The 72,089-nt window shown below is 38.1% G+C and overlaps 4 protein-coding genes across 5 annotated transcripts; all 4 read left to right on the top strand.

The window, feature by feature from the left end:
* Positions 1-304: 304 nt before the first annotated feature.
* Positions 305-2,994, top strand: LOC107776048 (plasma membrane-associated cation-binding protein 1). Of its 2 annotated transcripts, none has more exons than XM_016595856.2 (5): positions 305-443; positions 634-755; positions 1,416-1,505; positions 1,632-1,716; positions 2,392-2,994. In XM_016595856.2, exons 2-5 carry the CDS (start codon positions 645-647, stop codon positions 2,721-2,723), a joined length of 618 nt encoding a protein of 205 aa, XP_016451342.1. In that variant the 5' UTR covers positions 305-443; positions 634-644; the 3' UTR covers positions 2,724-2,994. The 2 variants fall into 2 exon arrangements, with proteins under 2 accessions (XP_016451342.1, XP_016451343.1); XM_016595857.2 differs by having other exon boundaries at positions 307-443; positions 637-755.
* A 23,674-nt stretch (positions 2,995-26,668) lies between these two features.
* On the top strand, positions 26,669-27,812 carry LOC142176238 (uncharacterized). Its single transcript, XM_075243362.1, has 2 exons — positions 26,669-26,802; positions 27,260-27,812. The coding sequence occupies exons 1-2, from the start codon at positions 26,669-26,671 to the stop codon at positions 27,810-27,812; spliced, it is 687 nt and encodes a 228-aa protein (XP_075099463.1).
* A 20,211-nt stretch (positions 27,813-48,023) lies between these two features.
* Positions 48,024-48,380, top strand: LOC142176237 (putative mitochondrial protein AtMg00820). Its single transcript, XM_075243361.1, has one exon. It carries the CDS (start codon positions 48,024-48,026, stop codon positions 48,378-48,380), a length of 357 nt encoding a protein of 118 aa, XP_075099462.1.
* Positions 48,381-62,062: 13,682 nt separating this feature from the next.
* Positions 62,063-66,716, top strand: LOC107776049 (uncharacterized). The gene is made up of 2 exons (XM_016595858.2): positions 62,063-64,764; positions 66,174-66,716. Exons 1-2 carry the CDS (start codon positions 62,226-62,228, stop codon positions 66,509-66,511), a joined length of 2,877 nt encoding a protein of 958 aa, XP_016451344.1. The 5' UTR covers positions 62,063-62,225; the 3' UTR covers positions 66,512-66,716.
* Positions 66,717-72,089: the final 5,373 nt, after the last annotated feature.

Genomic DNA, 72,089 nt, shown 5'->3' with positions numbered 1-72,089 from the left:
TTACAGCAAAGTAATGGCTATTTTTTAATGACTTTACAAATGCTGGCTATTATTTTCAATTACCAGTCTGAAAACTGGCTAGCTCGTGCTATTTAGCTCAACTTGACCCAACATATCCCAGCCGAAATTACTTTTGGGCTGATCACATTTATTGATTCAACCTATTTTAACCCGCCTAAAATTAGCTCAACCTGCCTATTTGACACCCCATCGACAAGTGAGGGAGGGGTAGGTGTACGTTGTTTGGACGCAAGCGTATTTATGTTAATAAGGGCAAAGACAGGGGGTGATCTGGGGAATTCAACTTGGAAGCACAGTTGGCTACATAATGAAAACAATTTTCCAGATTGGTCACATTAAAACTAAGCGAATATAGTGTGCATTTAGAAAACCAGAGGCCAAAGACACAAACAAAGAAGAGAGTATTCCCTTTCTTCATTCAAGTAAGTAACACTGACAATTTTTTCTCCAGTTCTTCTTTATCCTACTGGTTTGCTCAATCATAAACTTTCTACTCGTTAATCTTTTCCTTATGATTTTTTCCCTTTTCCTTCTTGCAGTATTTGGATTGAAAGAATTGTTTTAGAAATGATTTTGAACAATAATTATCTCGTTTGTGCTTTGTGTTATTAGAAGACATAAAGATGAGCTACTGGAAAGACAAGGTTCTTCCAAAGATCAAGAAGGTTTTTGAGAAAAATGGACCCAAAAAGGCTGCTGCTGCTGAGGCCTGCGAGGCCTTTGATGTGGCCAAGGTAAAAAAAATTTTCTTTTTGTCCGTTTTGGATATTTCAAAGTAATTACGGAAAAGGGCTACCTTTGTACTATTATAAAAGATTTAAATGTACTAAGTTATACTTTTGAATCCAAATATGGCGTTGTTGTTATACTATTGGTTCAAATATACCCATTTGAACGTTAAGTTTGTCCAAAATCGACATTCAATGGATGCCACATGATTTGTCATTTCAGCGCCCCTAGCCCATTTTACCATCCCTTATATTTTTTCTCCACCATTAAATTTTCCTTTCTCTCAACCACTATTGCCACCATTAATGCTACCGTGAAAAATATTGCATTTTAAATTTTAGTCTTTTATATATGGATTAGGGACGCTAAGGTGGCATGCCATGTGGTTCCACCTCATCAAATATCAGTGTCACGTAGGATTGGATGTCTACCTTGGACAAACTTAACAGAATATGGTTATATTTGAACCAATAGTATTACAATAGAGATTTATTTGGATCCAAAATATAACGAAGGGTATATAGTACAGGGGTATATTTGGCCATTTGCCGAAATAATTATTACAAAGGACTACGACCTCATTTCAATAAAATGAAAGACCATTTTTCACTTAATTACCTAGTTCTTATTTAACAACTTCCAGTAACCGTAATAATAAATCTCAGGAGCAGTACAGCAAAGAATTCGATGAAAAGAAGACTGAGCTCCAACCTAAAGTCGTTGAAATCTATGAAGCTGCTGCAGCAGAGATTAAGGTATTTATAAAATCAGTTAGTATGTTTTATGAAGGAATTAATTAGACTAAAGAATTGTTACATACATAGCACACAAATATAGGACGTATGATAATCTTTTCTTTATGATTGAAAACAAAAACACAGACTTTGGTGAAGGAACCAAAGGTTGCAGGGCTGAAGAAACACTCAGCTGGAGTTCAGAAATTCCTTGATGAGCTTGTCAAGATTGGTAAGTCCTTATCTCTTCCACTGTTGTTCTCAGGGGTGAATGTATTATTGAGCCAACAGGTTCAACTGAACTCATAACTTTTGACGCGGCGCAACAATTTATATATAAAAATTCATTAAAATTGCAAAAATAGTATACTATATGAATTCAAGATTGGTAAGTCTTTATTTGTTCCACCGTTTGTTCTTTCGTCACACTTTGTACATGTTCACTGTGTGGCGGCGTGGGTAGTTTGATTACTCTGATTAGACAAATAAACTCAGTTAAATTCAGCAATGTTATTTTGTGTTGCGTTTGGTTGGCATTTAATTTTTGTTTTGTTATATAGATAATACCGGTATAGTATACTACAATTTTGATATTATTTTATAACAGATCTAATTAACATGAGATAACTTTTTATACATGAATTAGTTTACAAGAGAAATCGCCCAAGATGAAAATAACCTTGAATTCATCCTTTTTATTTTTTATTTATTTCAAAAACAAGGATAAAATTGTGAACTTTTATATCATGCGCTATATATTCCATTTTTATTAAATGGAACCAAAAATCCTAAAAACGAAATATATGTACGCCAAATTGTCGATGATTATTAATCTCTTTTAACTCCTGTATAACTTTGTTCGCCAACCAATCGAACTAACAATTTGTGCTTGAAATAATGAATGAAGAATTTCCGGGATCCAAAGCAGTCAGTGAAGCAAGTTCGAAGTTCGGGCCTTCCTATGTATCAGGTCCCATAATCTTCGTGTTAGAGAAAGTGTCCACGTTTGTTGTCACCGAAGATAAGAAAGAAGAGGAAGCAGCCACAGCCGCAGCAGCGCCAGCAGCAGTAGAAACAACTGACACAGTAGCTGAAGAGGTGAAAGAGAAGGACATGGTGGTTGAAGCTGGAGATGAGAAGAAAGAGGAAGCAGCGCCAGAAGCTGCTGCTGCCCCTGCTCCTGAGACTAAAACTGAAGCAGAGCCAGCAACAGAGACAGCCAAAGTTGAAGAAAGTTGAAGAAGTACCTGCTGCAGTAGCAACTGAACCACCAAAGGCAGCTTGATGAATGACCAGTAAATGATAAGCAAACCCTGTGTGTAAAAGTATTTTTCTTTTAAATATTATCTATGTGTGTAAAAGTATCCTCTTTTCTCTTTTTGGCCATTGTATTTTTACTGTAAGAAAGAAGACATAAAACATGATTTGTTATTCTTTATAATTGCCCTCTTCATCTTTCTTGCAAAAACATTTGTAAGCTTGTATAATATCGGAATACGTTACCCGCTGATTCCTCAAGGCTTTCTAAGCTTTCATTTATTTTAGGTTAAAACAATTGTTAGAAAACAATCTAAAACAAGGAAGGCAAATATAGTATCATAAATTATAGAAAAATTAATGTGATAAAACGAAGCTTGAAGGAAAGTTAATGAAATTATCCCTTTATTTTTTATTTATATTATACTAGTATTACCTACTTTTTTCCCGAACCTTTCACTAATTATTTCTTTGATTCCTTTGCTGTTCAATATTATAAAGGATGTATATTAATAGTGTCTCGCCACGTCTTTTAATTTATATTTGTCTTCCTCTCTGTAATTACAAATTCGGAATAAGTTGAATAGTAGAGTAAATCTCCATTATGATGTGTATTATCAAAATCTGTAGCTCCAAGTAAACTGAACAAGAGGCCGAAGATTTTTTTTTTATGTCCCCTAACTAACTTAATGGATTTGTTTTGACTCAGTACAAATGTTTACCTCGGAAAATGGGGTAACAATTAAACGTATGGTTTTAAAGATATGTGTTTTATTCTAATACTAGTGAATATACAAGTAATATTGAATTTAAGTAAAAAGAATTGATGAACCAAAGCAGTGTTGTTATAACAATGATGACCTCGAACTTGACTTTCTTGGGGACCTCAAGGTCAGCTAAGAACAATGAAGTATGAATAATAAAGTAAAAGCAATAAAGCTGAAGAACACTTGTTGAGCACGTTAAACAAGAAAAGCAGAATAGAATATTCTATTGCAGCGAATAATGTGTTATGATACAAATGATTGGGATCCCTTTTATATAGGAGGAGAAAACCCCAATATAGTACATTCCTAATTGAAGCAAAGAGTTCTATTGGTACAGGTGTATAACAACCTAGTACGGACCTGTACCATTTCGTACAAATCTTATCCTTTAATTAATGCCCTAATCCACGTGTCCTTGAGAAATTCACGCTCTTTCTTGAGTGCCCTCTGTATTGGTCAAAATCTGACCACCTCGACCAGGTTGACCACGACCCCATTTTTGCAACCGGGTAGCGGAAGTCAATAGGGTCAACTTCATTTCTCCTCTAAGACATCCGACACATTGAAGAGAGCAATGCCTGGCCACGACCGGAAAGCTCCACTGACCCAGACACACCAAGTCACCGCAGGGGTATGAGGGTTTCGACTATATATATATAAGCCCAGGGAAGCTTACGAAAGGAGGGGGGGGGCAAAAAGTACTTTCTCAAAAAAGAACAATTTAAGGAAAAAGCTCCATTCTTGTATCCGAAAAAAGGGAAAAATAATTGTCATCCTTCTTCCTCATCTACAGATGAAATAGGCAGTGCATAATCTTAATAAGATCATCGACATTTCATTCGTCTCATGCGCAATCACTATTACTTAATCTTTCGATCTGGTATCATTTAAGTTTTACTACGATTTACCCCTTCATCTTAGATTGATTTGTCCAAAAATGTTTTAATATCTTTTGAGTCAAACAATTTGGCGCCGTCTGTGGGGATTTCCTAGTGAATACTCCTAGTTTTTCCCAGATTGAAGCAAAGAAATACGATCATTCGCCGAAAAAAGCACGAAAGGAGAACCTGGCTCACGCGAGGCATGGAAACAACGCGATGAAGGAAGAGGAACCAAACGGATTCACGAAGCCTGGAATTCCTCGCCTCATCGGCTGCGAACATCCCGAACAAGGCAAACGGTATTGCAACCCGGCTTCCCCCCCCCAAATCTCCGGATGAAAGCAAGGAACATCTCACCCTTATCTCCCGTACTTCGCCAAAATAGGTACAAAAGATCCACGCGAGCGAACGTACGCAAGGATATCTAGATTGAGAACCAAAAACGATTACGAAACTGCCGAAACCCGCCGGCCGGTGGTATCTCCAAGCCAAATGGCCGAAGTCAGATGGGAAACTATAACACACGTACAACGAGAGCATGTTCAAAATATCGACACCTCATGTCCACAACATTGAACCATCTGATGCGAGCAATACTAACCGAATTGGGACTTCCGTGAAAAGTATCCGATTCAAGGATAAAGAAGAGTTCGACCTCGCTCGAACCACGACGGGCTGTTATTTCGACAAGTTCGAAATAACACCCTTTAAGGCTAAGGGCCTTCGCCATCAAGGATAAAGAAGGGTTCGACCTCGCTCGAACCACGACGGGCTGTTATTTTGATAAGTTCGAAATAACACCTTTATGGCTAAGGGCCTTTGCCATCAAGGATAAAGAAGAGTTCGACCTTGCTCGAATCACGACAGGCTGTTATTTCGACAAGTTCGAAATAATACCCTTTAAGGCTAAGGGCCTTCGCCAACAAGGATAAAGAAGAGTTCGACCTTGCTCAAACCACGACGGGTTGTTATTTCGACAAGTTCGAAATAACACCCTTTAAGGCTAAGGGCCTTCGCCATCAAGGATGAAGAAGAGTTCGACCTCGCTTGAACCACGACAAGCTATTATTTCGACAAGTTCGAAATAACACCCTTTAAGGCTAAGGGCCTTCGTCATCAAGGATAAAGAAGGGTTCGACCTCGCTCGAACTACGATGAGCTATTATTTCGACAAGTTCGAAATAACACCCTTTAAGGCTAAGGGCCTTCGCCATCAAGGATAAAGAAGAGTTCGACCTCGCTCGAACCACGACGGGCTGTATTTTGACAAGTTCAAAATAAACACCCTTTAAGGCTAAGGGCCTTTGCCATTAAGGATAAAGAAGAGTTCAACCTTGCTCGAACCACGACGGGCTATTATTTCGATAAGTTCGAAATAACACCCTTTAAGGCTAAGGGCCTTCTCCATCAAAGATAAAGAAGGGCTCGACCTCGCTCGAACCACGACGGGTTGTTGTTTCGACAAGTTCGAAATAACACCCTTTAAGGCTAAGGGCCTTCGCCATCAAGGATAAAGAAGAGTTCGACCTCGCTCGAACCATGACGGGCTGTTATTTCGATAAGTTCGAAATAATAACCTTTAAGGCTAAGGGCCTTCGCCATCAAAGATAAATAAGAGTTCAACCTCGCTCGAACCACGACGGGCTGTTATTTCGAATCTGTTATTTTGACAAGTTCAGAATAACACCCTTTAAGGCTAAGGGCCTTCGCCATCAAGGATAAAGAAGATTTCGACCTCGCTCGAACCACGTCGGGCTGTTATTTCGACAAGTTCAAAATAACACCCTTTAAGGCTAAGGGCCTTCGCCATCAAGGATAAAGAAGAGTTCGACCTCGCTCGAACCACGACGGGCTGTTATTTCGACAAGTTTGAAATAACAACCTTTAAGGCTAAGGGCCTTTGCCATCAAGGATAAAGAAGAGTTCGACCTCGCTCGAACATCGACGGGCTGTTATTTTAATAAGTTCGAAGTAACACTTAGGCCAAGGGCCCTTACCGAGAAGGAAAAGATCCGGCAACCACCAGAGGAAAAGAAAAAAACCGGGACTCGTCGGGCGAGCCCCCGTCTCGCGCCAATGTCACATAGTTAAAACAAAAAGTGAAGTACAAGGCAAATAGCGAAGAAGAAAGCTCTTTATTTATGCAAAGTCATAACTGCAGGCTATCGCTGCTTACATATGGCCCAGACCAACAAATAAAAAAAGAAGAAAGAAAAAACGAAATGAACAAACGCCAACCAACAAGTGAAATGAAAATAAAAATGAAGTACAAATATTCTTCATTCGGCGTCACTACCGCTGTCATCATCACCATCTCCATAAGGTTCACCATCATCACCATCCCCGTCCCCATTAGCTTCGGGTGTCGCACATCGTATCCACAGTTGATGCGATCCTCACGAGCTTTCGCTCGCGCTTCCTCATACGGAGCCTCAATCACGGTGCCGACTTCCAACAAACTCTTATATACGCCCCAATGGGCTTCAACATAAACCCAGAGCTCATGCGCCTAACGGGGAATGGCAGTAGAAGACGATTCAGTTTGAGTCTTTAGTCGCTCATTCTCCGCCTCCAGTACCGCGACTCGATCTCCCAGAACTGAAGCCTCCTGATCAATCGTGCTGATCCGTTCCTCGAGCCTCGCCTTCATAACAGTAGCTGTCGCCCTCTCCGATTCTTGCTCAGACTGGAGCACGCGGATGGTATCCTCTAGGACCGCCTCCCTTTCCAAAGCCTCAAACCAGGCCCTCTCAATATGTTCCAGACCGGCAACCTTACTCTCCATCACAGTCAGCTTCCCTCTCCACTCTGCACTCATCACTTCGACCCATACCAAGTTCTGGTCCATCTCCGACTGCATAGAACTCAACTGAAAATACTCACACTCTGCAGCGACCCCCTTACCCAATTCGAGCTCCTCATCCTTGATGCATATTTGCTCCTCAAGCACGCTCTTGCTGCGGATCGTCTGCAGCAATTCCTGGTCCCTTTTCTCCAATTCCTCGCCCAGGGCCCGATTACGGGGAGCCATCCTTAGCCGCTCGTGCAACTCGCGACATCTTTTGCAATAGCAACAGTATTTCTCCAGCATCTGCAAGAAAATCCTCGATCGGGTATTGGCCCTACGAATGCTTTCCACCTCCACCATATATGTCTGAAAAACAAAAAGGTAGTTAAACTAATGCTTTCAAACATAGGGAAAGTTTAAAACAAGAGCCAAATGTATCGTACCCTCAAGCCCATGACAGCCACCTTGTCCCTTAACTCGACATCAGGGATATCCTGCAGGGACCCATTATCGGCTTCCGAACATAGCAGGCTAAATTGCGGCACCAAGTTATCCCCCTGGCCCAAGAGGTTAATGTCGGAAGGAATCTGGAGAACACGAGCCGATCCCCCCGCGCGAACCACCGAATGGGTAAGGTCCTCCTCGAACATCCTGACGTCATCAGGATCAAGGTATGACTCGGATTCATACTCGTCAATCACCACGCCTTTTCCCATTTCTGCTACCGAAGGAGGAACGTGACCCGCTGCAGAAAAAGAGGGTACGTCCAAGGTCACAATAGCGGCACCAAAGGTCTGATTCTCTGCTCCGATAGGGCATTGATCTTCAGTAACAATGGGGACTTCTGGCTGAGACGCGGCGGCAACCGGAGTTTCCGAGCGCTGACTGCCGGCATCAACTTCAACAATTCGCTCCGCCTTTATGGGGGATGCCGTAGCAATGCCTTCCCCTTGGCCCGTCGGGGGAGAATCATCCATGTTAATCACTGTCGGAGGCGCCATCTCAAACTCTACCCTTCGTCTCTTCGACGACCCTTCCTCTTCCCTAGTCTATGGTGACTCGTTCATAGGGCGGACAACATTGGACGGGACCTCGTCCTAAGAGGCGGCCCTTTCTAGAGTAACCAAGGCCGCAAACTCAACCGAAGTAGCCCTCGACGAAGGGCGTGCAACGGGTACCGCGATGAGATGAGCGGATGTGGCTGACTGGTGAAAGGCTAGTTGAGGGGCCTTGGCTCTCCATACCCTCCCTGACAATGACAAACAATGTATAAGAGGCGAAACAAAAAACAAATGAAGAGATGAAATAGTAAATAAGGACGTCATCTCACCTGTAAGAGGCCTACGTCCAAATATCTCATGAAAAGTCGACCAGGTACGAACCCCCACTGTGTGGGGAAGAATGGCCTCCACCCATTCACGAATCCCTTCAACAGGCGGCGGGGGCAATTTCTTAGCTACAAAATAATAAAGCAGTTTAGTATCCGTAGAAAATAATCGAACATTCCATTATTTAAAGACGCAAACTTACGAGCAAAATTCCATCTCTCGGGGAATCCCGTCGAGTCCTCCACAATATGCTTGGTCCGCATGTAGAAGAAATTTTTATAGAAACGACGATTGGTTCTATCATCTATCTTCACCACCAGACCCTTTGATCCCTGAGGACACGCGTGAACCATCGTACCTTGAATTAATTGAGGAGCAAAAAGGCTAAGCATATGGCCCAGAGTGACCTCACGACCGGAAAGCTCCGCATATATGAGTAGCATGAGAAACAATTTTGTATAAATAAGGAGAAAGCTGAGCAGGGAACACCTCATAGTAGCGGCAGAAGTCCACCACCAGCATGGGAAGGGGGAGCGTGTACCCTACAATGAAGGGCTAGGCATAGAACACACAAAATCTGGGACGGTCGAATTGAACTCTGTCGTTCCTCTCCGCTGGCCGTATCTCAACGAAACTAGGGATTCCCCATCGTTCCCTCAATTCCACAATTCCCCTCTCCCATAAAACGGAAGAAATGTCTTCCGGCTCCGTTCCACTGCCAACACTGAAGTCAGTCGCGTCCTAGGCAAGGCAGAATTTTATCTACCAAGGAAATCTCCTCATCCTCTACCGCGTCCACTTCCCCGATGGCCTGAATGGAGCTCTCGGTTACCGGATCAGTGGTAGGAAGATTATTATGGGAAGAATCGCCGACCATTTTTAGCAAAAAAACTCTCCGAAAGAAGTGATACGAAGAAAAAATTAAGGGTTGCAGTGAGCAAGAAAGTAAGCAAGAGCTCGAGGTATCAGAAAAAGCGATATCTGGAGAACTCTCTCAAACAAACGATGAAGCGTATGAAGCAAATGACAAAGTTTCCCTATTTATAAGAGACACAAATTCCCCGAGCATGAAACCCAAGAGTCTCCATTTGAATCCAATGGTACACAAAGCATTTTAGTTCTTCAGAAACGTGTGTTATAATGATGGCACGCACGAAGTAACATTTCATTTGCCAACCGGCGTTTCGATTCCGAAACCATCGTAACGGTACACGAGTACCAAAAAAACACCCCCACGCCACCAAAAATGCGCAGAGCGCGACTAAGGAATAGAATGAGGAGTCAGATTCCTCTCGACTATGTTGCAAATGTGTTCCATCCTTCGAGCCCGATGAAGGACGACCCCGACGAACGGAGGGACTAACTGTATTGGTCAAAATCTGACCACCTCGACCAGGTTGACCACGACCCCATTTTTTCAATTGGGTAGCGGTAGTCAATAGGTCAACTTCATTTCTCCTCTAAGACATCCGACACATTGAAGAGGGCAATGCTTGGCCACGACCGGAAAGCTCCACTGACCCAGACACGCCAAGTCACGACAGGGGTATGTGGGTTTCGACTATATATATAAGCCCATGGAATCTTACGAAAGGAGGGGGGCAAAAAATACTTTCTCAAAGAAGAACAATTTAAGGAAAAAGCTCCATTCTTGTATCGAAAAAGGGGAAAAATAATTGTAATCCTTCTTCCTCATCTATGGATGAAATAGGCAGTGCATAATCTTAATAAGATCATGGACATTTCATTCGTCTCATGCGCAATCACTATTACTTAATCTTTCGATCTGGTATCAATTAAGTTTTACTATGATTTACCCCTTCATCTTAGATTGATTTGTCCATAAAGGTTTTAATATCTTTTGAGTCAAACACCCTCGAGAATGTACTGCCCTCAATGTAGGTCGTGTCAGGCCTTCGATCTGCTTCCTCGAGGTGTGTATCCTTCAGCCGGTCCGACCCCATTTCAAGTCTCCCGGACTCAGACTCATAGCCCAACTTAAAACTTCAAAATCGAACTCCTCGATTTTGAACATATGCAACAAACTTGATCCAACCCATTTATTTGACACTTTAGTGTTGACAATATTGTCCAAAGTTAAATTGAGTCGGCTGTTTTACCCGATGAAAATTCCGATTGGTTGAGTCATACGTCACTCAACTAACTTTAACCATTCCAAAGGCCCAACTCTCTCATTTAATAACACAATTCTTTCACTAAAATTGCTACCATCATAATTTCTTTCACTAAAATTGCTGAAAGCTTGACAATTGACTAGCTTCCTTCAAGCTGTGGTTATCGGATATTAAATCATGATATATTAAACACAAATAAGGAGTTGACTCATGATCGTCTGCCCAAGAACTAATCCAGATGTAAAATTATTATTTTAGCTTGCACCTAAACAGAAGAGGGTAAGGGTGAATTATGTTTTGCGCAATTTTCGCGTGTTAAAGAACTTGGTTCTTTAACCTAAGTATTTCAAACGCAAATAAAAAGTAAAATGCAAAAGTTAAATAACATAATATTTTTATGTGAAAAAACTCCTTACTCAATAAGATAAAAATCACGATCTACCCTCGTATGATTTACCTTAAACTTTACTAACTTCAAAGAGTAATTTTAGGTTATAACTCAATAACCAAATAGACTAACTCTAGTACTTTAACCTCCTACAATTAATCCAATTATAGCTAAACCTTCCAGACTATATACTATAACCTAGAAAATTAAACAAACTTTTCAGATTTGATAACCTACGATTACACTTCTCATTAAGCAATATAAGTTACAACCCACTCAGGGCCAGTTCCCCTCCCCCACGACACACTCCTAACATGTGCTCTAACCCCATTAATAACAAGATCCCTAGAAGCATAAAATCCCGATAACATAATACTGCATTAAAATGGGGGTTGCTTTAAGATACCCAATGATATACCAAAAATGGTACCTAGCTCTAATAAGAAAAGTCAAATAAGGGGGACCCATCAGAAATAAGCACACACCAAAATCCCCCCAACTCTATGAAGGAAGACAAGACACCCTGAACCCCCTCTCTGTGGGCAGTTGTGCAATCAAGATCCTACGCATATAATCCCCTCTTATCATTTCCTCACAGGTGACAAGACAGACGTCGTCGCCTCCCACAGATCTCAAACTATGGGAAATTTCTGGCACGGAAACCTAATGAGGAAGTGGATAGCTTCAGGAACCATTCTCGGGTGTTTGCTTACACAAAAACCCCTTCCAAAAACACTCCAAGTAACATCAATGACTAACAACCACCACCAACAACGTGCATTTGCAAAAGCACAAGAGAAGCAAGCACTGCAACTCTTTTTCACATTAGCACCACTGCCCCCAGACAATTTCCCAACTTCTTGGTTATATATGAAACTTCTGGGGACATCATTTCCCATCAGCTTCACGATCGTAACCCTACCCATCACTGTAATCATCCACAATCCCCACTATATGGCCAAGATAGTGACTGCATGTCTGAACCATGCAATGAAACTTTAACCACCAGCTCTGGCTGGCAATCCCGATGCAGGCTCACGTAGCCTTAAGCCAGCAAACAATGTCAATAAACCACCTCAACTTGCTGATGGACCAGATCTGCTTGACCACAGCACAAGTATGATCCTCGAGCGGGGTAACTCCTTCTACTACTCTCATGGAAGCGGGCTGACCGCCCTTCAGCCTGCTTTTCTTTTGCTCTTGTAAATTTCCCCATTCCCCTACACCCTTATGTATAATAATTTTAAGTTATTCCCCTTTCTCTTTCCCCTTTGAGAATGCTACTTTCGCACTTATACTCTTCCCTTTTGTATCACCGGGAGATTCGATCCCTAGTACACCATTTTCCCCATGGATACCATCATGGCTAGTGGGATGACACCATTGACAACTCCGGTGATAGGGTCGAAAAAGGTTCATGAACACCTAGAAGCATCCAACTCGGAACTAGAAACATTGATCGTAAAACTTGGAGTCCCCAAAACAAAGGCAATACTCCTTCAACAGGAGGAGTTGATCAAGTTCAAAGGTCCAGGGGAGAAACACTTAACACACTTCGTCCAAAGAACATGGTGATGTGCGGCGGTAAGCCTAAGGTTTCCCTTAGAACAAGACTCATGAGACTCAGCAGCAAAGCTAAGCCCGACCATGGACTTGAATCCCACCCCACAGATGAAGCATGACAACCATCCCTAGAAGGATAACTTGGAGAGCCCTTCCCAAAAAAGGGAAAGGCAAAGTGCATGAAAGGAAGTCACTACCACAATCCTAGATGTTAATGAATTTTCTAATCTAGAATGTTAGAGGGCCAACAGTGGGGAATTTAGGAGGCACTATGCTAAGATGGTTAAGCTGCATAAGCCAGCTATGCTTGTTTTTCTCGAGACTAGGATGACTGAGCACAAGTACTTGATTTAGGAGATGGGTTTCTCAAGCCAAATCTAGAAACCTACTTTGGGACTCTCAAGGGGTATTGTCATCATGTGGAGGGATGATATCCTAAAGATTAATGTGGTTTTCATGGTAAAGGTAACCCCTTCCTACAACCCTTGGATCTTTACCACTATCTATGATAATAACACATATGCCACTAGAAGAATCCTATGGGAAATGCTTAGGTTAATCCCAGAGAATTACAAGTGTAGTTGGTTAGTAGGAGGTGGTGTCAATGAAATCCTTAAGGCTAGAGATAAGCAAGGGGGTAACTGCATCTCTTCCCCCAGAACTAATTCTTCTAGCAGTGCATAAATCATTGTAAATTAATTGACATGGGGTTTAAAGGGAATAAATACATTTGGACTAAAATGGAATATAGGAATAGGAGCCAGCTTACACTTGAGAGATTAGATAGATGTTTTACTAATGAAGATTGTATTCAGGAATACCCTACTAGAACTATTTCTACCTAGCTAGAGAAATTAGACCATTGTTCCATGATGAATAGGCTGTGGCACAACTCCACACCTACTATAGCTGTACCCTTTAGGTTTGAAACTATATGGTGTAGCCACCTTTCTTTCTCTTTTATAGTGCAACAAGCTTATGAAGGGATTAGAAGCCTCGAAATTGCTACTATTCACTTGTAATCCCAGGTGTCCATCTGGAATAGGGAAGACTTTGGCAATACTTTTCATAAGAAGAATCACATAATTGCTAGGATATGAGACATTTAGAAATCTAGGGCCTAACCCTTTAGCTTATTCCTGCAACACCTGGAAAGCAAGCTGCTGGAATACTACTTCTCCATTCTAAGAAGTGAGGATAAATTCTGGAAAATCAAATCTAGGATCAACTGGTTTATGGAGGGGGGGGGGGATAATACTAGTTATTCCAAACTTCTATCCTTAATAGAATAAGGAGAAACAAGATCCTGGCACTTCAAGATAAGGTAGGCAACTGGATTCATGGCAAAAAAGGTATCCAAAATATCATCTATGCTTTCTACTCCAAGCTTTACTCTACAGAACACTCCTCATCTACTACAGGTTTGCACTACACCTCATACACAACCCACACACTATCGGCTGACCAAACTAGATTGAATGCTCCCTAAGACATAGTGAAGTTAAGAATGCTATGTTCTCCTTCAAACCCCTTAAGACTCCTATGCTTGATGGATTGCACCCTACATTCTGTCAAAAATACTAGAATGTCCTGGGGAAAAAGTCATCAATTGTTGCAAGGGATTTTCCAAAAGAATGAGATAAACCCTGCCCTAAACACCACCTACCTATGCCTGATCCATAAGTGTGTAAATGCCACCATCCTCGTGGATTTTAGGCCGATGGTAATATGAAACACAAAGTACAAATTTATCACTAAAATTATTGCCAATAGGATTAATCCCATCATGCCTTCCATTTTTGGCCCAAGTCAAGCTAGTTTCCTTTCCAATAGAAGGGCCAGTGAAAATGCCATTATAGTCGAGGAATACATTAGCCATTTTAAGAAAATGAAAGGTAAAAATGCAAACGTGATTCTAAAAATTGACTTAGATAAGGCCTTTGATAGACATTAAAGGTCCTTCATTGGGAAACACTAATAAGTTTAGGTTCCTTGACAACATATACAAGCTCATTCTTTCTTGTATATCCTCCGAGTCTATCACTTTCCTTGTGAATGGGGCCATACCGATTCTTTACCACTACTAGGGTCATTAGATAGGGTGACCCCATCTCACCCTACATCTTCATCACGTTCATGGAGAGGCTCTTTAGGAGCATTGAGGCCCAAGTCCACTCCAATAACTAGGTCCCTATCAAAATTAACAGCTTTGGCCCCAATTTCTCCCACTTTTTCTTTGCTGATAACCTAACCTTGTTTCCAAGAGCCAACACAAAGAACTCCACCACCATTATGGGCACTATGAATGAGTTGTAAGTCTGGGCAGAAAGTTAACTCTCTCAAGTCCAAAGTCATGTTCTCACAAAATTGCCATCAGGACAAAAAGGAAACTCTGGCCAACTGTTTAGAAATTAAGGCTAGAAAATCCTTAGGGAAGTACCAAGGCTTCCCTATTTTCCACAACAGACCAACCTATAGGGACTTCCAGTTCATCATAAACAATATGCGGACTAAACTAGATAGTTGGAAAACACAATTCCTTTACATAAGCAGGAGAACCACATTGGCCAAGGCCTCTTTGGGGAGCATCCCATCCATGCCATGCAATACATCAAGCTACCAGCTCAGGTGTGCAATCAAATTAATAGAATCTAGAGGAATTTCATTTGGGGTACCACAATCATTAAGAGGAAAATTCATCTTGTGGGATGGAAGATTGTCGCCAGGACTAAGGAGGAAGGAGGTCTAAATGTGTAAAGAACTGATTATAGGAACACAACTATTCACTCTAGGCTAGCCTAGAGGATGTATAATAATCCAAATGCCTTGCATGCTAGAGTTCTCTTCCATAAGCACTGCACATATAGGAATCCAAGTAGGCACACACCCTTTAGGACCTCAACATGTGATAAACATGATCATCGGAGTAGATGTTCCACAAGGGCCAATGATAAAATGCACCAAAGTTTCTATAATAATAGATAAACAAACATAAGACTATGTTCCGGAGGGATCCATCTCGTTCAGCGACGAGTACGCCGAGGGCGTCATTCAACCTCACAACGATGTACTGATAATATCCTCCACAACATCTCCCTCACTTTTCTTACAATGTTGTGAGCTCCATTAATAACATTGTCATCCATGCCAACTTTGGAAGGGTGGACAAACTAGTTTGGAATTTAACAAGCAATGGTATCTTCTCTACCAAGTGTGCCTAATCCTTTATTGAGGCCACCTGGACCATACTAACAACCATCATAGGAAGCAATTCATGTGAATTTGGAGCCTCAAGACTCCTAACAAAATTAACTTTCTTATGTGGCTTATGATATATGGTAGACTCCCTAATAGCCCATTTCTGCACTCAATGGGCATCACCACCAACCCTATTTGATTTTTCTATAATAAGAAGGAGGAAACTATACCTCACATCTTCGTCCAGTGTGATAATGTACCCCACCAGTGGGAGACCTCTTACCATAAGGTCAGTAACCAAAATTTCAATAACCCTCTAAACTGGGGACATCTACTCTCATTCTGCCATTGGCAGATCTGGCTAACAGGGAATAGCAACTCGTTTATCAAGAAAAAGGAGTCAATCTCCTCTAGTAACACAATAGCCAAGGCAGTTGACTTCCTATATGTAGTTGGTATATGTATATACAGGACACCTAAACAGATCATCAACATCAAATGATAACCTCCTTGCAGAGGAACATACAAGCTAAACAAAGATGGACCCAACCTCTTATAGAGCAACAGAGGGTGTATTGGAGGGGTAGTGAGGAAAAATAATGGGGACTAAGTAATGAGCTTTATGGGAGGGCCTACACACACAAATGACATCCATGAAGAACTAATATGTCACACTCGAACCTTGGGAGGTATGACTGGCAAAGGAGGGCCGGAGGCCCGCGGGAACCCACACATGCTGTTTATCTTTTTTATTTATTTTTTTGTTTCATAAAGTCACCAAAATTTAAAATGAGTAAAATTGATTAGCAAAGAAAACTTTGGCATTTTATACATATTTACAACTATTCTTAACAAATTCCTAACTTACCATTTTATACCATACAAAACCAAACTCTAGCATGCAAGCCTCTAAGAGTACAAAAAAATATATACGTACACAACTATGTACGGACATGGCCGCATCGTACCCAAAACATTTATAACATTTTCCCCCGTACCTATTGACCACTGAATAGCTACTCTGAAGGAGAGGAGAGCAACAACCAACAGCTGAATCACGTATCTAAGAGGGATAGGCATCATCAGGTCTATATGTACCTATTGGCATGAACCTAACACCCAAAAAGGAAGGGGTGTTAGTACGGATAATGTACTGAGTGTGTAAGATTAAGAAGCACAAGTAAATCAGAGTCATAGAATAAGAAGTGTGAGTACGTGATTCCCACCTAAATACAGAAGACAAATCACCGGGGGCGTAAACCAAACTATGGAAAACTATGGACCATGGATCATAAATGCATGCAAACTTTTGTAAAATTGTGCCCCCATTGGGACCATGCATTATTTGATTATATATATATATACACACATGCACACACACCCTTTAGCCACTCTTTGGGGAAAATTTTCATCACTCCATACCCCACCTAATAGAGGACTCGGTCATACCCGGTCTCAGGATGTCTCGGCTATAATCGGTCTCAATAAAACTCGGTGTAGCCAGCCTCAAGAGGATTCAGTAGCCTCACATCACAAATTATCATACCCGGCCACACAAGGGCTCGGTAATATCTCATATAATTCCTTAAAATACCCAACTGATCAGTGGTAGATTCCTACTACCCAAAACACCATGAGTCCATATATGTATTTTGCTTTCAAATCCGAGTCCAAATCGACTCTCAAAACTCAATTCTTCATTTTTCAAAACTTTGACAAAAATTAACAAATTTCGTCTTTGATTCACATAAATTTGATATTAAAACTAAGATGTAACCATGAAATATAGTTAGAAATTGATTAGAATCACTTACCCAATGTTTGTAGATAAATATTCCCTCTCCAAATCGCCTGCTACCGAGTCTAGGGTTCTAAGATATGAGATCTGAGACCCAAATCCCGACTTTTCTAACTTTTGTTCAGTTGCAGATATCGCAATTGTGGCACTGGGTTTGCAATTGCAAACCCTCGCAATTGTGAATAAATTCTCTCAAATGTGGCACTGACAAACTTAAGGGAAACTTCGCAAATGCGACTGTGCGTTCACAGATGGAACCCTATTCCCATCACAAATGCGACAAATGCATCGCAAATGTGAAATGTCTTACCCAGACCCATACTTCGCAATTGCAAACCATGCATCGCAGTTGCGACACCTTAGATCCCCTTGTTAAGTTTGCAACTGCGAGGTTGGTGCTTGCAATTGCAACATTAGAGCACCAACGCACCAGCAAGTTCAATTTCAGTCCAAATTATTCTGAATCACGTCCGAAACTCATTTGAGCCCTCAGGGCTTCAAACCAAAAATTCACATAAGTCTAAAAATAATATACGAACTTGTTCATGTGATCAAAATATAAAAATAACATATAAAACTACGAATCGGACACCAAAACGCATGAATTTTAAAGTAAAGTTCAAAAACTTCTAGAATTGCAACCAAGCGTCTGAATACTACCAAATCAACTCCAAATGACATCAAATTTTGCAGACAAGTTCTAAATAGTATAACGAACCTATTCAAAGTCCCAAAACCAAATTCTAAACCCTAGATCCAAAAGTCAACCTACGGTCAAACTTCTAAACCCCAAATTGCCAATTTTCAGCAAAACAACACAAATCAACCTACGGACCTCCGAATTTGGGTATACGCCCAAGTCCAAAATCATGATAGGAACCTATCAGAGCCATCAAAATCATTCCGGGGTCGTTTTCACAAAATTCAAACATTGGTCAACATAATCAACTTAAGCTTCTAAGACAAGACTCAAAGGGTCTAAATCAACCAGAAACCTTCCTGGAACAAAACCAATCTACCCCATAAGTCATAAAACCAAAATTACACATGTGTAAAGCATAAAAAGGGAAAACAGGGCACAAATACACAAAATGACAGGTCAGGTCATTTCATTTTCCCCTTCTTAAAGCAATTATTCATCCTCGAATGTGCACAGGGACATACAGTGACAAAAAGGTGAGGATAACGACTCTGCATGTTGTGCTCGGTTTCCTAAGTTGCCTCCTCGACTGTATGACCCCTCCATTGAACCTTCACTGAAGCAATGTTCTTTGATCTCAACTTTTGGACCTGTCTGTCCAAGATAGCCACTTGCTCCTCAATATATGTCAAAACCTTGTCCTATTGGACTGAGCTGAAGCCTAATACATGGGACAAATCACCATAATACTTCCGAAGCATGGAATCATGGAACACCGGGTGAATCGCTGATATGTTGGGTAGATATGCAAGCTTGTAGGCCACCTCCCCCACTCTCTTAAAGATCTCAAAACTATTGATATACCTAGGGCATAACTTGCCCTTCTTTCCGAACCTCATCACACCCTTCATAGGTGAAACCCGGAGCAAAACCCTCTTTCCAACCATAAATGCTACATCACAAGATCTCTAGTTGGTATTACTCTTTTTCCAAGACTGTGTTGTACGAAGCCGATCCTGGATCAACTTGACTTTCTCCCAAGGCAGCTCGAACCAATTAGTGCCCAACAACCTAGCCTCACCCGGCTCAAACCAACCAACTGGAGAATGACCTGTCTCTCATATAAGGCCTCATAAAGAGCTATCTAAATACTCGATTTGTAATTATTGGTGTAGGCAAACTCTGCAAACAACAAGAACTGATCCCCGGATCATCTGAAAGGAGCACCCTTCTAAATCAATCTGGCCATACGTGAGGCAACAGATGAGAAACCCTTTACGAAATAATAGTAATACCTGGCCAAACCTAGAGAACTCCAAATCTTAGTAGCTGAAGACGGTATGAGACAACTCTAAATTGCTTCAATCTTCTTCGGCTCTACCTTGATCCCTCACTCGAAACCACATGAACCAAAAACACCACCAAATCTAGAAAGATTCACACTTTGAGAATTTTTCATACAACTTCTTCTCCCTCAAGGTCTGAAGCACAATCCTCATATGCTGCTCATGATCCTCCCGACTGCGGGAATAAACCAAGATGTTGTCAATAAACACAATAACGAATGAATCAAGATATGGCTAGAATACATTGTTCATCAGGTGCATAAGTGTTGTTGGGGCATTGATCAGCCCAAATGACATTACTAGAAACTCACAGTGACCATACCAAGACCTAAAAGTAATTTTTGGAATATCCGGATCCCGAATTTTCAGCTGATGATATCCTGACCTCAAATCAATCATTAAGAACACTTTAAAACCATGTAGCTGGTCAAATAAGCCATCAATATGCGGCAATGGGTACCTGTTCTTCACTGTAACCTTGTTCAACTGCCTATAATCAATGCATATACGCATAGAACCATCCTTCTTCTTCACAAACAGAACTGAGGCACCCCAAGGCGACACACCAGGCCGAATAAAACCATTATCAAGCAACTCTTGCAGCTTCTCCTTTAACTCCTTCAACTTTGCTAGTGCCATACGATATGGTGGAATAAAGATGGGCTAAGTGCCGACAACAAGTTAATAAATCAATATCTCTATCGGGCGACATGCCCAGAAGATCTACTTGAAATTCATCTGGGAAGTCTCTCACTATCGGAATAAAGATCACATCAAAGTCTACTATATTGATAGCAATAGATCAACCCTGGTCTCAAAACCACCAATAACAACTAAACACGACCAATACACACAGTTCACAATAATAGAGTCTCCCACAAGCATGGACACATAGACAGGAGAACTCAAAGAATTACGAGATATATCCAAATACGGAGCAAAGTAAGATGACACATATGAATAAGTGGAGCCCAGATCAAATTATCCTAATCCATCCCTATGACAAACCGGAACCATACCTATGATGACTGTGCCTAATGCGACTGCCTCTGTCCTACCTGGAAAAGCATAGAATCTAGCATGGCCTCCCCTCTAGGGCAACCTTTACCCATCTAAATTCCACCCCGACTAGCTGTGTAGGTAGAGCGGCAACCGGAGCAGCAACCATGCCCTCTAAAGTTTATGGACAAGGTTGAATCCGAGGAGCCTAAGTTGACTATGGAGATTCACCCCTCCTAGGTTTAGGGCAGTCCCTCACCATATGTATGGTGTCGCCATACTCAAAACAAGCTCTCGGTGGGTAGGACCGCTGAAGCTAACTCGGGCCTAGTCGACTAGACTGACCATCGAAGGCACCCCGTATAGGAGATGCAGTGGATAGTGGCTGAGCAAAGTGGGAAACTTGAGACCTCGGAATAGCCAAAGCACTACTAGAAGCTAGAAATGCTGAATGAACTAGAAGGCTCACATAGTCCCTGCCTTGACGGGCTGTAGCTGGGGTGTGGGAACCAGTATATCCTCAAGAATCTCAACCTCTTGGCCTCCCTGTCCTCTCTCTCAAGGCCCCACATACCCTACAACCTCCACATAATCTCTACAATCTGTTGATATGGGGTATCCATTTGTGACTCTCGAGCCATGCTGAATCTAATACCATATTTGAGCCCTTCGATGAATCTGTGGACTCGCTCTCTGACTGTAGATACCAAGGAAGGTGCATGTCTGGACAACTCACTAAATCTGATGGCATACTTTGACACTATTATAGTTTTGGCGCAGCTGCTCAAACTCTACGTTCCATGCATCCCGAAGGATCTGGGGAACAAACTCTCTCAAGAACATTTATGAGTCTCTATAACACCCATGGTGCGATGAATATAGTGGCACTTCTCTAGAAAACCATGTGCATCCTCTGTAACTGTTATAGGTAGGAGGATGATACTTCTTGAACCTCTCAAGTGTAAGATGCTCCTCCTCAGATACCACTGCCTTAACCTCAGGCTAAACCGGAATAATAGGTCACCCTGGCATAACCTCCTAGACCTAATCGACATGGACTCGCTGCTCTAGAGTATGGGCCGCGGGAGTCTTAGCTCCTCTCCCAGACTGAAATTTAGCCGGTGCAAGTGGAATCAACCCTACCTGAGCTAGAGTACCGAACATGCACAAGAGTTGTGCCAGGGTCTCCTGAAGTGCAGGGGTGGTAGTAGGCGCCTTGGGTTCTTGTCCTCCAATTGGAGCTACTGGCGGCTCCTCCGTTGTTGCTCGAGCAGGTGCTCTAGCTGTACCTCGTGCTCCTCCTAGGCCTCTAGCTCGGCCCTAGCCTCTCGCAGCTCTAGCAGGGGGCACGGGTGCCTGATCGTCAAATCTAGCAACGCGTGTCCTCACTATCTATGAGAAAATAGAAAGTCAAAGATTCAGATTTTGAAGTCAACCAATTCACACAATAAGAAATCAAAGAAGTGAAATTTCCTAATAGTTTTATAGCCTCTCGAAGATAAGTACAGACGTCTCTGTATCGATCCGCAAGACTCTGTTAAACTTTCTTATAACTCATAACACCTAGGAACCTGGAGCTCTGATACCAACTTGTCACGACCCCAATTTCCCCCTTAGCATGTCGTGATGGCACCTAGTCTCTAAGACTAGGTAAGCCTAATATTTCATGATAGCTTAATAGAAATAACCAATCTAAGATACTAATAAAAAAATCGATAAGCTCATATAACTCCCAAAATAGAACATCAACAACATAATTACCAAAACAGGTAGAACTGAGTCATAAGCTCTACAGAATATTTTAAAACCTCTGCTACAACACTATCTGAGAAAGGAAATAATAGTAATGAGAAGATAATAGAAGGTGATTCTGAGTCCTGCGAACGTAGTGCAGGTATACCTTGAAGTCTCTAAAAAGCAGTTAATCATCAATCACTAGCATCCAGCATGGGTAGACGTACCTGAATCTACACAAAAATGTGTAGAAGCATAGTATGAGTACATCACAATGGTACTTAGTAAGTATCAAGCCTAACCTTGGTAGAGTAGTGACGAGGTCAGATCAAGATACCTACTTGGACAAGATAAATGGAATAAAAATATAATAATGGGAGGTAATTGGAAGTTGGGAAATGAATAATAACAAAGCAGCTTAGTAACGTAAGTTGACAACGACATTTTAAGCAAAAAGACAACAAGAAGGAAACACGTAATGAGAACCACAAGTAATCAAATACGGAAAAAACAGGTAAGACAAGGAAGAATAAAAGAAATAAGAATTGTTCCACCAATAAACCTTTTCAATATGAAATGTACAACAAGAATCACAACTGAGGTACTACCTCGCATTCCCATTTCACAATTTCAATCATAATCTTTCCTATATCACCGCGTGAGTCTTACATTTAGTTTAGAAGATAATTTTGCTCGAAATAGCTACACACGTTTTAGCCCACCTTATCTCATCGCGCAACTTCAAATAGTTTCCCTACTAGCAACATGCATATCAAGCCCACCTTATCTTACCTCATGGGTATCAACCCCTAGCCTTATACCACTGCATGTATATCAATATCACACCACAATCACAACTCGCACCACAAGTTCTCATATGCCATAACTTGTCCAAAAATCAACAATACTAATGTTTCCACAAAAATTAGCCCATAGCTTAACCACAATATGTACAAGAATCTCAACAGTAACAAAATAAATGAGAGTTGCTCAACAAGGAAAGATATCTCAATAATTAACAACTTCATCTCAATATGATAATGACTTTACAACTTCAATACCAATAACTCAGCAAGAAGATATTCCACGAAATAACAACTTCAAGTAAAAGTAATTCAACAATTAAAGAGGTAGCAAGACAATAAGGAAGGCAATGACTTTAACTAAAGTATATAAGATCAAAATAGCAAGTAAAAGTTAGAACAAGTGCTAACCACATCAAATAAGCATGTAAGAGTAGATTAACACATGTAAGAGTAGATAACAATGAGAGATATAACATGTTATGACAATTCAATTAAAGGCATGGAAAGAGTCTAAATAACCTAAACCGACCAATTATTACATATAGCCAGTGTACACACTCGTCACTTCGCGTACACATCTTCCACATAACACAAATAGTACAATCAACCAACCTAAGGGGTAGTTTTCCCCACACAAAGTTTGGGAAGATACTTGCCTCAACTAGGACAACTCAATCCTTGAAAATAGCTTTCCCCCTAAAATTTACCTCCACATGGCTCAAATCTAACCAAAATTGACTTAATAATATCAAACAATGCAAGAGAAATCAATTACAATAGATAAAGATATGATCTTTACGTAGTTTTCAAAAAGACAACAAAAGTCAACCCTGGACCCGCCTAGTCAAAACCTGGGTCCAAGGGTAGATTCCGACTACCCATAACCCACGAGTCCATATATGTATTTTGTTTTTAAATTCGAGTCCAAATCGACTCTCAGAACTCCATTCTTCATTTTTTAAAACTTTGATAAAAATCCCCAAATTTCCTCTTTCATTCACATAAATTTGATGTTAAATCTAAGATGTAATCGTGAAATATAGTTGGAAATTGATTAGAATCACTTACCTAATATTTTTAGATAAAAATTCCCTCTCTAAATCGTCTCCTACCGAGTCTAGGGTTCTAAGATATGAGAAATGAGACCTAAATCCCGACTTTTCTAAATTTTGTTTAATTGCAGATATCGTAATTGCGAACCCTCCCAATTATGAATAAATTCTCACAAATGCAGTACTGACAGACTTAATGGGAACTTCACAAATACGAACCTTGTTCCCATCGCAAATGTGAAATGTCCCACACAGACCCATACTTCGCAATTGAGAACCAAGCTTCGTAATTATGACATCTAAGACCCCCTGCTAAGATCGCAATTGCGAGTCTGGTGTTGCAATTGTGACATCTGAGCACCAACACACTAGGAAGTTCAATTTCAGTCCAAATCATTCCGAATCACGTATGAAACTCATGTGAACCCTCAGGGCTCCAAACCAAATATCCACACAAGTCTAAAAATATCATATGAATTCGCTCGCGCAATCAAAATTCAAAAATAACATCTTGACACCAAAATGCATGAATTTCAAAGTAAATTTCAAGAACTTATAAAATTGCAACTAAACGTCCAAATACTACCAAATCAACTCCAAATGACATCAAATTTTGTAACAAGTTCTAAATAGCATAACTGACCTATTCCAATTTCCAAAATAAAATTCCAAACCCGATAGCCAAAAGTCAACCTACGGTCAAACTTCTAAACCTCAAATTTTCAATTTTCGGCAAAACAACACAAATCAACCTACGGACCTCCGAATTCGATTCTGGTTATACGCCCAAGTCTAAAATCATGATACAAACTTATTGAAGTCATAAAAACACCATTCCAGAATGAAACCAATCGACTCTGTAAGTCATTAAACAAAAATTACATATATGTGAAGTATCAAAAGGGGAAACGGGGTACAAATACACAAAATGATCGGTCGGGTCGTTACATTATGGTACGATTACCTTATTTGCAGAAAAATACATATCTATCTAACCTTGTTTATCAACTAACGCTATATATTTTTATTGCAAAAAGGTGCACATTAAGCCCTACCGAGGATCATGTTATTAAAATCAATTTTGTAAAGAGGATTAGTCATCAATTATCAGACATATTCTCTAATGCTCGGACCCAATATATAATACCTAGGTGGGATTGAAATGATCACTGGGAGGAGCTTCTTAAATACTAGGTCACTAAGGAATTTAAAAAAGGAGCAATCAGGCAAAATCTACTCAAAAGTTTTAGAAGGGTGGCTCATTGCACACTTATGGTTTAGTGTCCATGGGGACTGCTAGGAGAAAATTGATAATTATTTAAAGATCTTAGCCTTGATTTTTCTTAAGTTACTTGAATTTATTAACTCTTTTTGTTTCATTTTCAGGAAGCTACTCTTCAGATACAAGCGACTGGTGATGAGGTTGGGAAGAAGACCCACACAAAAAGCAAAGGCGAAAAGGAAGTATAGGTTGAGCCACGGGCTGAGGATACTTATGTAAGCTTAATATTAACTTAAAATTTCTTTTATAATGATTGTTTATATACTAAATTTCACTTTTAATATAGAATTGGTATAAAAAGCATTAGAAGAGCTCACTAGGAGTCAGCCGACCGATGAACAAGGCCAATCTATCAAGTCATCGCAGGAAGAAACTCTCCCATTTTGGTTGAACACGGTTGGCGGCGTGTATAAGGGTAGAGCATACGGTCTTTCCTCCGAGCGCAACTATCATCGCCTCCAGTATGGACTACAAGGTATATACTTTTCTGTTAATAAGCTTTTCTTTTTGTTTACTTCTCATTCTCTATGCACACAGTTTATTTTCTTAGCAATAAGCTATATCAATATATGTTACTACTTTTTTCAGTGGCAAGTACTAGAACTTATGACAAACCCAAACATGCACCAATTTTAAGCTTTTAAACTTGGTTTCATACATGAGAAATGCCACTCTTTTGAAGTAGCATGCAGGATATTTCCAAACAATCTCTATTAATTCATCCATTAGGACTCAAATCTTAAAGTACATGTCTTACAGAATTGGTTTTTAACTGATTTAGTATAACTCTTCTGATTGAATTGAACGGTTTAAAATCCATTTAACTTGTAATTAACAAACAATTAGCAAATAGGAAACCAACTAAATCTATTTCAACAATTATACAATTCTCTCATAGATCCAGTCTTGGTGAAATAATATATAAGAAGGTAACTTTCACAAGTGTATTTTCTAGTGTCAAAAATCACTTTTTCTTTTAACTTCATTTTACATGTGAAATTTGCGTATCTTCCCCATTTTTCTTTTGTGGATTCAAGGTATTGGAACATCCACCACCATGAAAAATGAGGAGCTTGATGTGGCAAACACTTCAATAACGTTTTAGGTACTATGCGGAGGAATGAGAGAAAAGAATACAGGAAAAGAAGATTAGGAGCGCACTTAATCATGACATCGAGTCCCTCAAGGGTCAAGTGAACAACTTAATCATCCTATCAAAGAGATGGAAACTATGTCAAAGATGGAGAAGATGAGGGAGAATCCGAAGAAGAGAAGGGGTCGGGTGCTGGAGAGCGGGGTAGGGCGAGGGTCAGGGGATGGGACGGGGACCAAAAAAGGTAAAAGAACAAGGTCGCTGTAGGTTGAGAATTGGATCGTGGAATATAGAGATGTTGATAGGTAAGTCTATAGAGCTGGCGAAGATTCTCTAGAAGAGGAGGATCAATATAGCGTGTGTGCAGTAGACTAGGTGGGTAGGATCAAAGGCGAGAAATGTAGACAAGTATAAATTGTGGTTCTCTAGAGTCGTGAAGGGCAAGAACAGAGTGGGCATTTTGGTAGATAAGGAGCTTAGAGAGTTGGTGGTAGAGGTTAGGTGGGTGAATGACAGGTTGATGGCGATTAAGGTAGTAGTTGGAGGTATCACTCTGAATGTGATTAGCACTTACGCGATGCAAACGGGCTTGGGTGAGGAGGTTAAAAAGCAATTCTGGGAGGTGCTGGATGAGGTGGTGCGGGGTATTCCACCTATGGAGAAGCTATTCATATGAGGGGATTTCAATGGTAATATTGGGTTGTCTGTTGGTGGATATAGTGAGGTGCATGGTGGCTTCGACTTTGGTGATAGGAATGGGGGTGGTACCACACTGTTGGATTTCGCTAGAGCTTTTGAGTTGGTGATTGGGAACTCTATGTTTTCGAAGAGGGAGGAACATTTGGTTACTTTCAGGATTATGGTGGCTATGACTGAGATTGACTATCCCCTCCTCAGGAGGTATAATAGGGGGTTGTGCGAGGATTGCAAGGTGATCTCGAGTGAGAACCTCACCACTCAACATAGACTCCTAGTAATGGACGTCGGTATCTTGATGAAGAGGAAGAAGAGGTTTGTACGGGGTCAGTCGAGGATCAGGTGGGGAGCTTTGTCTAAGGATAATGCACAGGAGTTGGAGGGGCGGCTGACGAATATAGGTGCCTGGAAGAGTGGTAGGGACGCTAGCTCTATGTGGACGGCGACGATGAACTTTATAAAGGAGATATCAAGAGAGGTGTTAGGAGTTTTGAAAGGTTACTCTGGCGAGAACCGAGGTGACTGGTGGTGGAATGACGTGGTCCAAGGTAAAGTGGAAGCCAAGAAAGCAGCTTAAATTAAGTTAGTAGAGAGCACCGACGAGGATCAGAGGAGAGCGAACAGAAAAAGATATAAGGATGTTAGGAAGGAGGCGAAATTAGCAGTCACAAAGGCTAAGACCGATGTATTCGTTCGGCTGTATGAAGAACTTAGGGGAAAAGGTGGGGACAAGAAGTTATTTCGGTTGGCTAAAGCAAGAGAGAAGAAGGCTCACGATCTGGATTAAGTGAGGTGCATCAAAGACAAGAACGGTCGAGTATTGATGGAAGAGGTCCAGATTAGGCAAAGTTGGCAGTCGTACTTTCATAAACTTCTGATTGAAGAGGGGGGGGGGTGGAAACATCGTGTTAGGGCACTTGGGGCACTCCGAGAGTCACAATGACTTTAGGTATTGTAGGCGCATTAAGGTTGAGGAGGTTGTTGGTGCGATGAGTTGGGGAAAAGCGACCGGACTAGACAAGATTCTAGTAGAGGTTTGGAGATATGCAGGTAGAGCAGGCTTGGAGTGGCTGATTGGGTTATTTAATGTTATCTTTAGGATGAAGAGGATGCCTGATGAGTGGCGGTGGAGTACTATGGTTCCGTTGTACAAGAACAAAGGTGACATCAAGAATTGTAACAACTATAAGGGTATCAAGCTACTAATTCATACCATGAAAGTTTGGGAGAGGGTGGTGGAAGGGAGGATAAGGAGGGCGGTGTCTATATCAGAAAACCAATTCGGGTTCATGCCGGGTCATTCTTCTACGGAAGCTATCCATCTTATCATGAGGTTGGTGGAACAATACAGGGATAGGAAGAGGGATTTGCAAATGGTGTTTATTGACCTAGAGAAGGTATATAACAAGGTCCCCAGGGGCGTCCTTTGGAGGTGTCTGGAGGTAAAAGGTGTGTCGGTAGTTTAAATTAGGGTGATAGAAGATATGTATGATGGAGCTATGACCCGGGTTAGGACTGTGGGAGGTGACTCAGGGCCTTTTCCGGTGGTCATGGCATTACACCAAGGATCTGCGCTCAGCCCGTTCTTATTTTCCCTGGCGATGGACGCACTTACACACCATATCCAAGGAGAGGTGCCATGGTGTATGTTGTTTGCTGATATATAGTTTTGATTGATGAATGCGATACGACGTTAATGGGAGATTATGGAGGCAGGCCCTGGAGTCTAAAGATTTCAAGTTAAGTAGGACTAAGACAGAATATGTGGAATGTAAGTTCAGCGACGTGACGAGGGAAGCGGATGTTGAAGTTAGGCTTGACTCACAGGTCATCCTCAATAGAGAAAGTTTTAAGTATTTAGAGTCAATTATCCAGGGAGATGGGGAGATCGACGGGGATGTTACGCACCGTACTAGTGTGGGGTGGATGAAATGGAGGTTAGCGTCAGGAGTCCTGTGTGATAAGAATGTGCCACCAAAACTCAAAGGTAAGTTCTATAGAGCGGTGGTTAGATCGGCCATGTTGTATGGGGCTGAGTGTTGGCCAGTCAAGAATTCACATGTTCAGAAAATGAAAGTAGCAGAAATAAGAATGTTGAGACGGATGTGCGGGCACACTAGGCTGGATAAGATTAGGAATGAAGATATTTAGGATAGGGTAGGCGTGACCCCAGTGGATGACAAGATGCGGGAAACGCGACTTAGATGGTTCGGACATGTGCAGAGGAGAAGCCTAGATGCCCCCATTAGGAGGTAAGAGCGGTTGGCTTTGGCAGGTACGAGAAAAGGTAAAGGGCAGGCTAAAAAGTATTGGGGCGAGGTGAGCAGACAAGACATGTCACAACTCCATATTTTGAGGACATGGCTCTTGATAGGAAGCTATGGAGGTCGAGCATTAGGATTGTAGGTTAAAGGGCAGTCGAGCGATTTTCCTCTTTGTACTGACGAGTAGGATAGTGTTTTGTCTAGCATTGCTAGTGATTTAGGTTGTGTTTCACACTTTTGCATAATATTTGTGTTACTACTTTTCGATTTATTTGCTGTCTATCACGTTGCTAATATTATTTTTTGGATTTTGTTGTCACATATATATTGTCTCTGAGCCGAGGTTCTTCTGAAAATAACCTCTCTACTCCCTCTGGGGTAGGGGTAAGGTCTGCGTACACTCTACCCTCCGCAGACCCCACTGGTGGAATTTTATTGGGTTGTTATTGTTGTTGTATTTTAATTGGATGTTGACTTTTGAATATTACATTTTGAAGTTTGATTGCTTTTTTGTTTAGTTTTGATTGGATGATTATGAAGTTTGGTTGGATAATTTTAACGTTTGATGGGATAATTTGGATGTTTAGATAGTTTATGAAGTTTTATTGTTGTTAATTTGTGTCTTATTGTGGTTTGCATTCCTGTTTCTATTGAATATTCTGGCTGGCAGGTGGTACAGCTATAAATAAGCACAGCTTGTCAAAAATATACCAGCATTATCGAGAGACTTACCAACAGACTCCATCGAAAAAATTATTTGTTTGTCAATCCAGAATATTTGGTTCTATTTACCAAGGGAGTTTGTCGATATATTAAAAATAATTTTCGAATTTATTGAACATACAGACGGATCTCTATCAGAATATGGATTCATTCATATTTAAATTTTTTAACTAAATAATAATTCTAAATATACCAATGGTGTCCATCGGTAATATTAAATTATTATTTTTAATATATTGGGAGAAATCCATAGGTATGGATTTTATTAATATTATATTATTTTATAATAAACCGATGGATATCCGTCAGTAAAATAGAATTATTTGAACAAATTATGTCAGAAAGCTAATTGATGGATGTACGATGGGGTCCATTGGTAATTACCGAGGGAGTTTGTCTGCCATTTTTACCGAGGTGCGATTTACCTACGTACCACTTATCGAAGGTATTCCCTTGATAAAGCCTTGTTAACGAGGGATATCCTCGGTAATCTGAGTTAGTAAATAACTGTAGTTTAGTAGTGCTACAAGACAAAACATAGGAAGCGTGACAAGGAAATAAAGAAGGAAAGTTTTCTAGTTGTCTCATAGCCTCTCGTAGATAAGTATAGACGTCTCCATATTGATTCACAAAATATGGTCGGTTATTGGTGCAATTACCCAAAAAAATATTACCGACCGAAATTGATCGATAAATTGGTCAAATATTTTACCGTAGTAGTCATACTTGCATAATCAAACTACTTTTTTGATTACCAACCAATATCGATCAGTTATCTGGCCCTATGTTTTTAAATTTTAATATTATATTATTATATAAATGTTTTCATAAAATTTATAGTTCAAGTTGCCAATCAAAGTCAGTCAGTTTGTACAGGAGGATATTTTGCCGACCAACTTCGGTCGGTAACTGTAATTTTCTAGAAACTAACAGACAAATGTCAATCAGTTCATAGGTCAAACATGATCAAACTTTTAAATCACATTAAAATTTACTATATAAGTAATATAAATATAATTCATGTACCACTTTATTTTGCAAATAATGAATGCACTAACATATACTATAATAAGCTACATATAGTTAAAGTCGTATAACGAAGTATATGTGTGTGCATATATCTAGCTGCCTATCCTAAAATGGAATGAGATGGAATAGAAAGAACGCGAAGCACTAGCACTACAGGGTCCGTTTTTTTTGGGGCGGGGGAGGGGGAGGGGGAAATAGGCTTGTGAAGAAGAAATAATCTAATTAGTATATACAATTGATCATCATCAAATATATATTTGAATAATTATTAAATTAATTCATCGACTTATAACTTAGAAATTAAAATTTACTTAGATGCATGGATGAATATATAAAATGAAACGTCTCGACCTATATCGATTAATCTATATCATGCATTATTAGCTTTATACTAAACTTCTGTGACATGTATAAATGTATCACAAATTTAATAGACGAAATAAGCTATTAGCATTATGATAATCATATATAAGTAAATGATTTAATATAACAATCAACTAAACATATTTAAAATAGAATAATATTGGTTTTACCAATTCATCAACTGATCAAGTTTACGTGCATAGTAAGCCATGCACGTGCGTAGTCCAGATATTTATTTGGAGGTCCGTAGGTTGGTTTGAGGCTTTTTAGCGAAAGTTAGAAAGCTTAAGGTTTGGAAGGTTGAGAGGTTTGACCAAGAGTTGACTTTGTTGATACCGGATTTGTATTTTTGTTTCGGGAGTTGGAATAGGTCCATTGTGTCATTTAGGACTAGTGTGCAAAATTTGAGGTCATTCAGAGTTGATTTGGCATAGTTCGGCATTGGTTTTAGAAGTTGAAAGTTTATTATTTTTGTTAGGCTTGAATTGGGTTGCAATTTGTAATTTTGATGTTGTTTGATGTAATTTGAGGTTTTTCCTAAGTTCGTATGGTATTTTGGGACTTGATGGTTTATTTGGATGGAGTCTCGAGGCCTCGAGTGAGATTTAGATTGAATTCAGATTAGTTTTGGACTTGGGAGGAAGGCTGAAGGCTGAGATTTCTAGTGTAATCGCATCTACGGTGGGCTTGGCCGCAAATGCAGAGCCGCAGGTGAGGCTATGGGATCGCAAAAGCAAAGTGGGAAGGCTTAGGGAAAATTCCACAGGTGCGTACAATGGATCGCAGGTGCGGAGGATGAGATGGGCATAGGAGTCCGTAGAAGCGGACGAAGCGCGTCCACATGTGCAATGGAAGGTCCGCAAAAGTGGAAGGCGACTGGTGAGCATGAGCTGCAAATACGGAGAAGTTTCATAGGTGCGGGTGTTTAACCGGAGATGCAGTGGAGTGGAGTTTAAAGGGAAGCGCAGATGCACAATTTTGACCGCAGAAGTGGAAATGGGAGCGTAAGTGCGAAATGTCTAGCAGTGATACATTTAGGAGGGTTTCGTGATTTTTATCATTTGAAGAGTTTTAGGACTTGGATAAGGGCGATTTTTGTGAGGGATTTTGCTATAATTGAAGTGTTAAGTGAAGATTCATCACTTTTATTGATAAATATTGAGTACACATTGATTATTACACTTAGTTTATGTATGTTTAAGGTAGAAATTGGGGATTTTAGACTATGTTGTTGGAGAGTAAAGTTCGATGATTTGAGGGTCAATTTGTGGTCGGAATTGGATGAATTTAGTATGGTTGGACTCATAATTAAATGAGTGTTTGGATTTTTTAAATTTTATCGGGTTCAGGGGTACGAGCCCGAAGTTGATCCTTTAGATCTAACCACCTATGTTGCCTCAAGTTTAGATCCTTTTGTTTAAACAATGTTATGACTCTGATGATCCGTGAATACCTCACATAACATGCCATATAGGTAATTCTTCCAAATCGTCAATGTATGAACAATACCTGCCGATTCTAAGTCGTGCACCGAGTAATTCTTATCATGAACCTTCAACTGCCGAGACGCGTAGGAAATTGCCCTAGCGTCTTTCATCAACACCGCACCAAGCCCAATAAGCGATGCATCATAATACACAGTGTAAGACCTCGAACCCCTAGGCAACACCAATACTAGGGCTGTAGTCAATGCAGTCTTGAGCTTCTGAAAGCTCTCCTCACACTCACCAGACCACTTGAATGGGATACCCTTTTGGGTCAATCTAGTCAATGGGGCTGAGATAAATGAAAACCTTTCCACGACCCGGCAATAATAACCCGCCAAACCCAGGAAGCTCTGATCTATGTAGCTGAAGTAGGTCTAGGCCAGTTCTGAACTGTCTCAATATTCTTAGGATCCATTTTAATGCCTTCAAAAGATAGAACATGTCCCAAAAAGGCAATTGAGTCTAACCAAAACTCATACTTTGAAAACTTGGCATATAACTAACTATCTCTCAGGGTCTAAAGTACGATCTGCAGATGCTGCTCATTCTACTCTCATCTACAAGAGTAGACCAAAATATCATCAATGAAGAAAATCACAAAAGAATCCAAATAGGGCTTGAATACCCGGTTAATCAAATCTATAAATATTGTTGGGGGCATTTGTCAAGCCAAATGACATCAATAGTAACTCATAAGAACCATATTGAGTTCGAATATTTGTCTTAGGGACATCTTACGCCCTACTCTTCAGCTGATGTTAGCCAAATCTCACATGAATCTTTGAAAACATATTGGCACCCTAAAGCTGATCAAATAAGTCATCATTCATTGGCAATGGATACCTGTTCTTGGTAGTGACCTTGTTCAACTGTTGATAATCTATACACATCCTCATCGAATCATCCTTCTTCTTCATAAACTACACTGGTGCACCCCAGTGCGAGACACTAGGTCTAATGAATCCCTTATAAAGCAAATCCTACAACTTCTCCTTCAGTTCCTTTAACTAGGTTGGGGCCATATAGTATGGTGGAATTGAAATAGGTTGAGTGCCCAGAGCTAAGTCAAAGAGATATCGACATCTCAATCGGGTGGTGATCACACCTAGCTATGCCTTATAGAAAGAACTAAGCGGTCGTTGCAAATATAATTCGGTTTACATGTCCGGAGTCGAATCCAACAGAGAACTAAGACTTATCTATAGTTGTTCAATATCACTAAGAAACACAAGTCCAAATAATTTCCTAATTATAAAGAGTGTAATGTTTATTTTTATCTAATTAACTAACAAATACTAGAAAGCGGTAAAACTATCAATTAACAAGGATAAGGATTGGAGAGAAGATTACGGATGTCTAGAGTTATGATTTCCCCTACTATCAAAATCCTTTCCGCTACGTCTTCTATAAATTTACCTAAGTCTTCTCTACCGATCATGAGTAATCTGACTGTCGTAACTCTCTCCCGAGTAATTACCATAATTTACTAGATATATTCTCCCGAATTACGCTAGCTGGCATTAAGTATGGCTCACTCGGATCGTACCAAGGTTTCGTTATCCCTAATCTCACCTTTAAACCCTTCGTATTAATCCCTCATATACGTTAGGAGTGATGTTGTTCAACAACTACCTAAATATGTACTCTCTCCCGAGTAATACACAATAAATAGGCACAGTCGATTGAGAGCTCTTCAACCAACCACAATATAAACATAGTTGAACAATTAGAGAAATTACTGCGGAAAACCTATATTAACGTAACAGGAAAATCATCCTCCAATAAGTTCCATCAAAACCCTAGATAACAAATTAACTATTCATAATAGTATGCAAAACTATAATACTAGAATTCATAACCAATAATGGATATAGGAAGAAGGAAGTGAGAAACTCGTAGAAGAATTCTCCGCCTTGCTCCTAGTGTGTTCTTGCCTCCTTGGGTCGAATCTCCGTCTAATGTCGGTCTCCCTGTCCGTCTGTCTAAAATCTATAAAAAGTGACATCTTTAGGTCTATTTATATGTGTAGGAAAAGACCTAAATGTGTAGGCCAAGTCCTAGTAAAACCAGGAGACAAATTAAGTCTTCAAAACTCGGACTGGACCTGGCCCCAGGCCTGGCGTCGCCAGCTTCAGCCTGGCCTTTGGCTGGCCTTGCCAGGCTAAAGCCTGGTTGAGCTAGCCTTTGCCTAGCCTCTCCTTTTCACTGTTCTTGAGCACACTTTCAATGTTTAAGTATCATTTTTGCTCTACTTTCATTTCCAATTCACCTACACATAAAATAGACTCCATTACACGCAAATAAAGTGTAATTTATCATTAAAACATGTAAAATGCAAGGCACATAATGTACTAAACCATGAATTATAGCCTCACATCAGGTGGCATCCCCGCAAATCTGCAGGAAACACCTTTGGAAACTCGCGCACAACTAGTACTGAATCCATGGACAGAACCTCCACATAGGATCATGGATATAGGCCAAATATTCTAGACATCCCTGTTTGACCATACGCCGAGCCTTCACATAAGAAATAACCCTGCTAGTAAAATGGCTAGGAGTACCCCTCCACTCTAATCGTGGCAACCCGGGCATAGATAAGGTCATCGTCTTGGCATGACAGTTTAGAATGGCGTGATAAGGTGATAACAAGTCCATACCCAAGATAACAACAAAGTCCACCATATCAAGAAGTAGAAGGTCTACCCTAGTCTCAAAGCTCTAGATATAAACCACACACGAGCGATAAATACGATCTACTACAATAGAATCTCCTACATGCGTGGACACAAAGATAGGAGCACTCAAAGAATCACGAGGCATAATCAAATATGAAGCAAAGTAGGATGACACATATGAATAAGTAGATCATGTATCTAAAAAAATTGAGGCATCCCTATGGAAAATCGGAACAATACCTGTTATGACGGTGTCAAATGACTCTGTCTTAAGTCTAGCTGGAATGCATAACAGCAGGGCTGGGCCCTACCACTCTGACCTCTACCTCTCGGATGGCCTCTAGCTGGTTGTCCTCAACCTCTAATGGTCTGACCTCCACCTCTAGCTTTCTGACCCCCCCTCTTGCTGGTTCTGCAGGTGGTGGAGCAATCGATGCCAGCAAAATGGCACGAGAACCCTGCTGAGGTATGCTATCAATCTAGGACAATACCTCCTAATATGACACGTACCTCCACAATCAAAGCACTCTCTCGGCTGTTGTGGTTGTTGAAGCTTATTTATGACCCTGACGAACCGGATAACCACTGTACTAACTCTGTAGTGGTGGTTTACTAATAGGAGTTGAAGGTGTACTGAATGCTGGCTGTGCAGGACGAGACCCATAAGAACCACGACTGCCCAAAACACTGTTGGCTACCATAAGAGCTGACTGAATTGGCCTGGGAGGATGGCCTCTACCAAAAGAACCTTACCTCCAGATGAGGCACCGCTGAAACCACCAAAATAACGAGGCCTCCTCTCAAACATCATCTCTCAACCCTGACTACGAATCATCTCGATCTGTCTAGCAATCTCTATGGCCCTATGGAAAGAAATATCATTCCCCGTCTCCTTGGCCATCTGTATCCTAATACCGAAAGTAAGACCATCAATAAATATCCTCACCCTCTCTTTATCTGTGGGAATCAAAATAGTTGCATGACGAGCTAGATCCACAAATCTTGTCTAATACTGTGTAACAGTAGGTCTACCACCCTACTGGAGGTGCTCGAACTGCATGCGGTACTCCTCTCTCAAAGTGAAAGAATGAACTTCTCCAGAAATAGCTGCGAAATCTGATCCCAAGTAAGTGGAGGTGAATAGGCTGGTGTTCTCTAATCAAAACCTTGCCACCACCTCTTGGTAGAATCGGTCATCTGGAACACTACAAAGTCGACTCCATTGGACTCCACAATACCCATGTTGCACAACACCTCGCGGTAATGGTCCAAATAGTCTTGTGGGTCCTCAAAAGGTGTACCACCAAAGTGAGTAGGAAAAAGATTGGTAAACTTATCCAACCTCATCAATCCTTCAGAAGACATCAGAGGCCTCTCCACGGGTTGTATAGAAATAACGGTTGAACTACCCTAACTGCTAGATCTACCAATGTCTGATATATGGGAGTCATCTGCTCTAGAGTGTGAGTGGCTGGAGTTTGTGCTTCTCCCCCAGCCTGAGAGACAGTTGGTGCCATAGGAAATACTCCACCCTGAGCCACACTTTTCATGAGTCCAACTAAGTGGACTAGAGTGCCATGAAGTATGGGAGTAGCAATGAATCCCTCCGGGACCTGAGCGGGTCCGATTGGCGCGGTCTGAACTAGGATCTCCTCCTCATGATCGATCTAAGGCTCAGCAAGGGGTGTCGCTGCACGTGCTCTAGGATGAGATCTGCCTCTACCTTGGCCCCTACCTCGGACTCGGCCCTTACCCCTGGTAGTGGCTACAATAAGAGGATCTGGCCCCTGCCCGTTTTGCAGATGTTGTGCGTGTCCTCACCATCTGTGAGAGAACAAGAATAGAATGGTTAAAATTTTAGTAATGGAATAATGTCGCACGATAGAAAAAGAAAGAAGTGAAATTTTCCTGAAGCTTTATAGCCTCTAAAAGATAAGTACAGACATCTCTGTACCGATCCTCCAGAATCTACTAAGCTTGCTTAAGACTCGTAAGACCTAGGCAACCTACGGCTCTGACACCAACTTGTCATGATCCGAAATCCCACCCTCGAGAGCGCAATGGCGCCTAATATTTCATTTGGTAGGCAAGCCAATGTTAGCTAAATTACTTAACCAATTTAACAATTTAAGATCAAAACATTAATAATATTAAATTTTAATCATTTTAAATGGACAAATAAAATACTAAATGATGAAGTCTAATCATATCCCATAATTTGGAGTAACGAATACATGAGCATAAAGAGTACTACAGATAGAATCAGAACAAAATACAACTATTTGAAACTAAATAAATAATAAATACAGAATGGAAAGGGGACTTCAGGGATGTGGACATCGTGCAGCTATACCTCAAGTATCCTAAAGTAACTAAATCGAGCAGTCTTGCTACGTTCGCTTGGACCAACACCGGCATCTATAAAAGAAGTGAAGAAGTGTAGCATGAGTATAACCGACCCCATGTACTCTGTAAGTGCCGAGCCTAACCTCGATAAAGTAGTGACGAGGCTAAGGCAAGTCATTTACAAATAACTAGTACGAAATAATAATAATAAAAATAGAAATAATGAATTAAACTCATATAAACGGACCCAAAGGTCAACTACCAGAGAGCCCCAGAATAGCAAAGTCTCAAGTCTCATATCACAATATCGAGGATAATTCAATAATCACAAATAATAAAAACATATAAAATCTGTTGCGACGCGCAATCTGATCCCCCCCATATCATCATCCGTTCATATCGTAATCCGTCTTTATTCCTTCATATTATTTCAATACTCGATTATCTATTCACCCTCGAGCCCAGTTATCTGATTTGTTTTGAAATCCAACCTCAATTTGAGGTCTAAATCTTAATTTTAAAAAATTCTCAATTTCTACCCAACTCCCTAATTTCTACCATGGAAATCCTAAATTTGATGTTGAAATCTCTTGAAAAGAAATGGGAAATTGAAAGAAAGTGGATTAGACTTGCTTAGCAATAATTTTTGGAAGAAGAAATTCTTGAAAAATCGCCTCTAGAGTGTTTGGGGTTAAGATATGGTGTAAAATAAACTAAGCCCCATTTTTATCCTCTTTTACCCAGCTGCAGATGTCGCAATTGCGAACATCGCAAATGCAAGAAACATGTCGCAAATACGAACTGTGTCCCCAACTGCTATAGTCGTTATTGCGACTATAGCAAATGCAATAACCTGTCCAACCGCAAATGCGAGCAAAGGTTCGCATTTGCAAACCTGTCTAGGCCTAGGGCTTAGTTGCAAATGTGACCAAGCCATCGCAAATGCAAATGCGAATCATGGGATTTCCGCAATTGCAAACGATTCTTCGTAAATGCAAAGACTACCCTGCCTAGTCCCCCGTTGCAATAACGAGATCAAAATCGCAAAAGCGGAGTTCGCATTTGCGAACAGGTCTTCGCAATTGTAAGAACTACAACCAGCACCGGAACTGAAACACGCCAACAGTCCTTAAACTATACAAACTCATCAGAGCCCCTTGGGCTCCAAACTAAACATGCACACAAGTGTAATAACATCATACGAACTTGATCGCATGATCAAAACACCAAAATAACATCTAAAACTACAAATTGAACATCAAAACGAAGGAAATTTCAAAGGAAAACTTAAGAACATCTAGAACCACAACTAAGCATCTGAATCCTATCAAACCAATTCCAGTTTGCACCAAATTTTGCAGACAAGTTTCAAATAGGAAAGCGGACCTATACCAAGTCTCAAAATAAAAATCTGAATCTGTTAATTATAAATTCAACCTACGGTCAATTCTAGAAAATTTCCAAATATTCAAATTACTAACTTCCGACGAAACAAGTCAAATCAATCTAAGGAACTATGAATTGAATTCTGGGCATACACCCAAGTCTAAAATAACAATACGGACCTACTAGAATCGTCAAAATACCGATCCGGGGTCGTTTACACAAAATGTTGACCGTATTCAACTCCAGCCTCATTTTTAGTCAAAATTTCCATTTTCTTCAAAATTTTACATAAATTTTTTTTAATAGTGACACGGACGATACACGGAAACCAAGAAACATTAACCAAAGCTAATCGATGTCTCGAGATATGAAAATAAAGGCTAGTACTCAAAATAACTTATCGAGTCATCACAATGAATTAGTTAATTATTATTTAAATTGATTGTTTAACTTTGAATTGAATTGATATTTTAGGGTTTCGATCTTGTTAACTTTGAATTGAATTGAATTACCTAGGGTGAAAATTGAATGTTTAAGTTTGTATTGAATTGAATACTTTAGTTAGAGTGTAACTTAGAATGTTTTACTTTGAATTGAATTGAGTTTTTAGGATTTAGTTCTAGTGAATTGAAACTTTAGGGTATGAATTGAAGTGTTAACGGTTTATGTTTTGTGAGGTTAACTGGATTGTTTAGGGTATGAATTGAATTTTTTAGGTTATTCATTGAATATTTAGGGTATAAATTAAACTTTTAGGGTAGATATAAGTGGTTTGACCCAAATCCAATAAGAGGTACAAAAGTACACCAGCAATAAAACATAATCGAGGTTAATCATACAAGGGAGTATGATCGCTATGATCCTTTCATAATTTCACATAACGTTAGGCAAGTGTATTATGCTATTCCCCTTATCCAATACGGAGGAGTAAGTCTGATTGGTGGGTGGAAATCAAAACTAAGCCTGTGAGTAGGGTTGAAATCGAGAATGTGTTAGATGTTTCATATCAAAATAATATCTAAAGTGTTCACCAAATAGTGGATGATCAGTTAAAAAATGATTTAGAGCATCTTGGATGCATATTAGAAGAATTTGATATAAATGAAGTAACAACTATAAAAATGAGGATGAAGAATCAGTTGAGGAAATTGAAATAAGTGAGGATGAAGAATTCTCGGATAAGGAACAATACGTCGACGAGGATTAACAAGTTAGATTTTAAAGCACTTTTGTGTTATAGCTAGTTTCTTATTTTGTCATTCTAAATATATATTATATTATGCAGATGACAGTCAAGGGTCAAGATAACAATGATCCAGATATTTCTCGGGGTCGAGAAAAGGCTTGGAAGGAGGAGGATAGATTCTGTAGATAATACTACTCCCTCATTTTCAGTCGTTTCCTAGATGAAGCATTCGATGCATATGTCTTTTCCTCCACCACATGGCTTACTAAGCTACCATAGCAGAAGCGGGCTTATACTTTCATCCAGACACTGGGTCTTCTATCACAGGGCCATAGGACTATACGTCTGTCATATAATCCAGTTGCCTCACATACACTTGGATCGCAACCATCTGCATCGCATCCCCATGGATCACAACCATCTGTATTGTAGCCCTGTGGATCAAAGCCATCTATATCATAGCCACATGGGTCACAGCCATCTGTATCGCAGCCATATAGATCGCAACCATCTATATCGCAGTCATAGGGATCGCAGCCATTTTTATCATCTACTCCTTCAATTTCAGACCATAACTCTGATCCCCCCCTCTATATCGTCTACACATGCCTCTGATACATATGCTGAGGATGATGATCTAGTGGTAGTGCATTATGATCATTATGGCAGGATCATCATAGTCCTTGAGGGGAATGAGTAAGAGTTATTTGTTATTTTTTCGTTTATTATTTTATAATGTTCTAACTAGTATTTTTATTGTTAAATTTAAGGTTCAAACCAAGCAAACAGACTACAAAGATAATCACCAATGCCATTTTCAAACCTGATGGTAGCCCCTATGCAATTTGGAGTGATTTTCCATACTCGATGAAGGAGCAAATTTTCAATCATTTTAAGGTATAAATATTCTTCTAAGAAGTTTAAGAATTTATATTTATCATGTTTCCATCTGATATTTAACTTTTGATACTCAGATTAAGTGTGTATGGGAAGACCGCTATAGTGATGTAGTGGCTAGAATTTTTTGCATAAAACCCGCAAGAGATTGGTCGATTATTTCTCGGATGGTAGAAAGAAGAACAAGATATATGGTTGGTGTCTAGAATATTTATGGGATGATTTGTTAAGGCAATGACAGACCGAGGAGTTCTTAAACAAGAATGAACAAGGAAAGAAAGAAAGCTCATCAAAGAATGGAGGCTCCTTGCACACTGGAGTGCTATCAGCGTCGGGACAATAATAAAAAGATTGGTAACTCCTTAAATTATTATGTTTTTACTTTTCTAAGTATATTAATTCTATTTATTAACCAAATTAATTTATTTTCAGAAAAAGTATGGGCATCCACTGCAGCAAGATGAGTTATTCAGGGAGATACATATTTTAAAGAAGAAGAATGATGTGGATGCAGATAAGTGGGTCAAGGACCAGGCAGAGACTACATATGTAAGTTTTCAAATTTTCTTAAGAGTTACAATTTATTTTTACAAGATTTTTTATATACTAATTTAATTTAAAATAATTTAGGGTTGCTATCAAAATACTGTGGAAGAGTTCATTCGTAGTCAGCTAACTGGTGAATCGGGCGAGCCAACCCAACCTTCGGATAAGGATGCAGAAAATAATGTGGTTGAAGGTTGTTGGCGGTCTAAAAAAGGGGAAGGTATACGGGCTTCCTGAGAAAATATTCCATCTCTACAGGTGTGGAATGCAACGAATAAGGACCTCCTCACAGGGCGAGGCACTTAATAGGGAGACCCTCTTGTCTGTGGAAAAGAAGTTGACAAGGCTTGCATCTGAGCTTGAAGTGGCCAAGGAAAAAGAAAGGCTTAGAGATGCACAATTTCTTGGTATGCAAGCTCAAATCTGAACTCTCCTTTCTACTGGAGCTTTTCCATTTCCTTGGTCTCTTGAGTCATCGCCAAAGGCCCGACCTCCATGTGATCCGTTCAGTCCGTCCTTCACGTGATTGTTCTGCCCGTCCTCCACATGACCATTCTTACCGTCTTCTAGATGAAAGTTTACTAGATAGTGGAGATGCAGTAGAAAATACCCCTTGAATAGTAGATTGATATACTTTGAACTAGTTTAATTGAATTGTTAATTACTTAAAAATTGTTTTGAATTCGTATGAACAATTTTGAACTTGTTTTAATTATTTAGTATTTGTTTAAAGGTTTGATTGGTTTGAATTGGGTTATTTGGTTAGATATGCTTGTATAAGGTGCATGGGTGGTGAATTGGGGGTAATTGGTTATGTTGTATATATTTTTCTTTTTGGCAGGTGGTGTAGCTACCAAAACAGGCATTTTTTGCCAAATTTATGCCCAGAAAATCGACCAACTTCGGTTGGTAAATATTAAAAAAAAATTATAAAATACCAACCAATGTTGGTCAGTAAACTCACATAAATTACCAGAAATTCAACAATAACGACCAATATCGGTGGTAAATTGGCTGAGAAAATCCATAAAATCAAGTTTACCAACCAACTTTGGTCGGTTAATTTAAATTTTTATTAATTTAAATCAATAAGAATTTTCTATTCTTTTATGTTAGTCCGTACGTACAATTAAATTTAATTAATTTATTTTACATTATCGATCAAAGTCGTTGAAATTAAATTTTATTTAATTTACTTTACTGACCAATTTGGCCGGTATATAAACTTAAATTATAATAATATACCGACCAATATTGGTTGGTGGGCCAATTAATTTGTCAGATGGTCGTTTACACTAAGCGACTGATGTTGGTCGGTAATTTCCAACCGATTTTGGTCAGTATGCTCTACCATCCATTGATTTACCGATCACGCATATTTGGTCGCATTTTGGTCGCTTATTGCCTATTACCGACTGCAATTGGTCGGTTTTCTCGGAGAGTTTTAGCCGGAGTTTTAGTACTATTTGACCTTCTTGTTGAGAATTGCACAAGTGATTATTGTTATTATATCGATCTATCTGTCTCTAATAATTAATAGTAATATGTCTAGGCCATTCTTTGCATCTATTTATTGTACCTGTACTAAGAAATATATAAGCATACTCCAACTTGCTTTTGATAAATCTGGTTGTAAACTATAGAAGTACTATTAGATCTGGTTTTAATGATGCAAATGATATATTTGTGCAGGAAATCATGGATAGCAATTCAAAGATTGAAGGAATCAATTAGAGAAGATCAAGGAATCAAGGAGTTACTACAAGATGGAAGCAATAAATCAGGAAACCTAAGGAAAGTAATCCGAGGCGAACAAAGGTCATGAAATCAATGGACAACTACGATGGAAGGAATCAATCAAGCCTAAACTTAAGGAATAAATCAAGTCTAGCGCATTCAATCCAGAAGATTGAAGCGGAAAAGAAGCATCGAAGATCTTGTAAGATGATTAATCAAGCTGCTATTTTCGAAAGGACCAACAATCAAGGAGTAAACCCGTGTCATCAAGATCTGTAGAAGGAAAGCTATCAATTCCCTCTCATCAAGGAAGAGCAACGGAAAATAACCTTATTCTTGGAAAGAATCAATCTCTTTCCAAGGATCAAATCTCTTCAGCAAACGACCTTCACCAAAGTATCTATGCTCAGCATCAAGCCTTAGACAAATATACTTTGATCGAACCAAATACCCTCTCTTTATTCTAGTACAAACAAATATTGTAGCTCTACTAGATCTGCTGTGTAACAAGTTAGAGAAGAAAGAAAGAACAACACTGGTGAGACATTGTATCAAAAAGAAATGAGTGAAGTAGGCTCTAAGCGATCAGTGTAGATCACACCATTCTCTGTACTCTTGAAGAAACTCATTCACGAAAAAGAACTCCCTTGCAACCCAAGGGGACTGGACTAGGATTCACATTGAATCCGAACCAGTATAAAAACTCTGGTGTCTTTAATTCCTGCATTTAAATTTTGCATTTTAATTTCTGTCTTTTCTAGTATCAAGTTCTTACATCCAGTTTACTAATCGTAAAACTAGTCAACTGTTAGCTATTAAGTTTAAAAATAAATAATTCACCCCCCTCCCCCCTCTTGTACTTTCAATTGGTATGAGAGCAAGGCTCATACTTTTATTTTTGCTTAACAACTTGTGAAAAAGATCATGGCTAATCAAGCAATCATAGGAGCACTTTTTCAAGAAGGTACCTCCCAAGTAAGGCCACCATACTTCAATGGATAGCATTTCTCCCACTAGAAAGTATGTATGGAAATATATGCTAAAGCATATGATGTTAAAGTGTGAAAAGTCATCAAAAAGGGAAATTATCCTCTACCAGCTGCTGCTCAACCTCTTGCTGATCTTGAAAATATAGATTCATATACATATGAGCAAATGGCAGTTGTGCAAGTCAACAATAAAGCAGGAAATTTGTTCTACAATGCTATAAGTGGTGAAGAATATGAGAAAATCTCTAGCTTTGATGAAGTCAAAGAAATGTGGGATAAGCTTGAAGTTACATACGAGGGAACCAGTAAAGTGAAGGAAACACATATCAATATGTTGGTTCATGATTATGAACTCTTCCAAATGAAAGAAGGAGAATCCATTGAGGAAATGTTTGCCAGATTTAGTAAAATCATTAGCGACTTAAAGGCTTTCGGCAAACCATACTCAAGCGGTGATCAAGTTAGAAAGATTCTTAGAAGTTTACCAACCACTTGGCAAACTAAAGTAGTCACACTTGAATCACAAGATCTGAATAAACTATCTTGTGATGAACTTCGTGGAGAACTCATAGCCTTCAAAAAAACGTATCTCAAGAAAACAAACCAAGAAGAAAAGAAAAAGACAGTTGCGTTCAAGGCCACACGTGAGATAGCTGAGAATGATATCAATGATGATCTTGAAGCTCTCCAAGAAGAAATTGCTATGATGTCAAGAAACATGGATGGCTTAATGAGAAGATTCAGGAACACGAGAAGAGGAAGGATTCCACCTAGGCAAACCAGGCAATACAATGAACAAGATAAGAATGATGGAAAATGCTATGAGTGTGGAAAATTTGAACATATTCAAGCTGAATGTCCAGATCTACAAAGAAAAATCTCTAGAGGTTTCAACAAAAACAAATCATTTAGAAGCTGGAGTGATGAAGACAGTTCAGAACACGAAGAAGTAGAAAATCTTTGCTTCATAAAAATTCTGAAAAATGATATGAACAAACTTTCAGGATGCTGGACAAACGAGGACATTTCAGACGATGAGTGCAAAGATAACAATGAAAATTGCTTCATGGCTCGAGGTGAAACAAGCAAGGTAAGGTCTTATAATTATGAAAGATGTAATGAATTGCAGGATATTCTTGATCTCACTTTGAAAGAGTCTCAAAAAATGATGGATGAACTAAAGAGACTCAACAAAGAAGTAAACGTCTGGAAACTCAAACATGAAGTATGTGAAATCGAAAAAGAAGTACTTCAAGAAGAGTTTGAGGAATTGCAAATGCAACTCCATGGCATGCGCAAATCCACCAGTCACAGTTCTATCAGGTCGAACCAGATGACCTACAAGTCAACTGGAAAAGGACCAACCAGAATTGAGTCGACTAGTACTAACACAACTTAAAAACCCAAAAATGGGTCAGGAATTACATGTCACTACTACAATAAAAGTGGACAAAAATATTCTTATTGTCTTTTTCGTAAGTCTAATATTTCAGGATGGATTTCGAAACCCAAAAATGATCCTAAACCTAGTAACACTAGCCAACCAGGACCCAAGCAAGTGAGTACCTAAAAGAAAGTGATCACTATGTTTTGCAGGAACACCACCGAAGAAATCGCAAAGGAAAATGGTACTTAGACAGTGCGTGTTCCAGCCACATGACAGATAATAAAAGCCTATTCAAAGAAGTTACAAAAATAGATGGAGAAAGCGTTAAGTTTGGCGATGATTCAAAAGGAAAAATAATTGGTATCAGAATGATCCCCTTCAATAACAATTGTGATATCACTGAGGTTTATCTAGTTGATGGGCTTAACTACAACCTTCTGAGCATAAGTCAGCTTTGTGATTTAGGATATGAGGTAAAGTTTAAGAAAACATGTTGTGCTATTGAAGATGAGACAGGTAAAACAATCCTTCCAGGTAAAAGGTATGGAAATGCTTACATTCTTAATGGTTTTGAAAATATTGACGGTCATATCTGTTTAACTTCAATATCTGATGATCCCTGGTTGTCGCATAGGAAACTTGGTCATGCAAGCATGCATCTGATTGAAAAAATTTCCAAGCATGATTTAGTTATTGGTTTACCAAAATTGAATTTCTCTAGAAATCATATATGTGATGCTTGTCAAATTGGAAAACAAACTAGAAACTCTTTCAAAAACAAGGATATTGTATCCACTTCTAAACCCTTGCAATTGCTTCATATGGATTTATTTGGACCTACTAGAACCGCTAGCATAGGAGGTAAAAGATATGCTTTTGTTATTGTTGATGATTAATCGCATTTTACTTGGGTGATTTCTTATCTCATAAGGATGAAACATTAAAAAAATTTGAGGTTTTCTGTAAGAAAGTTGAAAGAGAAAAAGGGTATCTGATTATAACAATATAAAGTGATCATGGAGGAGAATTTGAAAGCAGAGAATTTGAAGACTTCTGTAATGATCAAGGATATACTCATAATTTCTCTGCACCAAGATCACCTAAACAGAATGGTGTTGTGGAACGGAAAAATAGAACACTACAAGATATGGCAAGAATGATGCTACTAGATCATTCTCTACCAAACCATTTCTGGGTAGAAGGAGTAAGTACTGCATTTCACATTCTTAAATGTTGTCTCATAGGCCGATTCTGAAGAAAACCCCCTATGAACTATGGAAAGGTAAATGTCCTAATATTAGCTACTTTCATCCCTTTGGAAGTAAGTGTTTCATTCACAATAACGGTAAGGACAATCTTGGAAAATTTGATCCAAGAAGTGATGAAGGTATTTTTCCGGATTACTCATTAAATAGTAGATCTTTTAGAGTATACAACAAACGTACGATGTGTGTGGAAGAATCTGTGCATATTATATTTGATGAAAATAACTCCTCGGTCGAGAAAGGTAGTATTGCAGGTGATGAAGATCAAACTCAAGAAAATTAGGAGACAAGCAAAACACAAAAGTCGACTGATGGACCTGATGCCATGTTAGAGTCAACTAATGAAACCAGCAACAATCCACCAGAACCACCGAAGGAGTTGACTACTCATAAAGCTCGCCCAAACGAATGGAGCTCTCAAGAAGAAAGCAAACATATCTCTAATCTCTCAGATTGAGCCAAAGAAATAGAGGAAGCTCTTAAGGACTCAAGTTGGATGTAAGCGATGCAGGATGAATTAGATCAATTCGACAAAAATCAAGTATGGAAACTGATACCCAAACCTGAAAACGTTCATATGATAAGGACAAAGTGGGTCTTCAGAAATAAGCTCAATGAGGATGGAAAAGTTTTAAGAAACAAAGCCAGATTATTTGCTCAAGTATATTCACAACAAGAAGGAGTCGACTATGACGAAACCTTTGCCCCAGTAGCTCGACTGGAATCTATTCGCATTCTGTTGGCATATGCATCTTTTAAAAGATTCAAGTTATTTCAGATGGATGTTAAAAGTTCCTTCTTAAATGGTTTCATTGAAGAGGATGCATATGTGAAGCAACCTCCTGGGTTTGTAGACTCATAGTTTCCATATCATGTGTATAAGCTAACTAAAGCACTGCACGGGCTGAAGCAAACTCCAAGAGCATGATACGAAAGATTAAGTTCTTTTCTTATTGATCATGGATTTACAGGAGGTAAAGTAGATACTACTCTGTTTATTAAAAGATCATCAGAAGGTAATCTTATTATTCAAATATATGTTGATGATATTATATTTGGTAGTACTAATCCTCTTATGTGTAAGAAATTTTCAAATCTTATGCAAAGTGAGTTCGAAATGAGTATGATGGGAGAACTGACGTTCTTTCTTGGACTTCAAATTCAACAATCTGAAGAAGGAACATTCATATGTCAGACTAAATATACAAAGAAGTTGATCCAAAAATTCGGCATGAGTAGTGCCAAAGCTATCGTCACACCAATGAGTCCTTCAACAAGTCTCGACAAAGATGAACAGGGAAAATCTATTGATGAAATTAAGTATCGTGGAATAATTAGTTCTCTTATTTATTTGACTGCTAGTCGACCAGATATTATGTTCAGCATTTGTAAATGTGCCAAGTTTCAGTCAGCTCCTAAGGAGTCTCACATGACTGCAGTAAAAAGAATCCTTCGATATCTTATTGGAACTATCTCTCATGGATTATGGTATCCTCGCTCTAACAATTTTAAATTAGAAGGTTTTTCAGATGTTGATCTTGCAGGTGATAAGGAAGACAGAAAAAGTACAAGTGGGACATATCAATTGCTTGGCAAAGCTTTGAAATCTTGGAATAGTAAAAAATAAGGATCAGTCGCACTATCCACGACTGAAGCTGAATACATGGCTATTGGACAATGTTGTGCTCAACTATTGTGGATATCTCATCAACTTGGTGACTATGAACTATCTTTTAAGCCTATTCAAATTTTCCATGATAATTCTAGCGCTATATGTCTTTCAAAAAATCCTGTGCATTATTCTAGAGCAAAGCATATAGATATCAAGCATCATTTTATTAGAGATCATGTTCTTAAGGGAGACATAGAAATATCTTTTGTTGGAACAACTGATCAATTAGTAGATATTTTTACTATGCCATTATTAGAGGATAGATATTGTGCTTTGAGAAAATTACTTGGCAGTACTTGCTTGAATAATAACCTATAGGACCTATGTGTAATTCAGTTACTTTTGTAGGTTTAATAATTATCTTTTACTCTTGCATTAATTACGCCTCCGTTTTCCCTCTCTTTTCCTTTTCTTTCACATCAGTTTCATCGTTCAAATTTGGAAAGCCAATTATCACGTCTATTCAACTGACATCTTTTCCTTTTCTATACTCAACCGTCAGAAGGTTCTCTTCTTAAGGCGGAGATCTTCTTTCAATCACTTTCATTCTTATCATCTAGAAAACTCTTCTCCAAAGCTCTGCTCAAATCATTATCCTTCAATGTTACCCAAGAACCCATCCGCTTCTACCAGAAAAAGTACCCGCTCCAAAGCAAAACTCCCTTCTATGCCCCAGAACAAGTAGACCTAGGGTCCGACCATTCTGAGGGTTTCGCTTCTTCACAGGGCGATTTGTCTGATCATTCTCAAATCTTAGGAGAAAAAGCCCTAGGAAAACGACCTATGGAAGACCCCCCCTGTTTCCTCTACTCCAAAGAAATCCAAGATAGATTTTTCTGGCTCTCTAGAATTTGACCTGAATTTTTGGGATTCTCCAAACAGTGATATCTTCATTGCCTTGAAAGACAAGCCCATTGCTCATAGAGGGGTAGTCGACCTTGACGACATGGAAGCCCTAAATTGTAAGGTAAAAAATCTTTTTGTTCATCAAGGGTGGTTTAAGTTCCTCTCTATTCCTCCGCCTAAGGTCTATGAACCCCTGGTAAAGATATTTTATGCTAATGTTCGCTCTAGTAAACCTGATAAGTTGGAATCCTTAGTGTTAGGTAAGCGCATTGTTCTTGATTGTGCCATGTTTGATTCCCTCTTTCAGTGTAAATGTTCTAGTTTTCCCATACTTTTCAAAAATACATGGCCCGATGATTTTGAAATTTCCTTTGATCAAGCTAAACGGTGTATTGCTGAGTGTTCCTCTAATCCCTTCCCAACTAGTTAGGCCCAGTGATGTTAATTTCGAAACTCGAGTCCTGGCTCACATTGTAGCAACTACTCTGCTTCCCTGCACTGGTTCCTTCCTGGAAGCCCACCAAATTTCCCTGTCCGCTTATCCTTTTATCACCATTTCAAAATATTATAATTCTAGAGCCTTTGCAAGTATGAGATATGTGAGTGTGAAGGGCTCCTGGGTTAAGAAGCACGAATGCGATGTAAACGGAATTATGTTTTGCGACTCGAGAGCAGATTTCCTCCCTCTATCAACTCCTTTTTTATGGTCGGGAGGATCTACGATTCTTCATTGATCCACAAGACCTGGATTCCATACTGAGAACATGCTCCAATAGATCCCAAACCTAAACCTTCTGCCTCTTATCCCAGTCTTGGTGATCCTGATCTTGGTGAGAAGCTTCGTGCCATTGACATTCAACTCTCTGAAATAAAAAATCTCCTCACAGCTACTTAGTCAACTGTTGGTGATATTCATTCCATCTCCAAAGAAATAGGGTCTGATGTGTCCAAGATAAGAGTTGTCGTTCTCAGAGTAAGGGAGAACGCTGTCAGGGCTTTCAGGGCTTTCAGGGAGATTTATGACAGGTTGGATGGAATGAGCGTCTCAGCCAATGCTAGCTTTGAACAACTGAAGGAGGCCATCTGCAATACTCTTACCTATTCTGCGTCGTTAATGTGGTTTGTCACACCTCCTTTTTCCGCCCCCGCGAGGGTGAAGGAGTTTTTTCCAATTAAAGGACAATCGAAATGGGATTTGTTTATTTATTTCAGAGTCGCCACTTGGGAGATTTTAGGGTGTCCCAAGTCACCAATTTTAATCCCGAATCGAGGAAAAGAATGACTCCATATTACAGTCTGCGCACCAGAAATCCGGATAAGGAATTCTGTTAACCCGGGAGAAGGTGTTAGGCATTCCCGAATTCCGTGGTTCTAGCACGGTCGCTCAACTGTTATATTTGGATTGATTATCTGATTTAATACATGTTGAACCTATGTGCAAAATTTAACTTTTAACCGCTTTATCATTATTCTTATTATTATTTTATACAAGAATTGCAACGTCGTGAAAATGCATTTCGAACCACGTCACAACCAGTGTACACGTGATTTGTTGACGCATTTTGACTCCATCAAGATCGGGATTTGGGTTACATAAATGCACACCCATATTTAAGAAAATAACCTTATTAAATATACGCCAAAAGACTACGCGTTATTATACTTTTAGGTAGGACCGTGAATTTTACTAAACGGCCCATCCCGGGATAATAGTATTTTTTTTAAATAAATAAATAAATAAATGAGATTGGAGAATCCTGCAAATTTTTGTATTGTTTACATCTATTTATTTTTAGCGAAATCCTTCCTTATTTTATGAATATCCTTTAATGACTACATTTTATTATTACTAAGCTTTTCTATAAATATAAAATCAATCTCTACATACTTAAAATAACATATTAGATACTAGTTTAAAAAAATAAATATTAATGGAAAGTAATATTACTAAAATTATAATTATAAATACAACATGGAATTGTCAAATAGTTTTTTTTTTTAAAAACAAAACTAATTATCCTATAATCGGACTAAAAATCATATTGTTAGATGACTTGAGCTATTGAAATTAATTATTTACAAATACTGAAAATTAGAAATAATCTTGATTACTAAACCGTATTTCTAAAAATTAAATAATTTAACCCTAATTATCCTTGTTTTAATTCAAATTATGTCCTAATACTTGATTCGCAAAATTAACTCCTGTTTTAACTGAATTTAGCTACATGATTTCGATTAACTTAACGTTGGCGATACTAAAACCCTTATGAATAAGGAACTTAATCAATTTTGCCAAACTGATTTAATAAAGCCATTTTTACATTATTTTCTTCTATTTTTATTATTTGACAGTTTAATTAGTAATGAACATGCTTAAATATATACTACCTAATAATCAGGTTAAAGCAAAATATTATTTAATACATCGCTACAATATGCCTAATTATGCAAACGACGGCGATTTACAGAATAATAATACATGAAATGACCTAAATACAATTAAAAAAAAATAAAACTAAATTAGAAATTTAACATTCCGTTCTTCATTTCAGCTTACAAAATGCCAAAATTACAAATATGTACCAGATATTGCCAATATAAGAAGAAGAAAGTCAGCCACGTAGTACGTAACACAGCAGCAACAATAATAACCAGCAATCCAGTCAACAGAAATCCCAGTGACAGATTTGAAATTCAAAATAAAATCCAGAAACACTGTCAACAAACCACGGACGGAAACCAAGGGAATTTTCAGATTTGAAAGGCTAATTAATATTTAACCCTTAATTTCTAAACCCGTATATCAGAATATTTATCAGGTGTGTACTACTCTCTCTTCTAATTTCCAGCTCTTTTTATTTGTATTTTTTCTTTTCTTTTTCTTTCTTGAAAGTTTTAATATTTATCGGATTTTTTCTTTCTCTCTTAAATATTCAGCTTTTTTTCTCTCTCTATATCTGTCCGTCTTCTAAAATCTGATCAAGCCTCCTATATATATCACATCACCAAACCCTTTAATTAATTAATAAAACACCCATTTTCTCTTACCAAACTCATTATCTTCCCACTCATCCCCATTTTAATCCCACTAAATTAAACAAATATATCAACCCCACCCCATTACATTTTGTCCCCCATGCTTATCATAAACAATTACCATATTCCCCTCCACTATATTTTGTCTTGTCCCCCATTTATATTAAACAACTATATCACCTACACCCCATTACCTTTTGTCTCCCATGCTTAACATAAAAAATTACAAAATGTACAATTTCTAAACTACCCCTCCGACCTTATTGCAATTACTATTTTACCCCCGGACGTACTACAATTTACCAAACTACCCTCATCAGCTATAACCAATCAATTAATCAAACTCAACCAAAATATAGCCAATATGACCAATTTCTACATAAATTCAAACAACAAATCACATGAACATGATTTCTTCAACATTTCAACAACAAATTACATGAACACAAATTGAACAACAAAGAACAACTAAAATTTGATTGAACAATATTTTTAGCAACAAACAAACCTATTTTCAGATTCAACAACAACAACAACAAACAAGTATATTCAGATTTCTAAATTCAATAATATTGAACTTAAAATCAACTCTAACAACATTACAACCAACAATTCTTATATTAAACTTAAACAAGATTATGAGACAAATTCAAGAAATAATCATAAATGATAAACAAGAAATCAAACTATACAAATTTCGGATTCAAGATCAACCAAACAAAGTATGAACATGAATGAAAATATTCAATAACAATAACAAACAAACTTTGTTCAAACTTCGAATTAAACTTAAACAAAACAAATAAACATATTCAAATCACCAATCTTCAAATAATCAACTAATCTTTCTTAAATTAAATCCAACAAAACTTATAACAAAGATGCATGATCCAAAAATTAAAACCAAAACATAACTTCGCATTAAATTACTAAATTAAAAACGAACTTCAAACAAGATGAACACAAACTAAATCTATATTAACAACAAACAACGGATTTGAACGATTTAAACTAATACCTTTCTATATTAAAACTAAATCCTCTTAAAATTAATAAAACAAGCTAAAAAATAATTAAATTGAATCTTCAACTTAAATCTAACAACAATATAATTAAACTAACAATTTTTATCTAAAATAAATAAGAAAACTAAAGCAAACTTATACTAATTCCAAATCTGAAAATATCAAACAAATTATGGACGAAATAAAACTTAGAACAACTAACCATAAATGACCAATGACGAACATCGAATGAACTCTAAACGAAACCAACGAAACTTGGGAGACGTCGAAGCAACAAACATCATTCGAGGTGAAAGATGAAGAAGTATGCATCAAGAAGACAACTGGAACGCAACAGCAGTGCCAGGCAGTGGCGGGCAGCAGCTCGTAAAGCAGCAGCGGCGACAGTCAGCAGCAGTGGCGCAGCGGCGGCGACGGGCAGCAGCAGCGGCGACGGGGCAGCAGCTCGGAGAAGAGAACGGAGCAGCAGCGCGACGGGTTGACGACGAAACACGAAGAAGAAGTAGCAGCTATGGGAGATGGAAAACGCAACATGAAGTGAGGAAGAAGAAGCAACGACATTCAACGTAAACTTGAAAAAGAAAAACCTCGCGATCTTGAAGAAGAAGAAGGAACACGGGCAGTGGGTGTATGTGTGTGTGTATGTGAAGGAGAAGAGTTGGGGCAGCCATGGGAGGGGCATGGATGGGGGGGGGGGGAAGCCATGGGAGGGGAGCTTGATGAATTTGGAGAAGAAGAAGCTAAATGATAGGGGGGGGGGGTAGTTAGTATAGTTTTAGGGTTTTTCATTTTTTTTTTGTTTTTGTTTTATTTTTGAAAGGCAAGATAATAGGGGTGTTGGGTTATGGACCGGGTCGACCCGGTTTGAAATGGACCGGGTCGTGGGGAAGATTGGACAATTGTTTGGGCTTGGGGTTGAAATTTGAAGAAATGGCCCAATCAGATTTTTCTTTGTATTTTTGCTCTTTTCTTCTTTTATTTTTCTAGAACTAAATTATAAAAATACTTAAATTATTATTAAGAACTAAGTTAAGTTATAAAAGCGCAAATTAATTCCCAATAACAATTAACGCATAATTAAGTAGTAATTAAGCATAAAATTGTATATTTGGACATTAAATGCTAAAAATGCAAAAGATGCCTATTTTTGTAATTTTTTAATTTTTGTAAAACAAACTTAATTACTAACAATTGTAGGATTAAATCCTAAATGCAAATGCGACATATTTTTGGTATTGTTTTATTAATTTAACAAATAAACATGCACAGATAAAAATAATTATACAAAAATACCACAAAAATACCACAAAAATACAAAAATTGTATACAAAGGAAAATTGTTTTATTTTGAATTTTTTGGGAGTGATTCTCATATAGGGCAAAAATCACGTGCTCACATAGTTGCTTAAGACAATTTTTTGTGTTGTGCTGTTTTTTGACTGTTAACTCAGTCATTAGACATTTTCTATTTTTGTTTCTTGTTCTGTTTTGGTTGTTTTTTTTGGACTATAACTCTACTGCATAATGCTATATTCTCTGTTTTAGTTTGTGTTTGTTCTGTCTATTCCCTCTTCAAAAAGTGGGAGAAGAGTATATGTATCTATACAAGTATGCACAGGTATACAGAGTACGGGAGTTAGTCGACTGAAGGGTAACTATACGCTAGCAGTCTTTATGGCAGGAGTCGACTACAACATCTATAACCATGGACTAGTCAACTGCATGAACTGAGGGGGAGTACCATGCACCTATAAACTGCATACATTGAGGGGGAATAAAACATAGGGAAGTCAAATGTTGTTTATACATATATATTATTGTGTCATCATAAAAAAGGGGAAGATTGTTAGATCTGGTTTTAATGATACACATAATATATCTGTGCAGGAAATCATGGATAACAATTCAAAGATTGAAGGAATGAATTAGAGAAGATCAAGGAATCAAGGAGTTACTACGAGATGGAAGGAATCAATCAGGAAACTTAAGGAAAGCAATCCGAGGCCAGCAAAGATCACGAAATCAATGGACAGTTACGATGGAAGGAATCAATCAAGCCTAAACTTAAGGAATCAATCAAGTCCAACGCATTCAATCCGGAAGATTGAAGCGGAAAAGAAGCATCAAAGATCTTGTAAGATGATTAATCAAGTTGCTATTTTTGGAAGGACCAACAATCAAGGAGTAAACCCGCGTCATCAAGATCTGTAGAAGGAAAGCTATCAATGCCCTCTCATCAAGTAAGAGCAACGGTAAATAACCTTATTCTTGGAAAAAATTAATCTCTTTCCTAGGATCAAATCTCTTGGGTTGTCAAATCTCTTCAGCAAACGGCCTTCACCAAAGTATTTATACTTAACATCAAGCCTTAGACAAACATACTTTGATCGAACTAAATATCCTCTCTTTATTCTACTACAAACAAGCATTGTAGCTCTACTAGATCTGCTATGTAACAAGTTAGAGAAGAAAGAGAGAACAACACTGGTGAGGTATTGTATAAAAAAGAAACGAGTGAAGTAGGCTCTAAGCGACCGGTGTAGATCACACCATTCTCTGTACTCTTGAAGAAACTTATTCACGAAAAAGAACTCCCTTGCAACCCAAGGGGACTGGACTAGGATTCACATTGAATCCGAACCAGTATAAAAACTCTGGTGTCTTTAATTCCTGCATTTAAATTTTGCATCTTAATTTCCGTCTTTTCTAGTATCAAGTTCTTACATCCAGTCGACTAATCGAAAAACTAGTCAACTATAAGCATACTCCGACTTGCTTTTGATAAAGCTGGTTGGTAAATTATAGAAGTACTACGTTGAATTGAAGTAGTCATGCTTTCTTTCGTGCTAACTGATGAGACGTCCTTAAACACACCAGCTTGTATTTGGAACACAAGAAGAATCTTCTTGGTTTCTCAACCAGAAACAAACGGGGTTGGGGGGGGGGGGGGGAGGGGTTAAAAGTGCGTTCACTAATTAAAGCAACTTTTGAATGGATATGGTTATTCGTGTCGAATCTGTTGGTGACTACAGAATCCCCTTTTTCAAAGTCATATGGGTAGTGTTAATGGTCGTACAAATTGCCTGGCTGTGGATACCGAATCTGCCCTCAGATTTATCGTTTGTGGATATTGATGCTGCTTGTAGTTTCCTTTTGAATTTAAAATTAACTGAAAGATAATAGAATATATATTGCTGCATGTGTTAGCCATGCAGGTATGGCATGCATCTTACAGGGATCCAGATTGGCCAACTGTTTCTTCATTAACATATATAATTCATGGTATGAATCTTTCTAAAATGGATTCAAGACATATATAATGATCACGTGAAAGAAAAACCACTAATATTGCAGTTGTAACTTGTTGTCTTAATTTTTCAGAGTTACTAATTTTGCTTATTGAGTAACCTCTACTTATGTGTTCAAAGATATGATAACATGAAAATTCTTTTATACTATCAGTATATAATAATTTAAACTCCTATCTTAAGTACGATTAGAAGTACCTAGAGAACCAATATTGCATCAATCTAGCTAGTACTTCGTGCAACTCATGATTGTAAAACAAGAAACATGTGTCATTTCCTTTGTAACCAATCTTCATTCTAGATATAGGGAATTGCCAATTTTCCATCTGTTGATATTAATCGTCTTTCGATCAATTTCCATAAAGAGGGAACTATCCAAAACTAGATTAATCAAACTAAAGACTGGTGACAGAAGATTCGACATTGGTCATGAGATTGCCTTTCACGAAACACCATGATTAATTTTTTCAAGATTATGGAGATAAACTGGGACAATATATATGCCATTCTCCTCCAAAGGGACATAATTATAGATCAGTTTCAAGTATACATGAGGCGCAGCTGAGAGATCGAGTTGATTGAAAATGTACGTACTTCTACTGTGGACCCTCCAATGCCAAAACTTAATTTTTCCTGATCCATTCCGTCTCATCATGTCTTGCAAACGTTTGATTCCCCACCCCACTCAGTGTTAGCTTGCGAGTTTAGCGGAACCCACTAGATTTTTTTCAAACTCTATATTTATATTAAGAAATTTAATAAATATTATACAAATTATTAAATTAGAACCCAATGACTTAAACGAATTATAATTCCGAACCCATAAAGTTCAAATCCCTTATTCCGCGTCTGAGTGGACTAAGGACTTGAAGAATATTCACAACTAACAAAAGCTCCTTCGCTCGATCACTATATGAACCACCAGGGGGTGTGATGGGATGATTGGAATTTCACCGCATTTAACCAAATGTCTCAGCTTCAAAACTCCAAGAGAGAGAATTTTTGGTAGGAAGCAATTTATTCCTCTTAGTAAATATTCATAGTTTCTATGACTATTGAAGATTCTACGGACTTTTTTTGCTTCATTTTATGGATAGCCGGAATGAGTTTCGAATACTAAATGACTGAAGAAAAAGAAAAGGATCACTATCATAATGAACCAATGATCCCATTTTCTTGAAGGACGTGCTGGAATCCCGTTATGTCTTCATTGCTAATACGTTGACCCAAATATATTTCCAGCTTAATATAACTAATATATATATATATGATAAAGCTATCTTTTTTTAAATAGTGGCCTGTGGGAGTGATAGAATTAAGAGAGCGCGGCGCTACAAGAATATAAATAATATATACTTTAATACAAGAGGGGTATCTTTTGCTTTTTCTTGAAGCGGTCTAAAGTGAGAGTGCGGGCTCCTCCAGTCCCTGCTACTCATTTCCATGCAAAAGAGATTAAAGATGGTCCCTCGACCAAAGTATCTGTCCATAGTTCCCACTAAAAAAGGAGAGCAATTACATGCATACAGCTATAAAAAAGATGAGCGATTTTTCTTTTTCTCGTCCAACACGCGGACTATGTTCATTTACAAACTCTTTATCATAAGCTTTGTTAATATTTAAAGAAGTAAACAAATGAAGAAATCATAGTAAGAAAATAACATTGCAACTCAAGTACATTAATGTAAACGTCCTCGACAAGTTTTGAATTAGGGTCCCTAATTTTTGTCTAAAAATTTGCTAATCTAATTATATGATAATTTTTCTTCTGCAGTAAGATAATTAGGTGCTACTTAATCCAAGCAGTCATGCTAGTTTAGTGCCAAAAGCGGAGGCACATTGAAGTGTGCTTTTTCATCAAGTAGGATCATTCAATCTATATAAATATATAAAGTTGGGACTTGGCAAGGTGATGTGACATATCTATATGGCCAAGGAACTTAATTATCTTTTTTGTCAATTTTTTGGATTTAATCCTTTGTCCCCCTATTTATTTGCTATTTTTAAGAATCCATAAGTCACTTTGTTAAAAATCAAAAGTCACGTCCTTTCCTCTTCTTTCTCATTAAGAAAACAGTTATGCTAGGCGTTAAATTTCAATTAAAGGGGAAAACATTCAACAAAATGTAATATGTAAAGACACATGCATGCTTTCAATTTTGGGATGTTTCATTCCTACAACACGTCTGTTGATGATATGGCGCAGTTATGGGATTAGAAATTTTATACCTGTGTAACAATTTCATTGCTACCGGCTCATCACAACAAAGAAAGGTTTTTTAGTTTGCTTTTGTTCAAATTTGAATAGAATTTACACCTTTTCGTCTTTCATAACCGAATTTAAGAGAAATGCTTACATTGTGGTCTAAGCAGCCTAATGATTTGAATTAGGAAAGACTAATTGAAGATATGCCGCGATTGTTGAGAGTTGACTGTTGGTAAGGTGAAAGATTCTACCTTTTCTTTGTTTCTCATCTCTTTTCTTGCAATGGTGTTATTTTGCAAAAAAAAAATCATAGAGGTACAGTTAATTATAGACATTGAGGTGTGGTTGTTTTAGAGATCATTCTTTCATTCATTAGGTTTCTTGATATGCTGCTATTAATATTATATTTTTTGTATAGCTGATTCTGTATACTTTTGTTTTTGTAAATATGAATAGTAATTGATATTTTATACTTTCTCTAATGTTATTAAACACCTAAACTAACTCACTCTCTTTTCATATTCTCACTTTTTTCCTCTTTGTACTACAACTGATTTCTTCTTTATTATGATTAATTTATTTTTTCATTTCCTATATCATTGATCATGTATTTCCCTCCTCTTTTTTTATATTTATTGATATTTAGTTTTGCATTTTGTTTAAATTAAAGGTAATTACATTTGATTCTATATTTCTTTTACATTAATTGCATATTAATAAGTTGTAAATACCTTAAATGGCTGGAAACCAAATTATTAAGCATTCAAATTCCAAATAACACCATTAACCTTCAATAGTTGGAAAAATAATGCTATTATTTTTTGAATAGATACAACAATCTTGTAAAGATACTAAATATTAGTGTCGAGCATTTTTTTTTTTTACTGATTCACTTCCTATTTGTTTTTCTTTGCCAGGTTTTGCATTTTCTTCTCCACGCGGCTTCTTTTCAAATTTAGTTCCTAAAAATTATTTTTTTTGGTAAGCTTAGAATTTAATGTGAGGAAAAAAGAAATTGCAGATTTTTTATCCCAACAATGACAGGCTTAATCTTTTTTTTGTTTTGATTTTCTACTATTTTTTTATTTTATTCTTTTTTTGGTTTGTAAGTCACATTTACTAATTTAAACGGACTGTTTCATAAATATTTTTTGATAGTTGTTTAATTTGTGGTCAGCTTGCGCGCACAAATACATTGTTTAATATTTAGTAGATATATGAGTATTTATTACTGACGATTTTTTAATCTTAAATTTATATATTAGAAGTTAGTAAAATCACAAAAAAGCGAGAATCATAAACAATTTGCTTAGTACAGATTAAGATTTTTAAAATAAATTATGACATAAATATTTAATTATATTTTCTTTTCTTTTAACCGCGCGAAGCGCGGTCTATTACACTAGTAACTATATAAAGTTGGGCACTAAATGCATCCGCCCCTGCACCCATTTTTCTTTCGTTTTATGGTATCATCACTAATTTCGGAAAAGTGTTCACACTATTTTTTTTTGTTTTGCATAGTATTGTGTTATTGCCCTTCCACTTATTTGTTGTCTTTTACAATGTTGTTATTATTTTTCTGATTTTCTTTGTTATTATCTATTCTTTTGTTCTTTTATGTTATTATTATCTTTTCTGCTGAGCGGAGGGTCTCCCCGAAACAGACTCTCTACGCTTCGGGGGTAGGGGTATGGTCTGCATATACTCTACCCTCTCCAGACCCCACTAGTGAAATTCTACTGGGTTGTTGTTATTGGTATTGTTGGTAATGGTGAACAATAATACAATAGATGAATTGTATCGGTGGAAAATTTTTAGGGGTCGTTTGGTATGAGGTATAAGAAGGTATAAGGGTGGTATAAAAATTTAATACCACCTTAATACTTTGTTTGGTTAGCAAACCAGACATAAGTTATCCCGGTGTTAATTTTAACATTGGGATAACTTATACCTTATAGAAGGTGGGTAATTAGCACCGGTATAACTTATACATTCTTCTTAGAAATTATGCAATTGTCATTCTTAATACAACATACCAAACAATGAATAAACAACAATCCCAACATAATTAATCCCAACATAACTAATCCCAACATAACTTATCTCAATATAACTTATACCGGTATAAGTATAAATCGTATTCCAACCAAACGGCCGCTTAGAGTTCAATTAACACGTTACATGCTATATTTCGTGTCAACTCAAACTACAGCAACCGGAGAGCATACCTATCAGCTTACAATTTTTTTTTTTTTTTTTTTTTTTTGTGGGCGCAGAAGTAATTTTGCCTTAAAAGCAACAGAGTTCAGAATGTAGTTGCTCAAATGGTCAGTTGCCAATGCATCTTTATGTTAAGTTTGCTTTTTCTTTTGCTTTTGCTTTTGCTTTTCCTCCATAAAGTTAAAGATGATGAATCCAAAATGCAAAGGAAAATAATTAAGAATTAAAATGGGAAAAGCTAGAGCTACAAATCAACACCATCCAAGGCCGAAACTTACCATCATCCCTTCTCACTATCAATGGAATCCTTCCAAACACCTGCAGCTTCTTCTGTTTGATGTTTCCCAAAGTATTCAAACTTCAGTAACTTCACTTACTAAGTATCTAAATGGCTGCTTCTGCTACAATTCTCTTCTTTTTCACTTATTTCCTCCTCGTGTTCCTCACTGCGGCCCAACCCCATAATCTGTCTCTGAGACGACAGGCCAAGATTCTAGTTTCTCTAAAACAAGATTTTGTAGCCTCTATTCCTAGTACTCTGTCTGGTTGGAACATGTCAAATTATATGCATCTCTGCACTTGGAACGGCATCACATGTGACGACACTAAATCAGTAACTTCAATTGATATCTCCAATCTAAACATTTCTGGCTCTCTATCACCTAATATTCATGAGCTTACTACACTTCAAGTCCTGAATATTTCTAACAACTTGTTTAGTGGAAATTTGAGCTGGGAGATTCCAAGGTTGAAGGCCCTTCAAGTCCTGGATGCTTATAACAACAATTTTTCTGGCCCACTGCCCTTGGTAGTCACTCAACTTCTGCAGCTGAAACATTTGGATTTCGGGGGCAACTACTTTTCGGGGCAAATTCCTTTGAGCTATGGTACTTTTAATCAGCTTGAGTTCTTGTCTGTTGCGGGAAATGACTTACGCAGTCCAATACCTCGTGAGTTGGGCAACCTGACAAACCTCAGATGGCTGCAATTGGGTTATTTCAATCAGTTTGATGGGGGAATTCCACCAGAGTTGGGAAAACTGGTCAATTTGGTTCATCTAGACCTTTCCAGCTGCAACTTGGACGGGCCGATTCCAGCAGAACTGGGTAATCTTAACATGTTGGACACTCTCTTCTTGCAAAAAAATCAACTTACTGGGATGATTCCTCCTGAGCTTGGAAATTTGACGAGCTTGAAATCACTTGATCTCTCGATCAATGAACTCACAGGAGCGATCCCAATTGAATTCTCGGGACTCAAAAAGCTCACCCTGTTGAACCTGTTTATCAACAATTTTCGTGGTGAGATTCCCCAGTGTATCGCGGAGCTACCAGAATTGGAGGTGCTGAATCTTTGGCGGAACAATTTCACTGGATTCATACCTTCGAAACTCGGGACGAATGGTAAACTAGTTGAGATTGATCTTTCTAGTAATAGACTCACTGGCTTGATACCAAAATCTCTATGCTTAGGAAGGAATTTGAGGATCTTGATTTTACTTAATAATTTTCTCTTTGGACCTTTACCTGATGATTTTGGCCAGTGTCACTCTTTGTCCAGAGTCAGAATGGGGCAGAATTACTTAAGTGGATCAATACCGACAGGGTTCCTTTATTTGTCAGAGTTGTCACTGCTGGAACTACAGAACAATTACATCAGTGGACAACTCTCAAACAAGAAAAGCTCGGTATCGGCCAAACTTGAAGGGCTGAACCTGTCGAACAATCGCTTGTCTGGTGCACTTCCCACTGCTATTGGAAAATTTTCAGGCTTGAAGAATCTTTTATTAAGTGGAAATCGATTCTCAGGCGATATTCCTTCTGATATAAGCAGACTGAAAAGCATCTCAAAGCTTGACCTGAGTAGGAACAATTTCTCTGGCAGAATCCCTCCTGAAATTGGTAACTGTCTTTCACTAACTTACTTGGACTTAAGCCAAAATCAACTTTTGGGTCCTATCCCAGCTCAAATTGCTCAAATTCACATCTTAAATTACATCAATATTTCTTGGAATCACTTCAACGACAGCCTTCCCGAGGTGATTGGTTCAATGAAGAGCTTAACTTCAGCAGACTTTTCCCACAACAACTTAACTGGATCAATACCTGAAACAGGACAATATTTATTTTTCAACTCAACTTCCTTCATTGGCAACCCTTATCTTTGTGGATCCTACTTGACTCCTTGCAACATAACATCCAACGCACCGTCACAACTTGGTGATGGAAGTGACAAAAAAGCTAAGGTTCCAACAAAATACAAGTTTATGTTTGCATTTGGACTCTTAGTCTGCTCTCTCATTTTTGTTGTCCTAGCAATAATCAAGACAAGAAAGGGGAGTAAGAATTCGAATTCATGGAAGCTGACAGCATTTCAAAAGCTCGAATTCGGAAGTGAAGACATTTTACAGTGCTTGAAAGATAACAACATCATAGGAAGAGGTGGAGCAGGGACAGTGTATAGGGCGACCACGCCAAATGGCAATCATGTGGCAGTGAAGAAGTTGGGAATTAGCAAAGGTACACATGACAATGGCCTATCTGCTGAAGTTAAAACATTAGGAAAAATCAGGCATAGGTACATTGTGAGGCTACTGGCATTTTGTTCAAACAAGGAAATGAATTTGCTGGTTTATGAGTATATGCCAAATGGTAGCTTAGGTGAAGTACTTCATGGGAAGAACGGCGGACTTCTCCAGTGGGATACTAGGCTAAAAATAGCCATAGAAGCTGCCAAGGGCCTTTCTTATTTGCACCATGATTGCTCCCCGATGATAATCCACCGCGATGTCAAGTCCAATAATATATTGTTGGATTCAGAACTGGAAGCTCATGTTGCAGATTTTGGATTAGCCAAGTACTTGCAGAATAATGGTACCTCAGAGTGCATGTCTGCAATTGCAGGCTCGTATGGCTACATTGCTCCAGGTAATCCTGTTACCCCATTAATTTTGCTTCTCAAATTTAATCCTCTAATTTGTCCATAGATATGATTACTCACTTATGTCCTAAGTTGTGCGGACTCTTCGTTTATTGTGCTGCACCTGTCTCGACACGAGACGGGAGCGGAATACGTCCCGGATTCGGTCAACTAACTTCGGATACTTTGACCTAAGTCCATCGACAAATTTGGGGGGAAATTGATATTTTGATTTCTCAAAATAAAAATAAAACAGATTTAAGACATGCGAAATGGTACCTTCAATATTATAGTACTTTTGTCTCATATTTGTTGCTTTGTGTTCTAGAAAAACCAAGTATTCAAGGGGTCTAGTTCTGAGTTCGAACTTATAGCTCTATTTTTTATAATTTTAAATTTTTCTAGCCAAATCCCGCACCCACAAATCTTATAATTTAGATTTTGCCAAATCCGACACTTGGATCCGTGCCCGTATCGGATGCCCCCTCCCGAGTCCGAGCAACTTAGCTTCTGTCCATATTATTTGTTACACCCTTTAAAAAAGATATTTAATATTTACGAGTATTTGTCAAAAGTCTAAACTATCATTTATCTTTCTTTAAATGTTTTGCTTACTCCACTAACTAGAGCAGTAATGATAGATTTAGAAGAAAGAAAAGTAATAAGTTGCTTCTTATTTTTTAAAACGTCGAATATTTTGGGAATAAACTCAATTTGCTAAAATTAAAAGAACCGGCAATTAAAGAGAGAAGCTAATATTCTAGATCCATGCTAAACTTGAAGTGCGGCAAGCTATTGACATATTTACAGTAATTGGAATCTTGAAATCTCAAAGTTTGTTCCACCTCATCATTTTCAGGTAAAACGCAAAAGATACCAGAAGCTAAGGTTGTTTTCTTGAACGGAGTAAAATATGTGCAGTAATCTCCAAGAAAAGAACACAAACATTAAGGAATATTCCTTGTACTTTTAAAAAAAAATTCTGCAGAGTAATAGTGATGGTTTATTCCTCTTCTCTTCACTAGAATTATTAAGAACCTTGGATTCATTAAGAGCAATCCAAAGCAACTTTTTGACCCAAAATGTAGTGAATACAAAAGAGTAAAATCTATCCCAAGAATCAAGATTCTGATCCAATGCTTACTTTCTCCAAGCCCCATAAAGAGGAGCATGTGTTTGGAATACAAACAACCGGCTTTCTCTTTATAACTTAAATAAATGTGTGGTGTTACTTTTTTTCTTTTAGTGATGTGTATACTTTATTTTCTTTCCCACCTACAAAGAGATATATAGTGGAAGGAAGAATAACTTATTGACTTCTACCTTTTCAGATTATGGACCTATAGTGTAACAAAGAATAATACTATACAAAGTTTTACTCTTGACATGTTAAATTTTTTTTATATTTCTTTTACAGAATATGCATACACGCTGAAAATTGATGAGAAAAGCGACGTATATAGCTATGGAGTGGTATTATTGGAGCTCATAACAGGACGAAGGCCAGTGGGGAATTTTGGAGAAGAAGGACAGGACATTGTGCAATGGGCCAAAAGGGAAACAAATTGGAGCAAAGAAGGGGTGGTCAAAATATTGGATGAGAGGCTTAAAAATGTTGCAACTGCAGAAGCAATGCAAGTATTTTTCGTGGCAATGCTGTGTGTTGAAGAGTACAGCGTAGAGAGGCCCACCATGCGCGAAGTAGTCCAGATGCTTTCTCAAGCTAAACAGCCAAATACTTTCCAAATCCAATGATGTTTCTCATATAATTGGTCATTTAGCTAATCGTGGGATCGAATAATTAATCAAGCAGCACAAGCTACTAATTCTTATATATCTTTTTTAATTATCATTATTCACGTAGTTTCCTTTTTTTTTTTAATTTTACTTGTGTGCGTGAGGAAACCCTTTTGTCATTTGATAACTTTGCTAATGTGAAATGAGAATTTAATTGAAGTGAGCAGTTGCAATTATGGTTAAATCTTAGAGAATAATCAGTACTTAACTACCTTTGAACTTGGCATAGTTTTAATGTCAGGCATGGGTTAGTTATGTCGGGTATGTCATGTTAAACTCAATAGGTTTTTAAGACATCGAGTACACGTCATCATGGGCGAAGCTATTCTTTGCTTAGGATGGTTGACCATCCTTTGTCAGAAAATTATATTGCGTATATAGGTAAAATATTAGGTTTTAGAGATACATAACATATGTTGAACACCTTTTGTCGGATTTTTTTTTTACTTATTTCATTTTTAACACCATTGAAAAAATTTCTGGCTTCTCCACTGCACGTCATGCCCTCATTTTTTTTGGGGCGTGACATTAATAGCAGAGGACATCATGACCTAAATTCTTGAGTCGAGGGTCTATCGCAAACATATTCTCTATCTCTAAAATGTAGGAGTAAGATTTGCACACACATTACCATTTCCAGATCATACACTTGTAAGAATACACAGAGTTTATTGTTGTTATTGTATCATGACCTAAATTGCCTGTTGTGCATAACTTATTTAATTTAATTTGTTCTTTAATTTGCTGTTTAATTTAATTCATTCTTTCATTTTATTCTTTATTCATTCACGTGGTTTAGATAATAATAAAGTAACAATCCTACTAACAATTTTCATGCTTAAACCATAGTAAAAATTACCATATTTTTTTTTTGTAACTAAATATTTTATTTACCAAGTATAATATGTACAGCTCAAAACAAAAACAAACACAACCAGCAGACTTGGACATACAACCCCAAGTCAGTATTCTACACTTCCTCTACTACACTCTAATACATCTATTACTCACTATTAAGGATAAAAATTCAAACTTTCAAACCTCGCACCTCTACTATGAACATCTTGGATAATTTGTCTTTCCAGCATCTCAGTAGTTCTCCCTTTGTGTTGAAACAATCTCATATTCTTCTCATGCCAAAGACAGTACAAACATCAAGCCAAAGTCATTCTATAAAATATATATATATATATATATATATATATATATATATATATATATATATATATATATATATATATATATATATATATATATATATATATATATATATATATATATATATATATATATATATATATATATATATATATATATATATATTTTTTGTTGACATTTTCAATTCACTCCTCTCTGCTTCTGACATCCATAATACTTTTCAAATCATATCCCAATTATATTTTCATATCCAAATAATATTCCCCAAATCTTATCTCTAGTTAACACGTGATGATTTATACTTCAATACCACACAAGAGGGGATGATTTGTGTGGTGTCTAATTTTGTCCCATGCATAAATTATAGAAGGACCTGGTTCATCTACGTGTTTTGTCACGCCCCAAAACCGAGGAGCGCGACCGACGCTCAACCAAGTAAGTCCGACTGAGCAAGTCTGTTAGATTTCATTCTACCTAATTTCATCTTTGAATAAAGAGGAGATGTACTCCATTAATTATATTTTAACAATATTTCATTAACAACTCTCATTTCATTTACATTGGTAACTTCATTCATAATTTCCAAAATATTACAAGTTTACAGATTCATTAAGAATATGTTTACCAAATACCAACATTTCTAGTTCAGTTCCCAATATCAAACATCACCCACAACCTGTCTACGGAGTCTCTAAATATAACTGGAGAGTAATATGGAAATACCGGCAACAAAGCTTTAGTTATACCTCAAAATACAAAGTACATGAGAAACATAAGATACATGACCCCGAAATAAAGTGGGGCTCACTAAGTCAGATGGAAAGAGCGTACTGCTATCATTGATCAATGCCACCTGCTGGGGGACCACCTGTATCAATTAAAGATACAGCGCCCCAACAAAAGGGACGTTAACTAGTATGTATAGCTAAAGGTCCTCTTTCAAAATAGAATAACCATATAAGAGAAGAAACCATAGAAACAACAAGTCACAATCAACAATATCTAAATGTCCATGTATGGAAATACCGTAACTTAAATAAGAGGCAAATGAAGTACATCAAGAAACTATGAAACGTCCCATAGAATCTCATTTCAAGTCCTATTATACTTACTTCATTCTGAACATCTTTTGGGATCAAGTGTGCCATATAAACTATGCGTGAGGCACAAAATATAATGTAATGTAACAACATGTACAAACAAGGGCAATGGAAGTGGCATTTATTGTTCATATCGGATATGCGTTTCACAGGATGTCCATGGGGTTCACATATACAATTCCCATATGCATTTCATAGACTGTTCATAGGATCACATATACAATACACCTATGTGTTTCATAGACCTTTCATAGGATAACATATAGGATACACCTATGCGTTTCATAGACCGCTCATAGGATAACATATAGGATACGTCTATGCGTTTCGTAGACCGTTCATAGGATAACATATACAATACGCATATGCATTTCATAGACCGTTCATAGGATAACATATAGGATACACCTACGTATTTCATAGACCGTTCATAGGATAACATATACAATACACCTATGCGCTTCATAGACCGTTCATAGGATAACATATACAATACATCTATGCGTTTTATAGACCGTTCATAGGATAGCATATAGGATACACCTATGCATTTCCTATTTACTTGTGCGTTCCATGGGTGATCATAGGACATTAATGACATTTATCATATAAAGGAGTCAAAACATCTTTATAGATTATCAATAACAAGACATATTCAATCAAGACATTAGGTACACATAGGAGAAATTAGGAGTATTAAGTATATCGAGTTTTCCTCACCCAATTGGTATACTAGTTTTCATTTAAAATACGATTCAAAGTCTTACCAGTTTAATAAAAAAACCATACTTTGAACTTACGGAGAACATTATGAAATCTAATTCCGAGAGAGAAAGTTTAGCCAACATACATGAGATTTGCCCTTTAATAATACTACGACGTCCACCATACTAAACAACTTCAATCTACAACAATGCAACACATTTGTACCAATATTAGTAAGATTTCTATACTTTAAGTCATTAATACTTATCAAACATATAATGTGTATACCTTTCTACAGCCACCTTCAATGGAATTTCTTCACCTAACAACCACCTTCCATACCAATGATTCACCTTACCGTCATCTCTAGGCTATCAACAACTTCCGTTAGCACATGCATGCCCAAAAATTCACACCCAAACCATCAATCTCCTTAATTAACCCATTTTACAATCTTTACAACACCAACACAACCTTGGTTAGGCACTCATGGCTTCCAATCACCATCCCATGAGTCCTAACATATGTTTCATACATAAATAATCACCATAGAGTAGTTAGATATGGTAGACATACCTCTTGAAATAAGAATCTTGAGAATCCCCACTTGTAGTGTTCTTGACCAATTTGGGGATTTGAATGGAAATATATGGATCTTCAAGATTAATCCTTGTTAATATAAGTGCTTATGAGTAGAAATCAACTCAAAATACTCCAAAAACATTACCTTGGTTCATGGAAGGGAAGTATGGAATGGATTCCCCTTGATTGAGCAAGCCCTAGATCAAACAAATAACTTAGAGACTCTTCATACCCGATCTTGGGGGTATTTATAGAGCTGCTATGTGCGCGGCTGCCCTCGAGATGCGCTCACAAGGCAGAGACTTTCAAATATACGCGGTCGCGCACCGGTCGGGCATCTGGCCGCGCATATGACATAGGTCCAGTAAAATGGTCATAACTTTCTGTTTACATATAAAATGAGGAACAGTTTGTTGCGTTAGAAACTAGACTCAAAGAGCTTTAATTTGATAGATTGTGCATCACACAACTCTTTATATAAATGTAGATATGCTCGTCCAAAGTTTGGTCTTGTGCGTACTCATTTGGAATTTTAGTCTATCATGTAATTTTCCAACTTGGCTTAGACTTAGGCCTCTCCTTAGATCCCAAATCACTTATAATATGACTTATACACTTATTACCATATCCAATTGATATCCGTTATATCATTAATCCTCATTTGCATACAAAATAAAATAATTAGCTTACCTTGGCACCAAAAATCTTAAATTACTTAGCAAAATTTTCCGGTGCCTTACATTCTCCCCCACTTAGGATCATTCGTCCTCGAATGAGAAATAAAGCTCGCCCCAAATACTTAACATAACTTATTTCTTTTCTCACATACCTCAAATCTCCAAATTTTGACTAACTCCCAAATTTTTCAGAAATTTTGGCAGAGTCTCCTTTGTAATTGGGCTTATTCACCTACCAGAGAATCACCAAAACTATCCTAATAACACATTCACAACTTAATAATGAATTATTACAAACCAATAATACAATTCTCAACATTACCTACAACACATTAACAAAACTGGCATCTCGATATGAACTGTACATATTTGAATCATAACACGCAGAAATTACCTTTCTATCCACAACCATTTGTTATACATTCAAGTGAGAACATTTTCTTTCCACAACACTTTTGGCCTTTGAGGTGACCTTCTCGACTTATATATTTTGCCATATCACATTATTGGAGGCAATCCCAACTTCCGGACTTATTTAACAAGGATGGTAATTAAGTACCTCTCATAAGCTTACTATCAATTTACTTCTCTTTCAATAATTTCCACTATAACGATACACAAAGAATTTCCAATTACCTCCTTTGACTTAGACACATGAAACGCCGGAACATGGAGGCAATAATAGGGAAAACATCATACTCATAGTTTGGCCTATTTCTTTCAAGATTTCCATAAATTTCAAAGTGCACTACACCTACTTTAGCTTTAATAACAATTCACATAGTATCTTCATGGAGAAAATCTTGAGTACAACTTGCTCACTTTCTTTAACTCTAAATCTCTATGTCAGACACCCGAATTAAACCCTTGGTGACCTTTAACCATTATCCTATGATGGCTAGAATGAATATGACTATAGAGTTAAGTTCCTACCCAATATGATTGATCATAGAATGACGCTTCCTTTTTGACAAGCTTGAACCCACACCCTCGATAGATTTACCATAAACAGGAGCAACGAGACTCAAGACTAGGTTGGAATTATTCAAAAATCCATCAACGTGCTGAGCAGAGTATTTAATAAGGTCATATATCCTAGGAACATGAAACTTACTACTGATTACACTGACATGATTAATCATTATGATGACATCATTGACTTGACAGATGAGGGAGGAATATTCAAGTACGTGACACCAGTAGTGCCCTGGAGTGTAGGGAAGATCAATTTATAACGGGAAGGAGAATACTCTGGCACCTTGAATGAGATATGGGTTTCAAAATATGATGTTGAATTACACTCCTAACATTAAC

Source organism: Nicotiana tabacum, chromosome 22 (assembly GCF_000715075.1).
Source record: "Nicotiana tabacum cultivar K326 chromosome 22, ASM71507v2, whole genome shotgun sequence".
Lineage (NCBI taxonomy): Eukaryota > Viridiplantae > Streptophyta > Magnoliopsida > Solanales > Solanaceae > Nicotiana > Nicotiana tabacum.
The sequence above is the reverse complement of the archived record's forward strand: the minus strand, read 5'-3'. Positions and strand labels throughout refer to the sequence as shown.

What these genes read in the sequence shown, in the direction of transcription:
- LOC107776048 (XM_016595856.2), top strand. Translation starts at nt 645, where the DNA reads ATGAGCTACTGGAAAGACAAGGTTCTTCCAAAGATCAAGAAGGTTTTT. An exon ending in AGGCCTTTGATGTGGCCAAG is followed by an intron (nt 756 to 1,415) that starts GTAAAAAAAATT and finishes AATAAATCTCAG; the next exon opens with GAGCAGTACAGCAAAGAATT. An exon ending in CTGCTGCAGCAGAGATTAAG is followed by an intron (nt 1,506 to 1,631) that starts GTATTTATAAAA and finishes ACAAAAACACAG; the next exon opens with ACTTTGGTGAAGGAACCAAA.
- LOC142176238 (XM_075243362.1), top strand. Translation starts at nt 26,669, where the DNA reads ATGGAAACTATGTCAAAGATGGAGAAGATGAGGGAGAATCCGAAGAAG. An exon ending in GGTAAAAGAACAAGGTCGCT is followed by an intron (nt 26,803 to 27,259) that starts GTAGGTTGAGAA and finishes TGGTGGATATAG; the next exon opens with TGAGGTGCATGGTGGCTTCG.
- LOC107776049 (XM_016595858.2), top strand. Translation starts at nt 62,226, where the DNA reads ATGGCTGCTTCTGCTACAATTCTCTTCTTTTTCACTTATTTCCTCCTC. An exon ending in GTATGGCTACATTGCTCCAG is followed by an intron (nt 64,765 to 66,173) that starts GTAATCCTGTTA and finishes TTTCTTTTACAG; the next exon opens with AATATGCATACACGCTGAAA.
- LOC142176237 (XM_075243361.1), top strand. Translation starts at nt 48,024, where the DNA reads ATGCAGGATGAATTAGATCAATTCGACAAAAATCAAGTATGGAAACTG.